Source organism: Dendrobium catenatum, unplaced genomic scaffold (assembly GCF_001605985.2).
Source record: "Dendrobium catenatum unplaced genomic scaffold, ASM160598v2 fragScaff_scaffold_0, whole genome shotgun sequence".
Classification (NCBI taxonomy): Eukaryota; Viridiplantae; Streptophyta; class Magnoliopsida; order Asparagales; family Orchidaceae; genus Dendrobium; species Dendrobium catenatum.
The window spans coordinates 1,240,260-1,312,348 of record NW_021318462.1 but is presented as its reverse complement, the minus strand read 5'-3'; the positions used below and the strand labels follow the sequence as shown (position 1 = coordinate 1,312,348).

Genomic DNA, 72,089 nt, shown 5'->3' with positions numbered 1-72,089 from the left:
CTTTTTTAGTTAAGGTTTTCTTGTTTCTTCTAAGTTTCCCTTGACTTTAATATTCCAAAATATCTGTATTCTGTAGTTAATCGTGCAGTTGGTTTATTGATCTTGACAAGATGTGAAGATGATGGGCTTGAAGCTCCTCGAGTGTTATATTCAGTTTTTAGTGGAGGTTTACAATCTTATAGCTAAGAATAATCATCCCTTGGTGCGCAGCATCTGTACAAGGTGCCAATGTGCTTATGAAAGAAGAGATCACAGGTTTCATCTTTTAATGAAAGACGGTTTCTATCATTTGAGGTATCACTGAACTTTGTTTCTCTATAATTTTGTGAGAAAATTCCTTCTTATTTGTCTTTTCCACTGTTAAGTATAATTTGACAATGTTTTTTTCAGAAATGATAGTATTTTTGTTGCTTTCATCAGTGTATCTTAACATTTTTTAATGCAGGATAGTAATGGACTGGATTATATGCTGTGATCATTATGCTTTATATTTGTTTTATGCTTTATTTTTAGTCACTTGTGAGTAGTTTTATGCTATTGTGATGAATGAAATGAGAAACTTGTTCTCTCCTCTTCTTTTTCTCCTTACTCTCTTCTCCCTCTCAGTCTATCTAGCTCTGGCTGGCCGGCAAGATTTCTTCTTCACTCTCCTATACCCCTTCAAATTATTCCTGCTCCCTTGCTAGGGTGATAAATACAAGAGATAAATTATGAGCTTTTATTATGGGTCTTAGTAGTTTATAGATTAATAGTAGGCATTAGGCAGTTTGAGTTTAGTTACAGTTACCAGGTGGTTATTGAGTCTTTAATAGTCTTGTATTTTGATAAAGTCTCCATTGAGAGGTATTAAAATCCCATTTTCACAACGATACTTCATTAGGGGTGTAAACGAGTTGAAGTGAGCTTGATTTAGGGCTAACTCGAGCTCAGTTCGTCAACTCGGGGCAAGCTTGAACTCTAAATCGAGCTTGTCTTATTTTAGCGGGTTCAAGCTCGACTCCTGAGCTCGGTTAGCTCGGTTATTAGAGCAGGTAGGAAGCAACAATTCAAACTAGCCGATGTGCGACTTGCCATGGGATGCTTGCTGGAAAAGTGGGGAGATACCAACGTTAAAAGTAGAAGAGAAGGTTTTCAACAAAAAAAAAAGGAAAAGTGAACTGCCGGAAGTCAGACATATTTATTTTATCCTTTTTAATATCCATCATTCACTTAAAAAAAAAAAATTATGACGAGACAAATTGTATCTGGAAGTCCCATCACAGATTTTATTTTATTTTTGACTTTTTATTTTTAAATCAGGTAGCATTGGAAAAAATTTAATACTTTTTTATTTAATTGAGTTAGTTTAGGAGCCAGCGAGTTAAGTATTGTTAGCTCGAATAATACATGAGCTCTAATCTGACTCAAAAACTCGGGTATGTTGCTCAATAAATATCACCATATGAGCTAAATGAGCCGAGTTCAAGTCAGTCCATCTAACTTACACTCCTATACCCAATAACTATTTGATCTCCTCAGAGCTGCCAGCACCCAAGCTCACTCCACTTTGAAAATATAGTTTTAAAATTGTTATTTGTGATAACGGAGTTTTCTAATATCAAAAAAATTTTGAAAAAAATATAAAAATACAATTCTCTAAAAAAATATTTTTGTAAAAGTGACACATACAAATAAGAGTTTAAAAAAAAAAAAAAGACATAAGTAAGCTGTCTCAAATGAGGCCTTCTGGCATCTCCCAACATCCACATCTCTTTGAGCTCCAACAGCAACTTAATGAAAACCATGGCCACTCGTCATTTCCATGGAGAACTAAGGTCATGAGGCCCTTGATCATGGAAGGTTGATGAGGATGAGTGGTCCTCTTCAAAGCAAAGATTTCTGCATGGATCAGTTCAGTATCATTTAATCCTTAGATTCTTTTGATAATTAATACAATTTTACCTTTTATTTCATCACTTTCTCACTTTATCAAGTGATCAATGTATTGTTTATTTCATGAAACATTGTGCTGTTGGTTCTTAATTTGAGCCTACAGTCCTTCATATTGTTGGTCCCTCAAATCTTATGATCTGATCTTTCATCTCATCAACCATATCTGTAAGGTGAAGAATGTTGTAAGCCTCGTCTTCTCTCTTAAATCTTTGGAGGTCATCAAAATATTTGCCTAACAAGCCTCCAAAACCTACAATTAGAAGTTGAAAATTATTTAAGTTTAGTTTATGATAACTTTCTTGTTGCTTTCTAAAATAACCTTCTATTCAAAAAAATTTTATATAAAAAAAAAATTGTTTTAGAAAGCAGTAAAAAGTTCTTCCAAAAGAAATCTTAAAACAATTTTTCTTTGTTATCATTTGCTTGGAGTTTAGGGTATTTGCTTAGATAGTAATTTAATTTAGGGTTCATTTGAGATGATTTTTTCACAATTTTACTTCGGCGCCATCAAGCCATAATATTTTTGCTAGTTTTCAAATTTTTTTGGTAACAACAATAATGGCATCAAATCTTATATCACTAAGTGGGATCGGCTGCATGAATCTTTTTTCTCAATTATATCTTATTAAAAATCAAATTCTCATTTAAATCTAATAAAAAAATATCATTTTTAACGCTTTATAACTTAGATTTGATCTAATATATCTATTCTTTTTAATTGGGTCATTTGAAGGCCAACTTTTTTTTGGTGAGATAATTATTATAATTTGATCTACTAATAAGGCTTGATCATATATATGATTTCATTCATTCCCATGCATATTTATTGTAATGTTCAGCGGTTTTAATTCATCCATATTTCTCATCAAACATCCATGTGTGACTGGCTCCAAGCCTGGTTTGTTCCAGGTGGAATTTTGATGGAAGTTCAGGGCAAATTATGGAAAAAATTATGTTGGGATATCCTCATATAATTTATATCAATTTAATATTAAGATGGAGATAAATATTATTATATTAATTTTAAAATTAATGTAATATAATCTTAATAATTTGATGAGAAAAATATATATATATATTGAAAGCTTCTCACATGAATTTTGTTGCAGGATGCGTTGGTTGAGTACATGAAACTCATGGTTAATAATAATATTAAGAATAAAACATAAAAAAAGAAAATAAAAGAATTTCATATTCAAGATATATTTGAACTATTAAAAGTTGAAAACATCTATTAAGAACATGAAAATGTGAATAGCATAATCTTTTACTTTTTTTTTTGGAATATTTAGGCTAATTAAAGCAGATTCACACACAATTCGCATGCATAAGACTTGAATTCAAAACCTCTTAGTTGATAGCCTAAGCTCCCAAGCAATAGACCAAGGTGAGTTGTGTATCTTTTACTTTCTTTTCATAAAAATGAACAAACATGCCATGCATTGATCCAAAGCTTTTTAAAGTGAACTTCGAAATTTGCTTAGGATTTAGCATCAATGCTTTTATGCATAGTAGAAATGAGAAAAATGTTGTGGTCTATTTGTGATTATAGTAGTATTTTATAAAGTTGGTTATAAAATTGATGTGAGGAAAACAGCTTAATTATTCTGATTGTAAAAAATAATTTTTTATCTCAAAATTTTTTTTAGAAATAATGAACAAAATAGTAGGAAAGTAACTTTTTAATAAAAATTTTCTTACAATCAAAATTTGTAAACTAAAAAACTGCTTTATAAAATGATAAAAAAGTCGTCCCAAAACAAAGCCTTAGTAGGCTGCCATTAGTGGCCTTAGAGCCACAATGTGCCATCTGCTTCTTGTTCATGTGGCACATGTACCTGTAGTTTAATATCATCTTCCACTATAGCAAGACAACATTGACCACTTAATCATTTATGAAAGAATATTTTTGGTGACTAGAAAAGAAGTACGAAAAATGTGATATTTGCAAGTAAATTTTAACTATTTAGATGATAAACGATTGCCGTTAGATTCAAATTTGTTCGTGGAAATTAAGAATGAGTGAGTGACCCGGAAACCTATGAAAGAATAGTTCAAAACTTAATTGAATGATGATATTTTAAGAATGCTTAGAGTTGGTATATGTAACTTATAACTTAGTCCGATCGTCTATTCCCATCTTGATATTCAAAGGTTCGAGGTAGGGTCATGATAAAAGTAATAACATAACAAAAGTTTGATGAATAAAACCAATCATGAAGAAAGTGCCGCTAAGATTACCAATGAAAAATTATTAGAAGAAATTTAGGAAGTTTGGTTAGAAAATATGTTAACTCCAATTAGGTAATATTGTTTTGTATATCTTATGGATAAATACAAAAAATAAGAGATGTAACATAGAGGAAGATGGAGTACAACTAAATGTTACTATTAATTAAATTATAGCTAGTGATAATATATTTTGTGGTAATTTTTTTTCAAGTGTGGAATATTGTAAAGACCTAAATTTTTATTAGATTTACAACTTTTAAAGATAAAAGTTATATAAAAGAAAATTATAAAATCTAATTAAAAAATACTAACAAAAAATTTGAATCAATTAAGATTGGTTCACCGAAATCTACATTACTTGTTTCCTAATTTAACTAAGGGGGAGGCTCACAAGCGCGAGCGACATATAAAGTGAACGAGTGCAAGTACATAGAGAGAGCACGCGAGCAAATGTAGTGATTGAGAGAGGAAGAGATGGACAAAACTTGTTTGCTTTATTATTTGCTCCAATTGAGGTTCAAATAGACTTGCAAGGGTCTTAAATAACAAAACTAACTAAAATGGAACAAATAATGAAAGAAACAAACATACTAAAATTTTAAAATTTTTAGGACCCTATAGATCCATCAATAAGAAGCAAATAACTAAAGAAATAAAACCTAATAATTTTCCTTATTTTTTTAGAATTCTACAAACAAATAGATAAGGAAACAAAAAATAAAACTACTTAATTTAAAATCCTAACAATTGGGAACCAAATCTTTCTTAGGAATCTTGAAAGTATCCTTCCATTATTAGGTTTTTCAACCAGCCTGAATGATTCTAGATCAGATGAGGATCAATGTTGGTACCAAATGCCTCGGCCATTGAGCAACCATATTACGTTGAATGAGCATTGCCCTTTTCAAAATGTTGAAAGAAGAATTCAGTAACCCACATCTTCATTTAGAACAAGCAAATTAGCTTATTCCACGCAGTTCCAAAAAAAAAATTCAGTAAGGGAAATGCTTGCACGCATTCATTTTCTCAAGTTTGAAAAAGAAAATATCTTAGAAATGATACATATTGGGAGACTTCTGACGGACTCACCCGTGCAATGCGAGGAGGCGACGCCTGGAAGCAGCTGCCGAAGGTTTCACCTGCAAGAAACTAAGAACAAAAGCAATGGAACAATAATTTGGGAAAATGAAGTAATCTTAGTATTTCTGTATATCCTTTCATGGTTCCTTTTGCAGCTATATAAGCCAAAGGCTGTTCTATCAGTAACTAACAAAAAGAGAGTAGAGAACGTGCAAAAAGTAAGGGTAGTGGCCACGGTAGTGGCATGTGCATTTCTGGTTCCGCGGAGTAGGCTAGTAGTCCGCATCAGGTCTCCCCGCCTTCAGAAGAACTTGCCTCTGGCGAGGTTAAAACGGAGTTGGCGTCATCAGGTGGATGATACGAATGTATGTCTGACACATTAAAAGTAGATGAGGTCTGGATATCCTCCGGCAAGTCAATGACATATGCATTATCATTGATTTTTCTCAAAACAGGAAAAGGCCTGATTTTCCGAGGACTGAGCTTGGTGTAGGTGCCGACAGAGAAGCATTATCGCAGTAGTCGTAACATTACTAGGTCGCCGGGGTTGAAACTTTTGAAACGCCTATGAGGATCGGCTTGCTGCTTATACAGACGATTGGATTCAGTTAACTTGGTGTGCACCCGGTCCACAATATCCTTGAATTGTTCGGCAGCTTGTGCAGCAGCCGTGCTGCGACATTTCGGAAGTATAGCGATATCGACTACCTGATTAGGCATTTTTGTATACACAATGCTGAAAGGGAAATGGCCCGTTGATCGATTGGGCATTGAGTTGAAAGCAAACTCAGCTTGGCTTAGCATCTCCTCCCACTTCTTCGGGTGTTCTTGAACTAGGCAGCGTAGCATATTACCGAGAGTCTGGTTTACCACTTCAGTCTGTCCATCAGTTTGCGGATGGTATGCAGAGCTGAGATTGAGCTTCGTGTGGAGACGCTTCCACAAGTCACGCCAAAAGTGGCTGACGAATTTAACGTCACGGTCGGAGGTGAGGCTCCGGGGCACCCCATGTAAGCGGACAATTTCCTTCAAAAAGAGCTTGGCAACATGAACGGCGTCGAACGTCTTCTTACAGGGGATGAAGTGCGCCATCTTGGACAACCTATCCGCCACTACCATGATGGAATCTGCACAGGATTTGGTCCGGGGAAGGCCCAGGACAAAATCGAGACTAAGGTCTTCCCAAATTGAATCCGGTGTGGGAAGAGGTAGATATAATCCGGTGTTCTGTGCGGTGCCCTTATAGGTCTGACAAACCGAGCATCTCTCTACAAATCTGGGCACATCGCGGGCTAAGTGAGGCCAGTAGAATCTCGTCTGCAGATGGGCCAACATTCTATCCCTTCCAACATGGGCAGCTAAGTTGTCGCAGTGCACTTCCTTGATTAGGAAGGGGCGCCTGGATGACTGCGGTATGCAAAAGCAATTAGCCTTAAACAAAAATCCGTGGCGAAAACTATAATCACTGGGTGGCTGTCCGAAGTGGCATTGCTCCCAGAATTGTGCTAAATCTTCATCAGTAGCGTATAGAGTTTTCAACTCTTCAAGTCCCGTTATCTCAATTTGTAGCCTGGCCAACATAGCGGCCCTTCGACTAAGCGCGTCTGCCACCCGATTGAGCTTGCCCGCCTTGTGTTGTAGAACGAACGTGAACTTATGGAGGAATACTATCCAGCGGGCGTGCATCCTACTCATGTTCTTCTGATTGTTGATATACTGAAGGGCTTGGTTGTCGCTGCACAAGACAAAATCCTGATGGAGGAGATAGTGTTCTCACTGCTTCAAAGCTCTTACGACAGCGTAGAGCTCCTGTTCATATGTCGACCACTTCTGTCGCGCCGGACTGAGTTTCTCACTAAAAAACTCGATCGGTTTGGATTCTTGGGAGAGTACAACGCCAATCCCTACTAACGAGGCATCCGTGTCCACGTGGAACGGTTTCTCAAAGTTGGGCAGGGCAAAAACTGGAGCTGAACAAAGGGCTTCCTTGATGGTGTCGAAGCTATGTTGTTGTGTCGTGGTCCAAGTGAAGCTCCCGGCCTTCAAGCAATCGGTGAGAGGGGCCACTAGAATGCTGAATCCACGGATGAATCGTCGATAAAAGTTTGCTAGGCCATGGAAACTCTGGACATCAAACAGCATTTGGGGAGTAGGCCATTCGCGGATGGACTGGACCTTTCGTTGATCTACTTCCACACCCTTGGCGGATAGGATAAAGCCCAAAAAATGAACACTGGACGAGGCAAATTCACATTTGTGCGGGTTCAAATAGAGCTTGTGCCGTTGGAGTAGTTGCAGTATGTTTGATAGATGCTTGGCATGATCTGAAAGGTTAGTACTATAGACAAGAATATCATCAAAATAAGCCACGCAAATCTTCCCCAAGAAGGGCTGTAGCACCTCATGCATTAACCGCATGAAGGTTGAGGGCGCGTTGCAGAGCCCGAAGGGCATTACCTTCCATTCGTAGAGGCCATCGCGCGTTTTGAAGGCGGTCTTCCAATCGTCTCCGGGGCGAATGCGGATCTGGTGGTAGCCACTGCGAAGGTTTAATTTGGAGAAGACAGCAGCTCCTGCCAGCCGATCTAGTAAGTCCGAGACTCTAGGGACCGGAAACCTGTATTTCACAGTGATTTTGTTAATGGCGCAGCTGTCAATGCACATACGCCATTGACCGTCCTTTTTCGGCACAATCAGCACGGGTCTGGCACAGGGACTTAAGCTGTGTTGGATCATTTGTTTGCTAAGCAGATCTTCAATGATGCCTTGTAAAATGGAATACTCCTTGGGGCTCACACAGTAGTGCGGACAAGTTCAATCTGGTGCTATATAGATCGCATAGGCGGAAGGCTGGGTGGTAGATCAGGGGGCAAGACATCCGCGAACTTTGATAGCAATTCCTGGATCACTGCGGGAAGTGGAGTGGAGACCGAGTTGCTATGGTTGTCGGATACAACCAAAGCAATAACAGTTTTGAGGTCTTGACGGGATTGTAACAATAATTTACCCGAGGTAACATACACCGCGTTGGGAGCCGATGTGGCGCCAGCAGGAGTTGGATTATGCGGACAGAGTCTAAGCTTCTTCCCTTTCCAATCGAGAGTGTATACGTTCTGCCTGCAATTGTAGATGGCGTCCATATCATACTGCCACGGTCTGCCGAGGATAAGGTGGCAGATGTCCATGTCGATCACGTCGCAAAGTACCTCGCAGGCGTAATGCTTTCCGATAGAAAATCTCACACGGCACATTTCGGTCATTGTAACCTCCGTGCCCTTCTTGATCCAGCTCACCTTGTATGGGTGCGGGTTACTAGTGGTCTTCAATTGGAGAGCTTGAACTACGGTTCGTGAGATAACGTTCTCAGTACACCCGCTGTCGATCAAGACTTCGCATACCTTTCCCTGAATTGTGCAATGCGTTTTAAATAGGACATTCCGCTGTGAATAGGTAGGAGCCCGCGGAGCTAATAGTAACTTTTGTATAACACAAACTACCGGTTCACCTTCATCACCGTGAACATCCTCGATGCCATTGTCGAAGTCGGGATCAGCAAAGGCAAGATCGCCTTCCGCCAATGATTGTTCCCCGTCCATAAGCTGTATCCGTTGCCTGTTCGGACACTCGTTGGACTTGTGCCCAGGTTGAAAGCACCTGAAACACTTCAATGTGCTAGGCTTACTTTAAGGATTCTCCCTTGCTGGTAAGGGGGCCTTGAACTGAGTTCGAGACTCAGTAGCAGTCCCCTGCCCTTGAGGGGTGGAGACGTTGGGCGAGGTGCGTGAAACTTGGGGCGATCGAGCATCAGGTGGCTACCTCTTGGAGACCTCAGCATGGGACTCACCGTAACTCCTCCTTGCCAACTGGCTACGGTAATGACGCGACAATTGCGTCTCGGCCTTCAAGGCGAAGTTCATGGCCTGGCTCAAGGTCCACACAGAGTTGAGTTCTAACTTCTCCTGTATTGATTCTCGGAGACCGCCGGTATACCGAGCAACAAGCTGACTTTCGGATTCTTGGAGGTTGTTTCGGGCACTTAAATGGTAAAACTCCTCAGTATATTCGCTCACGGACCGATGACCTTGGGTACATTGCTGGTACTGAAGGTATAGCATCTGCTTATAGTCCGTGGGCAGGAAGTGGTTCCGGAGGAGTTGCTTCATTCGTAGCCAGGTGCGAATCGGTCCGCGTCCCTCCGACAGGCATGTCTGGAGCAATTGCTGCCACCAAGCACTAGCCCCGCCTTTCAGACGACAGGCTACGTACTTAACTTTTTTATCTTGAGCAATGTCCATGTAATCAAAGGACTCAACTGCTCGCTCCCAATCCAGGTAATCTTCAATGTGCAATCTCCCTTCAAAGAACGGGATATCCAACTTTACACAAAATTCTCCAGGATTACCTTGGTGTGGTCCGCATTGACGGGGGCGGTCATATTGTCATAATACCTGAGCGGACCATCGTCTCCTGATCCGATCGTGTCCTGGCGCAGGCGCGGTTCTACCACTTCATCGGAATCAGTAAGCTCAGCGTATGCCGTCCTGGCTAAACGATGAGGCCCCATTGGACCCATCGGAGCTCTCGCCTGCTACATCGTCGGTCGAGGTACCTGGATGTTTGCTGGTAGTGGTTGAGGCATTCGAATGGAGGCTTTAAGATCCATCATATCATTACGCAGCTCAGTAGATAGGCGAACGAAGTCCGCCCTTAGTTCGGTGAGTTGCCGTGCGAAGCCGGCTTGCGCTACCCACACGGCATCCAAGCTCCGATCGTCGTCATAAGCTTTACGGGATGTTTTTGCAGCCATCACTCCGATGTTAGCTCTGATACCAAATGACGGACTCACCCGTGCAATGCGAGGATGCGACGCCTGAAGCAGCTGCCAAAGGTTTCACCTGCAAGAAACTAAGAGCAAAAGCAGATGGAACAGTAATTTGGGAAAAGGAAGTAATCTTAGTATTTCTGTATATCCTTTCATGGTTCCTTTTGCAGCTATATAAGCCAAAGGCTGTCCTATCAGTAACTAACAAAAAGAGAGTAGAGAACGTGCAAAAAGTAAGGGTAGTGGCCACGGTAGTGGCATGTGCATTTCTGGTTCCGCGGAGTAGGCTAGTAGTCCGCATCAACTTCCAAAAATAAAAATCAAGGGAGAAGTTACCGGTAAGGAGATTTTATTAAAAAAAGTTCCTTCTCTCATGTGATCACAACATTAACCGTGCACAACTCCAGAGAAATCCAAATTGAAATTGGTATCGCTAAAAAATCATGAGATTGAATTATTTCAAATTTATGTTTGAGAAAAAATTCCACATACCTCCTCATCTCTACCGTTTAAAATCTGAGCGACATATTCATCAAATCGACGTGCCTTATCGTTCAACTTTGCGATAATAGTCTCAGCAACCCTATTTATTGTCTTGGGTAAATATTCCTCCATCCTATCAAACCATTCACCCGTAGTCATGGTATCCATATCACCCTCCACTGCTTTATCCCGTGCTTCTTGTTCTCCAACCAGGGATGGCTCCTCTTCCTCAGCACCAACACTGGTCTGTCTGAGGGGCTTCTCCTTCTCTGCCCCTTCAGTAGAATCTGAATCGGAAGTTACAATAACCATATCCTCCTCCACCAGCTTCATTTCAGAAATCCTGGTAGACCTGGCCCTAGCTGATGCCTTCGTCACTCTCCCCTTGATCTTTTTCATCACCACGGGCTGGAATTCCTCTCTATCCCTCTTCCTTCCACTGGCCCTCGCTCTCCCTCCAATTTTCTGCGGCTCATTCACCTGCTCCTCCCATGAAAATATCTCTTTGATCCGCCTTCGTACACACCCGTGCCTTGAAAACGGAGGTGCCTCGGCTTGTGAAGCGGAAACATGAACTGCAATGCTCGTTTTCTCACCGATCCGGATGATGTCTCCGTCCAGGAGAGGCGAAGGGTTATCAGGAGAAATGAGAGCGCCGTTGACGTAGGTTCCATTGGATGATTCGAGGTCGATGACGGCCCAGCGGTTGATTTCCGGGAGGAATCGGATGACAAGATGCTTCTGGGAGATCGAGGGATCCCTAATGGAAAGGGCGTTGCCTCGAACGACTCGGCCAATGTGAAGCTGGTCTCCGGGCTTGCATTCTAGGGTTACCCCCTTCTTAGGTCCGCTTTCAATGGAGAGTGATAATGTCGGGTTCTCCATGGAGGGAGGGACGTCGCGGAGCCCTAAGCCGTCCATGGAAGCATTGAAGGAACGGAGCGCCAGACAGGAGAGGAGTGTTACAGCAAGAACTGAGAATTCCTTTGATGTGAAGAGCCAATTTAAATTTTAAAACAAAACTTATTATAAGCCAATTCTCTCTCTCTCTCCCTCTCTAAAAAGGGAATTTACATGCATACCACCACCTTATATCCTATTTATATATCTAATCCTCAAAATTTAAATATTACATGTTTATCACCCATATACAACTTTAATTTTAAATATGTTGCTAATATATTTCATTCATAACTCTTATATCACCATATCACCATATCACCCTACAAACTTTAATATTTCGTTTCTAGCATTCATATCTGATCTATGGGTGGTATGCAAATAATATTTAAGTTTTAGATGTGAGATATATAAATATGGTGATATAAACAGGTCTGTCAAAATCGGGTCACGGGTTGGATTCGAGTCGAACTTGAAACTGACCCGACACTATAAACCTTGACAATTTTTGCAAAAGGATCATTTTTTCGAACTCAAACATGAATCCGACCCACTTTGGGTTCGAGTTAACCCAACTTGCTCCTGTCATCGTTGTAACTTATGAGTTGCAATCTCGGTCCAAACTCTTGAAGGCTTGACTAGACGGCGAGGCAGCAGTCCTGCAAGGGCACTTAGGGCAGTAGTGGCGTAAGGGCAGTCGACCAACAGTCAGCAACAGAGGCTTGAGCCGCTTGACGTGAAGGCGACCCTGAACTGACAGCGGCAATGTCATACGGCGGATGCGCTTGAGCGGACACGACTAAGGTGGACACGAGCCACACGACTGAGCGGGACTGCGGGAGCTGCAGGACGGCGCGATGAATGGCGGGACTGAGCTGAAAATGGGTTGTCCGGGTCAAACTGAGTTTATTTCGGGTTTCCGTGTCAACCCGAACTCGATCCAGTTTTACAGACTGTTCAAATTCCATAACCCAAACCCAACACAATTCGGGTTCGAGTTCGAGTCATATTTTTGGGTCATGACAAATATTGACACCCCTAATATAACTTGGTATGTATGTAAATCCACTTTTGAAAAAATAGCACATATGGCTTCTATTTAACAAACTTTGCAAATTAAGCCAAACTTTTAAAGGTTTAGGTCTTAAGTGCATCTTAACTTGGTCAAATTTATTTAGATAAAGATTAAATTTAAAATTCAGTATGAATTAAATATATTGATTTGTTATAAACTAATTAATTAGACTCAATGAGTAATTGATCACTATATTAATAAATTTATTTAATCAATGTTTTACAAATATTTTATAATGGATTAATTAATAGTCTATTTTGGGGGTGGGTCCTATTGAAATGGTGTAATCATGGCCAAATCTTGTAGTTTGGTTTTGGATCATTAAGGATATTTTGATGAGGGGACACTTATTCTCTTCATAAGGTCCCAAACAATTTGATGAAGGGATTGGATTTAATTATAAAGCCAAAATTAAATGCCTTATTTGAATGCCTATTGTACTATGAACATCATCAAGGTAGATATATGCTCGTATAAATCGAACCTTAGTCATCTTTGGTTACAATATTAGTTATGAATAAATTTATAATAATTCGGTCGAGTCGAATATATGTCTAATTTTTTTATTTTAGAGTGTAATTGAATCGCACATCCGTCTAATCATTCTTATTGAGCTTGGCTCATTAAGAAATTTATAAACTCGAGCTTGTTTTGATTTTAAATACATTTTAAAGTTAATTGAGTGGTTTATGAGGCGAGTTAGGTTAGAACTAAATTCTTGCTTAACTATCTCACAACACTAACGAAGAAATTGACCATAATTTTTCTTTGGACTTCCCCCAAAAAATATTGGAAGCATGGCTTAGAAGATATCTATCAAATTACTTAAGAATAAGACTTGAAGTCATGAATGGTTGAACTGAACTAATCAAGAAAAAGTTTTTAGGTGAAATTGAAGCCAAAATGGAGACCCTCACATAGGGTTACAAATGAGCCGAGTCGAGCTCGAGTCATGTCTAACTCGAGCTTAACTCTCAAGCGAAATCCCGAGCTCGAACTCGAGCTTGAGCTTTAGTCAAGCTCAAAAGGTGAGCTCGAGCTCGGCTCCCGACCGTGGATGCGGATTTGCGAGGCGTAAGAAGAACAACCAATGCTTCCACATTTGAGCCCACTTTCGATTTCACGTCCATGGCCTGCTTTCGCCTTCCTAGCCAGCCCTCATGGTTCTGCCTTTTGTGTTGTATTCCGTCCTTGTGGTTCTGCCTTCTGCATTAGAGCCCATTGTGGTTCTGCCTTCCGCCTTCCTCTTTCCTCCTTTGGCTTTCATGGTTCCGCTTCCACACTCGAGCCGTTAAACGAGTAATCGTGCCAAGCATCATTTGGATCGAACTCGATTATCTAGCGAGCTCAAAATTCTGCTCGAGCTTAAAATTCTGCTCAAGCTCGAAACTCGATGAGCTCAGCTGGTGAGCTCATTAATGAGTCGAGCTCGAGTTTGCTTGGCTCACACTTACACTCCTACCACCACATGAAAGGTGCATGTCTAATTTATGCATCAATAAACTTCTTTATTCGAGATGAAGGAGATTGAGGATAATTAGGTGATCGTTGATTGGAGATGATAGTTAGTCAATATCTCAATGGTTACTAAGATAGCATTTAATCTATAGTAATCATGAAATCACCAACTCGGTCTTTCAAGGTTTAACATTAAAAAAAATTCAAAATAATGCTTCGACTCAAACAAATCTAAGGGTGTGAGCGAGGCGATCCGGCTCGGCATCATGCTCGAGCTCATCTCATTAACGAGTGCATGAATCAAACTTATCAAATCAAAATTGTATATTAAACGAGCTCGAGTTTAGGCTCAAACTTGCTAAATCGCTCAATTAATTTAAAATTAAAAGCAACCCGAGCTTATAAAATTTTTAATGAGCTGAGCTCAACAGATATTAGACTCAATTACGCTCCAAAACAAAATTAATTCTGATGATTAATACATTTAATAAAACAAGTTCTAAAGTCAAAGCATTATGATTTACGAAATATAAGTTTTTGCGTTTGCCGGGAGTCGAACCCGGGTCTATTGCTTGGAAGGCAATTATCCTAACCGTTGGACTACAAACGCTCAACATATTAAATTCTGTACTTATTATTTAAAATAAAATTCATTTATTTATTATTATTATTATTTTTTGCTAAAATGCGAAAAAATATATAGCTATTTTGCTTTGATTTGTAGCATTACTAGCAAAATTACAAGCGTTAAGTCTTCAAGACATCAATGGACAAAATTAATTGGTTATTTCCTCAAGCTAATTTAGCATACTATGATAGTTCAACCAACACAATTTTTAAGGGATTTTTAGTTAAGTTGTAAGTCGGGCTTGTGAGCTTAAGCTAGCTATTAAGCTCCACCAAACAGTCATATATTACATTTTTTAAGCCATGTGTTTTCAATTTTGGTTTATCTTAATTTAGTAGATGAAAAGATAAATTGGATGGATGATGAGCTTAAATTTAAGCACTTGGTTTGTTTTTTGAGATAAGTAAATAAAATTAAAGGTACTTTAGAACATCTAATTATCATCAAGTACATGTAATTTGTGAGTGTTGTGCATGGAAATTGATATCCTGACTTGGGAAACTATGGGTGAGTAATTTGAGTAATCTCGAACATTGTTGTTTTATTTAAAAAACACTTTGTCTTTTGGTAGTTTCAAATGATTCGGAACTTGACAATGTTATTATGGAGAATATAGTGGCCCTAAATGTTGAACCAAATCCAATTGAGGAAGGTGATGTTTCAGTAAACAGGAGTGCTTGACACCAGAGCGGAGGGGGCTCGACGAATCCACGTCGAGGATCCGGTGGCGGTCGCCGGACACCACTCCAAGAACTCCTTGGAGCAAGAACCACCACCTAAGAACAATCTTAGGATACAGAAAAACACAAGAGAATAAACTCTAATTTTATTAATCTCCAAATCTCCCTTATTACAAGCATTGGCTACCTATTTATAGCCAAAAAGGAAGCATCATAATAGGCTACATACAAAATAAGAAAACATTACACCTCTATAGCCCTATAACTACCAAATGGACTTAATATAGCATGAAATTTAATACAATTAACGACTCAGTTCCGACGTCATACTACCGGGGTAGGAGGAACTTCATGCTCATAAGAAGATGCCCGGTTGTCCACATTAAGGAGGCGGATTTGGTTGGCTAAACGGATCAGGATAGTTCCACCCGATGTCTATTTGCCTACCAATCTTCAATCTCTCAAAAGAAGCATAAGCAGATGAAATACTTGTGATTGTGAAAGCATCTAGGACCAAAGGTTTTTCTTTCATCCATCTAGAGGAGAAGATAAGAGCTTCACAATCCAACCCATTGAGGAGATCTTCACATGCAATTTTTTTTATCAACGATGGAGAGCGTAATTGTTGTCTTTTTTGTAACATTGTGAGTGAATAGTTCCGGCTGGACATTTGACTTCGGTTGGCCATCAATTTTACCCTCGTCATCCTCATATGCGGGCTGATCAATATCAAGAACTTCAAATAACATGTCTTCATCGAACACGTCATATACATGCTCATCGTAGAGAGGTAAAGTCGACGATTTCAAAAATGGATCTTCAAATTCTTTGAAGCTGAACTCGATTGACGGTGGAGTGGAAGAGATTTGATTATATGCAATGCCCTCGTTATCGTCGTCGGTTTGTAAGGATCTTTGTTCAATCCTTGACAATCTTAGTTTGAGTAGGGCAATTTCTTGTAGGAGATCTTATATTTCTTCTTCTTGCAGTGGTCTTTGATGATTTCGTCGAGGTGACATCTTCTGGCGTGAAACTTGCTTGAAATCTTCCTATTGTCGTCGGAAATGCAGAAATAGATGAAAGAAATTAAAAGATCAAGAAGAAGCTTCGGTAGTGATGTTGGTAGAATCCCGGATCCCACGACACCTCCGTTCCTTCCTCTCCTCACAATATTTTGGAGAAATTCAAGAATGTCTGTATATTGATCCCATGGACAGCACAAGCTTTAAAGAGAATGATAAAATTGAGAAAAGTGATATGACGAAGGAAATTGAGTCTGAAGATTATGTTGAAGAAAGTGATTATGAATCAAAAGGCAATCATGATGAAGTTGATGAGGAAATTTCTTTTAACCATGATCAAGAAAAAGCTGAATTCCACAATGGAAGGATGAGACGAAAAGACATTTGTACGAATTTTAAAGATCTAGAGGATTCTGAAGAAGAAGATGCAGATAACCAGTTGACTCTTAGTTCAGAATCTTTTGACGGCAGCGTTAAGGCACAGACTCAGAAACCGAGAGAGGAAATGATTCAAAGTAGAAGGAGTCTTTGATTGCCAGAGCAAGGACAAGAAAAAACATTACTCTGATGCAACTTGTATATGACCATGCATTGTCTAACTCCGTAAGCACTGGAAGGGTAAGAACAGAATAGGCGACTAATGTTCTGCTTCTTGGAAACAGCTCTCGGGTGTATGCTAATGGTTGTGGAGGATGAACCGCAGCAACTGGTTGAAGTTCTGTGGTTCTTGAGTTGTTGTCTTGGAGTCCGCACACAAGAGAAAAGAAACACAGAGGATAAAGAGAAGGTGGTTGTCAGCTCTATGGATGAAGAACTGCAGCCACCACACTTCTTGAATGCTTGGAGACTGTTGGATTGCCTTGAGAGCTTCTCCACCAGGTTCTTCTCTTCACCACCTGAGATATTCTCAGGATACATAGCAAGAAGAGCCTATTGGCTCTGATACCAAATGACACCGGACCGGAGGGGGCTTGACGAATCCACGTCGACGATCCGATGGCAGTCGCCGGACACCACTCCAAGAACTCCTTCTTGGAGCAAGAACCACCACCTAAGAATAATCTTAGGATATAGAAAAACACAAGAGAATAAACTCTAATTTTATTAATATCCAAATCTCCCTTATTACAAGCATTAGCTACCTATTTATATCCAAAAAGGATGCATCATAATAGGCTACATACAAAATAAGAAAGCATTACACCTCTATAGCCCTATAACTACCAAATGGACTTAATATAGTCTGAAGTTTAATACAATTAACGACTCATCTCAGACGCCAGTACTCTAGCTGAAAATTGATTTATGATTGGGATTTGTTATTGCAATTTGCATTAGTGTTATAATATTAAATAAAAATTCTTTGGTTGTTGGCCGGTCTAGCAGTCGTTGAGATATTTGTTGGTTAATTATATACTTTGGCTTATTTCCTGGGCAACACCATTAATATTAGTTGATTATTTCTATTTTTTTTTTAATTTCGATATATTCTATTATGCAAAATATCATATAACATTTATTGAACATGTATGTTGGGTGCTGGATTGGATTGCAGTTGTGGTTGTGATTGTGTGCTTGTTGTTGTAGTTATAATTATAGTTGTCGTTGTGATATATGCTGTATTTTGTTGCTGGAATGGGTTGTAATTGTAGTTGTTGTTGTGGATGTTATTGTGGTTGTTGGGTTTGGCTGAAGTTGTAGTTGCTATTGTGGTTGACGTTGTGGTTCTTGTTGTAGAGTTATAGTTGTTGTTGTGGTTGCGGTTGTACTATTGTGATTGTTGACGTCGTCAATTCACTTGCAGTTGTTGTGGTTATTGTTGTGGCAATTTGGCTGCTGTTGTTTCTAGTTTTTTTATCAGGTATGTTAAATGCTTAATACCGAACATAATTTATGGTGCAGAATTTGATGATTGGTTGTGCAAAATTTTAATTTTTGATGTAGAATTTCTGTTGATTGTTGATCCTGAAATGACCTACCAAATGACAATGTGGTTGGTGTTGTGGTTGTGGCAAGTTTCTTGCAGAATTTTTGTTGAATGCTAACCCTGAAGTGACACTATCTTCGTCTGCTAGAATAATAGATTTATTTATAGATAATTGCCTTTATTCTGATTATTTTCTTAAAAAAAAAATGATGAGAAACCTCCTAAATGAAACTTGTGGATTTCTTTAGGGTAAATGCAAGCAGGTGACTTTTGTGTTATCTTAGACTGAACAAATACAATTATCTAAGCTAATGCAAAATGCTGCCTTCTACTCCCTAAATATTATTTACTTATTTATATTTTACTAATATTAGTACTTGATTAGTGATGACTGATTTGGAGATTTAATCTAAGCTCGAATATACATTACATTTATATTATTTTATACACTTGTTGTTGTTTTTGACTTTTACTTGTTTAATTTTTTAGGATTTTTTTTTTAAAAATTTTTCTAGATTTATCTCATATCTAGTTATCCACTCCATGAGGCACGAGGCACGAGTTACTGAGCTAGAGGGGTGCAAAGCAATAAAGTAGATTAAATATAATTTCTGTTTATATAATAGTGTAAAATTGTAAATGTTATTTGTAATTTATAATTTGTGTTTCAATGTTGATATTACAGTGTAAATATAATAATATAATGTATACTAGTATTTAGTAAATATAATTTGTGTTATGCATTAATTTTTATAAGTGTACATATTACTATTTTGACAATTAGAGTTAGTATTTTGTACATGTAATTTGACAATTTGTGTTCATTTATAGTAGCATTTTAATTGAATTATTTAAATAAATTTGAAATAATAAAAATACTAAAAATTTGAGAAAAGCCGGGTTGGCAGGTCATTTTGGGTCAGGTTCTAGTTCGGATTCCCGACTCGTTTCTATAACTAAGTCGGTTCAGCTGGCAAGCGGGTCATGTTTGAGTTGGACCTAAGCACGACCCAATAACTCATATTGACACCCTATGGCCAATAAAGATTTCATTAACATAATTTTCTATAGGTGCTAACTATGCTAAGTGCCCTAAAAAATAAAAGAGCATGATCAAGTGGATATTTTGGCTTAGATGGGAGCGAATGAAAATAAAATTGCTTAGGCTTTTTTATAATTCTAAATATAACAGCTTAGGATAACATGTAGGTTGTGTTAGAGCTATTTAATATTTATTTAATGTGTAAATTTAAATTTAAAAGAGTTATGCAAAATTTCTTCTACTCATAATTAAATGAAAATTTTAGACTCACATAGAAAGATAAACGATCTTTAAAAAGTAAGCCCGAGAATGCCCATGAGTTTTTCATGTATTCATATTCCCTTTTCTCCTTGTTATGCACCTCCTTGGCTATGGATCGTGGCAGACCACTTGACCTATTAGAGTGCAGCATTGTCTAGGGGATGTTATGTATATGATTCAAGAGTGATACATCATCATACTACTCATGAAACAGAATGTGAGGATGATTGGGAATATGAAGATGTTGATAATCATTCCTTAATATTTTGCACCCATTATGAGAAAGCTGATGGAGAAAAATATATTCTTCATGCAAATAAGCAAATGAGCCCATTATTTTAGGGAGTATTGTCATAACAAGCATGCACAAAAATCTATTGGCAATGATTTGTCTATAATACGGGGTCTCAGATATGGTCGACATTCATGTCTCACATGAGCAATATCCTATAACTATCTTGAGTACCTCCGACATCAACATTTGTTTGAATGAAAGTGTTTTGAAAAGGAGAATTTGAAAATTTTTGTTTTATGTAGGAACTTTAATTTAGAATTTCAACTTCAAAATTGAATATATAATTACGAATGATATATCATCCTGAGGGGCAAAAGATATCATTCCTTAATGAGTTCATATAATGAAATTGAAAATCTCATCCTGATTATTATAGTCAAATCCATGGGAGAACTATATATGACCCGAATAGTCAAAATGAGGTTCCACATGAATTTAGTTATCATGACATGGATAAAAAAACATCATTATTTTTATATTAAAAACACTACGATAAATGATATATCTCCTTGTGGGTAGAAGGTATCACTTATCGTTGATTATTTTAATGCTACGATAATGATCGTTGTTGATTTTATCTTTCCCAAAGAAGATGAATTGAGTTTTGAAAATTGAATTTTGGAAAAGTATGTGTAGGTTCTAAATCTCCTACGATAGCAAGCCTTCGTAGTTAATTAAAATCATTTAGACCCTTAAAGGGTCATTGGGTCAACATAGGTTGACTTGGTCAACCAAGTTAACTCAGGAGCTGGAAATGGGCTCAATAAGTTTGAAATGTTATTTGGAGTTGAATGGAAGTTGTTTCATCCAAAAAATAGGATCATTTGATTTAAAATTATTATTCACACCCCTAACGGGCATTTTAGTCATTTTGGGTTGACCTGGTTAATCAGGATTGACCAGGGTCTGGGTTTGATTCCTACACACTCCTAATGAGGTTTAGGATGCATTGAAGAAGGTTTTGAGGTTTGATTTGAAAATGCCACATTGAAGTCTATAGAAAACTTCAAAATTACTTTTAAGGGACATATTAGTCATTTTGATCCATAGTCAACTGGGGGTCAAAGTGGATCCACCTAAATGTAGTTTAATGCTTAATGCATCATAATCAAGGGTTTGAATGTGATCCTATGGTCTGGGTAGATCTGGGATCTGGATTGGTCCCAGTGACCGCATATAAAAATGAAGTCAATATGCGGTTGGTCCAATAGTACAATACGATTTGTCTTGATCAATTAATCTAAATTTGATCAACTAATTATAAGATTAGAATAAATAAGATTTGATTATATCATACAATACTATGTGTATCATATAGTATGATTATTACAAATTTTGAATTTAATAATATTGCCTAAAATATGTTTAGCGGCTAAGATCTTGATTTCTATTCATCGTCCTGTATGATATAAAATGTGCAATACAATTAGTAACAATTAATACAAAATAGTAATTATACCAATTAGATGTCATAATAATTTTTTGAATAACAGATCGTCCAGTACGATTAGTTAAAAAAAAAACACACTTCTAATTTCTCACTCCCTTATGTATGTACACAATCACCAAGTTTAACATCCAACAAGTGAGCATCCACTAAATACAAGACTTTGACTCAAGAAAAGTAGAATTAAATAAAAGTAAAAATATAGACTCTTATAGAATCTTAAACTTATTCTACCCAATTTTGTGTTGATCACTTTGTATGGTATACGATGAACCTGAAATATTAACATACAAGAAAAAAATCTAATAATAATAATAATAATAATAATAATAATAGGAGATGACATAAATACAATCTAATAATATTTTTTAAAATCAAAATCACAAGAGCGAGGTCTAGATTTGTAACAATAATAGTAATACTGTGAAAGCCCTTTATTTTTTTTAAGAATTTTTTTGACCAAGAGCAGTTAATAATTATTTCAGGAGTCATTATAAGTCGAAATCACAATCAGTCTTAGCCAGAACATTTATAGTGTAGTGCTTTAATTACTCTAAATTTTCATAATTTTTAGGCAGTGTTTAAATTTCTTAAGAAATTGGCACATGTCGGTATAAATGGAGTTTTTGGGACTGTCGTGCGTGCGTTTTAAGAACTGATTTCATCATAATTTTTTAAATAAAATGAGTTAATTTATGATTTTTTCTATAATTTTTAAATATAAAGATATAAAAGAATTTAGATAAAATTAATATTTTAATATAAGATCTAACTTCACTCATCTACTATATTAAAATTCCATTTAATTTTTAAGCCAAATAGTTTAACAGAGAGGTGCTTAAGGGATTAAGGGAAAAAGAGAGGAGAGAGAAAGATAAAACACTAGTTTTAGGCGACATCAGACCTTTTTTGTCCGTTGGTCCAACTCGGAAACTTTTTCGTCTCGAGATAAGTCACATTATACCAATCTCAATGTTTAAAAATACATAATTTTTAATAATTTTTTAGATTAAAATTATTTTTTGTTAGTAAAAAACAAGGATAACTTTGCAATGGTAAAATTTTCACACCGTAAGTTTTTATATGTTATAGGATTACGATTATGCACATTTTGAATATTTTAAAAAAAAATTACCACTGGGATTTTGAAATTTGTGAGGTTTTTATTGAATATAAAATTATCTGGATGTTAAAAAATAATGGCGCAGTACAATAAAAATCTTAAAATGTCATTTTACATAATCCCTAATAATTTGATAATTTTTTAAAAATATTTTTTTGCATAGTAGGATTTTTATATTATCTACCATTATATTATAATATAAAATTTTGATACATGCTCAATTAATCTTTAATTATTGTAATATGATGATATATGTATATATGTATTTATTATTATCTGCTGGGAGCCATAAGGAGCCATATTCATTTGAGATTATGTTTATGTCAAGGAATTACTGGAGTTATAAGAGGTCATAATGATTTGAGATTATGTTTGAGATAGAGATATGTTATATATTCTAATGTTATAAGCACAAACAAAAAGGGTGTCATAAGGGGTCAAAATCATTTGAGGATATGTCTGAGTATGGGAAATATAATATGAACTATTTTGTGATATGAATTTCAATTTATTTACTTGTTTAGTATTGTTATTTAAATTAGTGAATAATTATTATGTATTTATTATATCTCTCAATATATTGATTTATTTAAATTGCATTTAATTGCTTTTAAATGTTTAGTAAAAATATTTAAAAAATTAGATTAATTTGTGTGGCTTGCTAAGCCATTGTTAGCTCACTGTGGTTTTGCTTCTGATTTTTAGGATCTGAGAAGGGGAAGGAGATTGTTGACTAGAAGTTCAGGATCAGATATGAGATTATAAGTATTTTACTATTTTGATTTTTTTTTGTAGAGTTATGTCTATTTAAATTTAGTTTATGTAGCTCTTGCATATATCTATGTATTGTAGTGTAGAAATTTATTTTAATGAAATAAAAAAAACTTGGTGGATGAGTTTATTTTTAAATATTTGGATGTTTTGTAGTTCAATAGTCTATATTTTGTATTAGTGAATATTGGTAGAAAAATTGAAATAATTTCAAAACTAGATCTTGTGATTTGCATGTCACATCTCAACACAATATGACCTGTCCTGATTAAGTTAGATTATGACAAGTACTAGTACCCGTATTCAGTAATAATAATTGGTATCAGAAATCAATGTTCATCATATCAGTATTCTTACAATATCAATAATAATAAAATCAGTATTTGTATTCAGTAATCAATAATTAGTAACATAAATCGATATTTGTCATATCAGTATTTGTATAATATCGATAATAGTAGTATCAATATCCATATTTAGTAATCGGTAATCAATAATCAGTGTTCCTCATATTAGTTTAAACATAATATCGGTAATAATAATATCATTATTCATACTCAATAATTAGTATTGTTTGTATTAGATACTCACATTAGTGTATGTTGATCATGCTTCTGCCTTTTTAGTTCTCAATCAGTAAACTTCTTATAACTCTCAATCAGTGATCACATGAAATAGTCTCCCTGGCTCCTTATGACTCCCAATCAGTCTCCAGCTCCTTATGACTCCCATTAGTGAATCAATGAATTTTGAGGCTATCACTTGGGGTTCTCATATTATGTATATCTGATAACAATCATTACAACCATTCAGTCAGATCAGCATTACATTCTATTTCACATCAATCTTATTAATCATTTAAACATATATTATATTTTAGTATTATCATATTAAATCACAATGCATCACTTTCAACCCATTTTCAATACACATTTTCCCTGCTCATTTCATGGAAATATTCATATACAAATTCATAATAGGTGAAAATATAATAAAATCACATCATATTATTCATAATGATAAAATCTAAATCATATCAAAAGTTATATAGTGAAAGCTCACAAAGTCAAGAGACAATATATTTTTTAGCAGATTTGGAAGAGATAAAATTTGTGGAAATCAAAACCATTGAAAATAAAAGTAAGATGATAATTACTTACCATGAATGGAATAAGTTTTGTAACATGAACGATGGATAAAAATGACTAAAACCTATTTTCTCTCTTCCTTCTCTCCTCTTCCTCTCCCTTCTCATACTTTCATTCTCCCGTATCTTCCCAGCCAAGCCATGTCATAGTGCTCTAGCCTAAATCCGAAGTTCTGTATGTTGAATCTAAAATCACTATTGAACATAGACTCTAATGTCAAAACGACAATTTCTAGCGTCGCAGTGCTACAGAACTTTACCTTGAGCTTAAGATAAGACAATACTTATGGAAAGAGAGAGAAGTTTAATAAATTTTGGAAATGTAGAACTAAAGTATCCTACACACCCTTCTTCACTCCTTGAGCGAACAAGCTCCAAAAAAATTACGTTGAAGGTTGATCAAGGTTGGGTTTTAGACTAGTTTGATTGTAGATTAATATACTTGTTATTTGACTTGGCCTCGACTCGATAAATAGCATGTAAGCCAAACTCGATGGCTAACGAGCCAAATTCGTGCTTGACCTGACTCAACTCATTAGCTCACGAGCCGACTTATTTAAAAAAATATATAATTAATATAAATATACTTAAATATATTAAAATTAAATATTTTAGGTATAAAATTATTAAAAATATTTAAAAATTATAACTTATTTTTTTATCTTAAATAACTCTCCATTATTTTTATTTAATTTCTTATTTTTATTATTTTATTATAATAATTAATTAAATTATAATAATTTTCTCTTATTCATAATAAATGAGCCTTCTCGTCTCCCTATCAGGTTACACTGCAGGTACAGCTGTAAACTTATTGTGGCAATTGGCACATAAACGATTGATCGATTATCATATAAAAAACGGCCACGATGATTATCCGCATGAAGTTACCATACGGGAAGACGCATATTTACTGTAGCTAGTTCATTAACCGTGTTTGTTTACATTTTCATCTCTGTGCCTGCTTCTTCGCAGTTACAACCTCCAACCTTCTCTTTCGTTCGATATTCAAGCCGGCGGAGGCTGAGTGCTATTACCGGTGGCGATGTATCTCCGGCCGTCATCTCGAACTGAGGTGAGGAAGAAGGGGTACAAAACTGGGGTGGACGTTGAAGATGCGAGGAGAAGGAGGGAGGACAATTTGGTCGAGATTAGGAAGAACAAGAGAGAGGATAATCTCCTGAAGAAGAGAAGGGAAGCGCTCCTCAAAACGGGCCAGGAGCTCAATCCTGCCTCCCATGGCCTCCCTGCGATGGACAAGAAGGTCTTTGTGTGCGCCGTGTTATATGTTCATATTGCAATCTGATCGTTTAAACCCCCCATTGTTGTTGTTTTGACTTGAAAATTGGAATTGAGCGCTGGCGTAGTTAAGAAGTTATGCTTTTTATCATTTTGTTTCCGTGGCGATTAATTTGTTGATTGATGCATTAGGTTTTCACTTCGCGGGTAACTTCCTTTGCTTGGTAATTCGCCTGATTCTTTAGGAAATTGCTATAATTTTACCGGTGTGCTCTTTTAAGTTGTGTAATTGCAATTTCTAATTTTGAAGGTGTGTTAGCTTTAATGAGTCTATACAAGGTTTCCTCTTATCATCTTAAAAGTTGTTGAAAAATTAGAATTGTATATTTGGTTTAGTGACGCATGTATACTCATGCACGTCTATGTAGGTTGGCTAGGGCGAGGATACGGTCAAAGTACCATTTCCCAAAAGAAGTTTTGTCTTACAGAGTAGTCTCTAGCGTGTGGGTAAGTGACCACTCCCCCTCGAAGATCACAATATGTAGACTTATCCTAAAAAGATCAAACCAAGGGTGTAACCTTCTCCGGCAGGCTCCTCCAAAGGACTTGCCTAAGCAAGTTTTGCTCTGAGGAGCACTGGCCCCAACATAGCTTGCCCTTCTACAATAGTTGTTTGCATTCAAGGTCACTGCTTATCGTAGATGTCCTTGATCAAGCTATGGAAAATGCGGATCTATAATGCCCACAGTCACGACTCCACTGATTGAACTACTCACTGGCTCACAACCACTTCAACCTAGGGGACTCACCTCTTGTTCCAAGGGATTCAATTTTCGTTCATGGGGACTCACCTTCACAAACTCGCCCTATATGCCAGGTCCTAAAAACTTGTCTAAGACACTCACTCTCAAAGACTCACCTAAGATACTCACATGAGAGGAGAGGGTCATGCCAAAGATAGAGGTCCACATATATATCATCCAATTTGTACATCCACATGTCTGTGTTAGTTCGTATTGATTGGGTCATGCATTATTTTTTCTATTTGTTATTGGTGTAACCTTTTTTTGTAACCTCCTAACCCTATAAATATGGGGTGAAGAGACATATAATGGACTTGATGCTATGGGGATTACTTATAAAGATATTAGAGCTTTTTCATTACTTTTCATACTCACTTCTCTCACTTGGTTCTCTAGCTCTAACCCTCAAAGGGTCTATTTGGTATTATCCATATAAAAATTTGGCTATAACATCCCCAAAGGTGTAATGAACATGTATTGAATCATAAGTATGCTTATCCATCGTGACTTGATGGAGATGGCAGAGAGAATTATCAAGATGACAAAAGACTAATTATGCTTATCCGATCGACTTCTTTGTCGCCTCCATTGGAGGGCGATTAGGAGCCACCTCCTTTTTGTTGGGAGGCCTCTCTTTTGGACTCACAGGTGGCTCCTCCACTTTCCTCTTCTTCTCCCCTTCTTTCTCGATAGGGGGTCATCACCAAGGAACTTTAATACAACCACATTCTCAAGGTAGGAATATTTTGGCACCCTGCCTACAAAAATACCCAAAGTTAACTTTAAGGCGAGAAGAACATAAGTCAAAATTCACATTAATGAAAGAAGAGTGAATTGCTTTTATAAAAGGTGTCATAAAGGACTCATGCATTTACATGTTCGTGGACCATCAACAACATCCCCTTCAAGTGGTTGAAAGAGGGGACCACTGCCTTGTCCTTTGTGAAGGGGATATAGCGAGTTGGCACCGCCTAGCCTACTAAATACTCGACGAAGATGAATTTTGTCTCCAGTCCATTATTTTGTTTGTCAGACCACCCATCCTGCAAAGAGAGAATACACTAACGCTTTGAGTTTGGCATGATTTGCGTTGGCATAAGCTCATGGAATTTAAGGATCTCGGCAACTCCAGGTAGAATGGGAGTTGCACGCTGAGCTTAAAGTGATCGTAGGAAATGCATAACTTGTCCTCTTAAAACATATTGAGGTGCTCATCTTCAGTGGGCACTAGGACCACCATGTTGGCATTCTTATAGAAGTACTTACAAAAGATCATATATGCAAACCTCTCAGTCATCCATAAGACTTGGTAATACTCGAACTCATCAAATGCCTTATGGTACCTTCTTAAAGTTGCCATCTCAAGCGGAATAGGAAAATTCATCAACAAAGGCATAAAGCCTACGAATCCTAATCCTTTGTCGATAGCTTGATAGGGTCGACAAGGTTCAATCCATAAATGAAAATGATCTCAAACATCCGCATGGGCCTCGACGAGCATGTTTTGGATATACACGTGACGTCTAGGGATATTGCGCGGGTCAATAAATGAACGTAGTTTGAGCCCGATTCTTCTATATGGATAGATAGGAGTTGACACAGCTCAAATTATCAAACAGATATACTGTTAGGGTGACAACCAGAAGATATGTTTTATACATTCATATAAGGCCTTAATAGCCTATAATTCTATAAACAAAGAAATTCATTAAATAAAATCATATAGCCGACAAACCCGATCCCCTATCGACAAATTAATAGGGTCGACAAGGTTTATTCAATGAAAATGCCTGTACATCCCGATGATGGCCCCGTTGAACGAAAATATCAATTGGAGGGTTTAATTTCAAATACTCAAAATGCCACCCAAATACCTACGAAATTCAAAGCTCCAAAGAATCTAAAAATCATTCTAAAATCTCAATATTTAAAACTAAAATCCAACCATTCAAGTGCTTAAAGTAAGATCAATCCATCCTCCGCAACAGTTTATCGGGGTGGACAGATTAAAATTTACTTCAGCTCACATATAGCTAATGTCTAGTCAAAAATATTACTAGGATCCATTCTCAAATAATCTCCTGCCAGTAAGGACGTGGAATATGTCATCTGTTCGACAGTTTTGCCGCCAAATAACATCGCAGAATAAACGGTTATGACCCGGGGCCCTCTGAACCAAGTGGTTTTGTTGTCAAATGACACCACAAGATAATGTTTATGGCCAGAGCCAATACGTTCCTTAGTGACATCAAATCCTTGAGATATGAATCAATAAGATATGATCGATAAGGCACAAAGCCCTCTGTTAGCTAAAGTGGATTCAAATTTATCCCCTTAGACAAACATCCACCCAGGTCTACAAGATACCCTTGAACGAAGCAACCCATGGCTGCCAACAAGGATCCTTCTGTCAGGTTGGGTCGACTACTTCCTTTGACTAAGTAGACTGGGACCATGATGGTCCGGGATAACAGAACTATGGGATCTTGATCGGGTCTATCATCCATTCATCCACCATCTGCTTTAAGTGCAAGATGGTGTAATTTTCAATTTTAAATATTAAAATTTTCAATAAATATTCAAATTCCAAATGCCTATGCTGCTACTATATGCCATATACCGCGTATCTACGGGTACGACGTATTCATCGACGACTAGCCTTAATTGAAAGTTCTCTCTTGTTATCGGGAGGGGTAATTAACTATAGGGGCTTGCTCTTGTAGGAAATCAGAACTCAAATCATATAGTCCTTGCAAAATGAGGGCGAAATCTCTGGGTAGTGTCTTATCTACAAATCCATCTAACTTCCAAAAATTTACCCAGGAACTGAATACGTTAAAACACCCCCGAAGAAAAGAAGCAGGCGGAGCATGGGGCCGAATTTTAGGAGCCCACATCAATGTATACATAAAATCAAATGGTCCGTTGTGAGAAAGTGAACAAGAAACTAAAACAAAGAAAACACAACTTGCCAAAAGAGTATGCAAACACTTATAAAATTTTTATTACTTAGAATTTTTTACACTTGCATTACATTTTCCATTTAATAGGATGAGCTAGGGATGTCAATATTTGACACCACCTGAAAATCCGACTCGAACCCGACTTAAAAATTTCAGGTTCATGTTGATCCGAATCGGGTCGGGTTCGAGATTTCAACCCATTTGTAAAACTGGGTCAGGTTTGGGTTGACTCGAAAACTTGAAAATGACTCGAAACTACCTGCGCTGCCTGAGCTGACCAGCCTGCCTACCGCGCTGACCTGCCCGACCGCGTTGCATCGAGGCGAGACTCCCGCATCACTTTGCGTCCTCGCACCGCTGTCCCGCTTCAGCCATTAGGTGTCACATCGTATCCCCGCTGCTAGCCGTGCTGACCCGCTTGCCAGCAGAGCTGACTAGTGCTACCGCTAGCCCGTCGCTGCCGCACTGCTATTGCCGATTCGAATCAGAAGCACGTTGACCCGTTGTTTGTTGTGTTCGCGGGTCTGGTCGGGTTGACCCGAACCCAAAATGGGTGAGGTTCGGTATGAAAAACTGACCCGTTTCCTAAAATGGGTCGTGTTCAAGTTGACTCGAATAGTGCCGATCAGTTTCGGCGTTGACCCGAACTCGACCCGTGATCCGAAATTGACACCACTAGGATGAGCTCATTCTTCCCTCAACACCAACTTAGCAAATGATATAGTAGCAATTTGGGAGGCATCATTCTTCTCTCTATTGTCATAGGATGAAGCGCCTGCTAGTTAGGAACTAACTTAATCGCAACAGCTCCAGTAGCCGGCGAGTCGCTATCACTTTTACTCTAAGCTCTAGCAACTTGCGCCATAGAGGCCTCGCTTGCTGAGCTTTCCCTCTTCAAGGCTTCGATTCTTTTCTTAGATTCAGTTTGGCGCGGGCAAGCTCCTTCTCAATGGTATGGAGTGCGTACTCTTTTGGTAAGAGCATTTGGAGAAGGTGGCCCAGAATGGGGACTTTGAAACTTTAGCTACCAACAAGAGGAGAAGCCTCATGAGTTGCTGGAGTCGTCAAAAGCAGGGTAGTGGGGAGTTCTTAGGCTGGGGATGACGACACATGCTCATCCCCTGAGGCGTTGATAGTCATTGTCTCTCACTGAGCTTCTATGGTGGTTGGTGCGTACTGATCTATTGTGCCCGACACTTATGGGGTTGCTCTTGTGGTATAAAGGGAAGGACTAGGGATGAGTAATTTTTTATCCAAGATAATGGAATTTCTTCATGAAGTTCTACGGTCCTCTATATATCCATTGACAAGTCAATGTCGTCACCTCAAACTCATTCGATAGGTGACCTAAGAACTCACATGAGGTCAAGTGGATTCTTGACTTGCTTGTGGTCGGTGGCATTTGACCTCTAGACATAATTCTTTCAAAAATTGAAAATGAAGTCTTCTTACCTCCATTAGTAAGCCCATGATTGCCTGAGCTCCTCTAGCACTTATGTTAGTGTCTTACAATACGTTTGCAATGAGTTTTTAATGATTTTTTAATAAAAGCATTAAGCAAATGTGTGATAGTTCATGCATGAAAAAAATTATAATGTTTTTCAAAATTTGAAGTTTTGTAGAAAGGCTTATGCATAGTGTTCAGAGAATTGTAGCTTAATTAATTCTCAGTTTCTTGTGTAATACCTTTAATGAAATGGATATTTAATGAAGCATATACTGATGATTCAACGATCCATAGGCAAATGATTCGTGCTACATGACCTTCACACTGAAGAAAATATTTAAAAAGTCATATCTATCTTATTAAAAAGTTCTTTAATTGATCACGTAATTGCTCTATATTCAAGAAATATCTAATATATTTATTCCCTTAGTTGATGTTTCATATCAACCTCATGTTGTTTTTATTATAATTGCAATATTTCATCAAAATATTTTAGCAAGTCCCATTAATTTTATTTAGAATCACAGTTTAATTGATTTCATTTGTGCTAGATATTTTTGTTGTTATTTTAACTGACCATGTTATTATGTCCTACATTTAGAAGGCATTATATTACAAATTTTAGTCGTGATACTTAATCTGATGTAGGATAACTTAGGATCTAGATTTCTAATGTAGATCTAATATGAGATGCAAAAATTATTCATCAAACACATAAAAATTCAAAAGCCATAAACTCTTAATTTTTAACAACTTCTCATTTGATGAAAATTGAAAAACATATTGCAGATCAAATCTTATGAAAATCTAATAGCGTTTTTCTAGAAATAGTGATAAGAAATCAGGATCATGAAAACCACACAATAGGTTTAAAATCCAGGCATTTCTTCAAAGTCAAAATGAAATAAATTTGATCAAAATCTATCACATTTTCAACCAAATAACAAAATATTGAAGGAAGAATTAGAGAAATTTTTTCCTAAAATACATTCATCTTGCTTGTATAAGAAGATAATCGTATTTTTTTGTTCCTGCATTATACCCCTATTTGTAATTACAAAGCTAATTGAAAACTTTCCGTTGCACCAATTACTACAATGCTAACCAACGTGAAAATTAACCACATTCAACCATTAACCACATTCAACCAACGTGAAAATTAACAAAATATTGAGAGGGAAAAAAAAAAAAAAAAAAAAAAAAAAAAAAAACAAAAACATAACAAAAGCAGAGGCCATACAAAATAGAGGAAATAGTTGGAACTGCATGCTAGAAAACCGCAGGTAGGAGAAATTGAGGAAGTCCTCGGAGCTGCACACTGGAAAGCCTTAGAAAGCGATGAAGTTGGAATATGGCCGATGACTTCAAATTTAAAAGATCATACTGAAAAAATGATTTTTTGCATCATTTTCTGTAAATAATTTTTTACGTTTGATAGCATACTAAATAATGTTGCTAATTTAAGAAGTTTTGTTCATAGTCATTTCTAATATGCCAGAATGAAAGAAACATTGTTGACTTTCTTAAGTTTCTTTGGCAAAAATAAAATTATAGCTATACATAGAATTGTTTATATATATATAGATTTAATAAACATTAAAAACTTAGAGCTATGCTTCTACTGTTCCTCACATTCCAATGACTTTAGAGAATAAGTTTTGCAGAGACAGTTGGCATAATTTGTTTATAAAATTCTGTGCTTGTTTTGGTTTAAACTTGTTCAACTTATTCTGATGTTCTCCAGTTGGAAAACATTCCTGCACTGATTCAACAAATATGGGCGGTAGATACTAACATGCAATTGGAAGCTACAACCCAGTTCCGGAAGCTTTTATCAATTGGTGAACATGCATAATTTGAAGTTTTTTTTTTGTTCTTTCTTTTTTGATATCATGGTTGTCTAGATTCTAACAAATCTTTATACTTCATCAAACTTTTAGAGAGGTGTCCACCTATTGAAGAGGTTATCAAGGCAGGTGTTGTTCCCCGGTTAGTGGAATTTCTCTCAAGATCAGATCTTCCACAATTGCAGGTGATATTCCTTGGCAATAAAAGTTCTTAATATATGTGAATCTGTTGCCTTTGTAACTGTATTATTGTTCTAGTTTGAAGCCGCATGGACTTTAACCAATGTGGCTTCTGGGACTTCAGAGCATACAAGAGTTGTCATTGATCATGGAGCTGTTCCGAAATTTGTGCTACTTATGAGTTCTCCAAGTGATGATGTTCGGGAACAGGTTTAACATCATTTTGTTTATAAATTTTTTCTTGTGTCTTTTGTTTCTTTTGTAGAACATGTCCTCATCTTTGAGCAGGCTGTATGGGCATTGGGGAATGTAGCTGGGGATTCATCAAATTTTAGGGACTTTGTTCTTCAGAATGGTGCACTTCTTCCTTTGCTAGCTCTGTTAAATGAAAGGTCAAAAATCTCAATGCTTAGAAATGCGACATGGACCCTATCCAACTTATGTCGTGGCCAACCTCCTGCGCCTTTTGAGCATGTATGGACCATACCTATTTTTCCCCTTCTTTCCAAACTCCTACTTAATTTATCATAGCAATTTCTGATACAGTCTTGTCGATTTAATTAGACTAGAGCTGCACTTCCAGTATTACAACGCCTTATCAATTCGACTGATGAAGAAGTTCTGACAGATGCTTGCTGGGCTCTCTCATATCTGTCTGATGGAAATAACGACAGAATCCAGAGTGTGATTGAGGCAGGAGTCTGCCCAAGGCTTGTTGAACTTCTACTGTATGATACTCAATGCTCATATACCTTTAAAAGGAAATTCCATATATATATTTTTTACTTTGAATAGCAAAGATTATTAACTGTTCATTATTAATTTATATGCTTGCATACTAAAACTGTCAATGGTTGCTTTTACTTAGTTATCCATCTACCACAGTTGTTGTACCTGCTCTTAGGACTGTGGGGAATATTGTCACCGGAGATGATTCTCAGACACAGGTTTGAATCTTGACATGTATAACAATTTGTGTTGCCTACTTTGTGGAGGTATAAAATATTAATACATGGTTTATCAGCTATTACAAGATATCTGGAAATGCTCAGTCACTGCATCTTTTTGGTGGAATTTTTTGTTTAACCCATTGCATTTAGTTTGAAAGAATCAGTTTGGTTTCATTTCATGAAGCTCTATCATCAAAGTAATTTTTGTGTAAGACAATTAATGAAATAATATAGAGACCAAATAAAGCATATTCATTTGCTTTTTATTGACTTTGAGAAAAGATATGATTGAGTATCATGTGAATTAATTTGATTTTCATTCAGATAGGAATAAATCTCAAAGGCACATAGATATTATTAAAGATATATAGGATTGAATATTGATTAGTTTAGTAGTTGCCGAGTGTTTCAAGAGTTCTCAATTAAAATAGGTTTATATTATATTATCATTTAGTCCATAATTAAAGGCATTCAATGCTGATTCACTGTGGACATGTTGTCTCACTCCTTTTTTAGTTGAGTTGTTTTTCCCATTCCTTCTACATTACTCTTTGTTGGTTGGGCTAACCTTCGAACCCTCTTCCTTGATATTGTTACCTTTTGGTGTTGTCATCTTGGCTCCTTGATGTGACAGCATTGACTTTGTCTTGGATGCCTTATTCTCCCCTTAGGTCCTTCTCTTGTAGAAGACCCTTGATCATTGTGACATCAAAATCATTCTCATGAGCAGTTGGCATTGCTGATTATACAGTGCTCAATGAATCTCCTCACCATGGAGTTCTGAAGTTCTTTTCTTAAGGTTTTCTTTAGTAACTTAGATCCCTCGTCTTCCATAGCCTTAAATAGGTTTCTTCATTAATTGGCAAGCTGGATTTTATATTTACTAAGGCTGAGATAACACTGCTTGCTACATTTTGAGTTTTCTTTGGTTGCTTTCTTCCTGTCACCCCAATATGGAAGGTATTTTAATTTTGAGGTTTCTGGGTTTTGTTACCATTCAAAGAATATTCTGATTATGGTTAACCAAGAAGAGGGCTATATATGATTATTCTCCTTTAGATTTTTTTTTTGTGCTGAATTTTTCCCTATGCAACTTCTTAAAAGGATTCCTAATTTTTTGCAAATGAGTAACCTACCATTGTCCCTATTTAGATTTCATTCCCTTATGTATTAACTAAACTTCCTAAACCTTTGCTAGAGTGTTGGCTAAAGTTTACATCACTGCCCCCTTTGATGAAGAGTTACGGATATCTGCGGATTAGGGAGTTTATTGGCAAGAGGTTGTAATGGAAAACAACCCTGATTATTTTCCCACGGGTTGTATGCATGGCCATAACTTTGAGAATTATTTCATCTTAAATTCTCGACCTCAAAAAAATCTGTTGAATTCAGTAGACAAGCTATTGAGGGTAAATCTAGCGTTTTTACTAATAACCTGGAAGTCAATGCTATTAAATCTACTAAATATCAATTAGGTGAAGTTGTTCATCTTGCAAAAAAAATTCCCTCTCAAATACCTTTCATTGAGACTCCCAACCTCCTATTTATAATGAACTCAATAATTTAGTGAAATTAACCCTTATAATGAAGTTGATATAATATTTTTATTTTTGCACTCGTTTTTCTACTGAGCTTGTCTTTGAGGTGTGGGCTTTGAAAATTTGCGCTCAACTCCTCTGAGAGATTTTGTAGTTCCGGATTAAATTTTTATAAGATAGATTGAATTACAAATAAGATACTATCTAGAAATTCGACCTTATTTTGTGAGAACTTTAGGATATAGTTCATGCTTTCCCATACACACAATCCTCTATTGTTAATTATCTTTCCCGTTAATGAGAGAGAACTTTCAATCAATGTTTTAAAAGGTGAAATCAGGAATCAATGCGCAAGCCTCGAGGCGGATCAAAGCGTAAGCCTCAAAACGAAAAAATAAAGTACTTGAAAAATTATAAATAATTTAAAAAAAAACAATATTAAGTAAATTATGAACATAATGATTTGTTTGAAGATAAATATTACTGGAACACAAGATTCAAAATAAACACTCACTTAAAACTTAAACACGCTCGTAGTATCAAGACCCAAGGCAGTCTCATCATCATTTTGACTGTATTTAAACGAATTCTTTTAATTTATGTCAAAGTCATCTTCAAAATCTTCTTTATCTATAATATTTATTTCCTTATCCCCTATATCAGTTTACATTTCATTAGTTGTATTCTAGTATGAAATAATAAATTAATAACATAAAAAATAATTCATTATAGAATATTTTTGAATTTTTTTGAAGCTCCGATTCTACTTTGTTTCTTTCTTTTATATACTTAGGAAGTAGAAGACTCCAATATAGTAGACTTTTTGATATCTTCTCTGATTGCTTCATTGTCTTCATTTACATGAGTTTTTCCTTCAGCTTCAACTTCAAGAACATCAACACCCTTAGGAGTAACCCATTAATATATATATATATATATATATAAGTAGGGTGAGGCATACCGCCTCACGCCAGCAAGGTGAGGCGCTTCTCAAGGCTGGCCTTAGCCAAGTTGAGGCGCAAGCCTCATAAAAAGGTTCGAAGCATAAGCCTCGAGACATTTTTCAGTGGAATTGCGCAAAGGCAGGATTCAAAGCGAGCCTCATATTTCGCAATTTTAAACAATGGTTTAGTGATCAGCTAGGATTCGATGAAGAGATCGCCAATGTTGGGTTGCTAAGTTGGGAGGTTTGGAGGTGGTGGTTGGAGGATTGGTTTGCTGGAGTGGTGGTTGTAAAAGTGGTTAAGGGAGAGAGTGAGGGTTGTTGCATTTGAATAGGAGTTTAATTTTTTTTTGGGGAGAAGCATGATACATGGGATCTTACTGGTGACTGGGGAGAGGGAAATGACATTGCCAAATGGAGGTAGAGGAGTCACTGGTTTAAAGTTTGGATGGGGTTGCAATGAGAAGCTTGCACGGTATTTGCTGATGAGGAGAAAATAAAAGAGAGAGAAAGAGAGAAGCGCAAGCAAAGGGATGGGGAGGGATAATGAGCTCGACAATCATTAAAGAGGGAGAGATGCACATGAAGTTATGGGTTCGGCGGGTGTGGAGGCAAAGCCAACAAGTAAGGCTAAGGAGAGAGAGTGCCAGTATAGGAGGAAGCCTGTGAAAGTAGTGACATGTGGATAGGAGATCTCGAGAGGGCGAGATGGGCGAGGACTTTGTGTGTGAGGGAGAGTTTTGAGTGAGAGAGAGAGTGTGCGAGTGAGAGTTTTAGATGTAGGATTTTTTGTATTTTTTTATTAAAATGGGAGGGGAGATGGATAGGAGATGAGACCTCAACAGCAAGCAGAATATGGGGAAAGAGGATATATACAGGATTCACTGGATTTTCAGGTATGGGGATAGGGATTGATTTTGGATTTTTTAAATTAATTTTCTTAACTAAATATAATTAATAAAAATGACAAAATAAATGTTTGAATTAGCAACTCGTGTAATCCCTCGTTCCTCATGTGTCTTGAATTATATGCCATTGCTTTATGTAGGATGATTCTTTCCTTTTTGCTTTCATGATCTGATAAGAAAATATGTGCGTCTATCCAAATATTTTTGATATTGAACGCATAGTCTCTTTCGTGAAACGGGCAATTGTTACATGATTTTGCTCAGCATCACATCCCTAGGATGCCATTTCACCACTTGGGGATCTTTCTTTGATAATTTCTACGCTTTGAATATATTGGCGTAATCTTTTTCATGAAATAAGCTATATTTGAGTTGCTTGGAATTTGTGCGATGCATTTTAAACAAAACTTGCACGTTATTATATTCAGTAGTTGTCTTTTTTGCCGTATTTGATCGAATAGATTTATGATTGATATGAAGGTCAACATGAGGATGAGAAAGGGGGGTTTTCATAATTTAAAAAATAGTTATTAAAAAAGAATTTTAATATTTTATTATATTTATAATTATTAATTTTAATTTTTGTTACCAAATAATTAATATAAAAATATAATTAAATTTTAAATTAATTTAAATAAATAAATAATTATTAATTATATTATATTTTAAATTAAATTAAATTAATGTATTCCTCAGCTATATTTCTATTTTTTCTTTTTCTTGATGAATCTCTTTTTGCTAATTTTCTTACTATTTTATTTTTATATTTTGTGGATGCCTTCATTCGACAGATTTACTTGGTCTGCTTTTCCCCTTTTCCACTGTTCGTTGCTCTTTGACTTCAGTTCCGTTGTGTGACAAGTAGAGTTTTGAATGAGAAGCTAAATACCTTCTTCGCCTCCTTCGACGACATTCCTTCATGTTGGATCCAATTATCAAACTTCGTCATTCATATGTTCGATCGGAACTAACGATGATGATGGGAGCTTGCTCGTTGTGAAGGTAGCCATCTTTCTTCCGTTGGCGCGCTTCTTCGACCAAATCGACTGCGATCGATGGAAGCTTGGATAGACTGTGAGATCGACGTTGTGGGACTGTGGGGTTGAAGCGACCACTGCTCTAGGGATGGACTGCACGATCAACGCGATCTACCGTTAGGAGCGTGATCAATGATGCGGGACTGTGGGATGGACTGCAGGCTTGGCTGCGCCTTGAGGATTAGCTAATGGACTAGGTTTGGAGCCCACAGAAATATATCTATATCTATATATATACAGTATTTTTGAAATCATTGGTTGATGAACACCTGGTACCATCAATCTTATCTTTTAACTTTACAAGTGAACCGGAGAAGACTCCTCACCTGAAATTCCTTGAACTCCACTGAAATTCCTTGCCCCTGGGATGCTGCTCACCCAGGTGCATGGCTTCTTACCATTCAAAGCTTCCCACTTGAAAGGATCTATTGCTTCTTTCCTGGCCATGGCAAGGATCATGATTGTTGCTCTTGACATGGATATGTTATTGTCGCTATAGCCACTCAAGCAGGATTACCCTTTGTTACAATTTCTCTGCAAGGTTCTGCAGCTGCTAAACTAGGATATCCAGATCCACTGAGTTCTCGTCCCCTCAGCCTTTCCCAGATATTTGATTAGCTTCAGATTTAGATGCAATTTTTTCCTTAACTGAATAAAAGAAGTTGGTTGGATTTTAATTGACTAAGCCCGATCCCATCCTACTCTCCCGTTTATGCTCAAACAATATCTTGTGAGGCAGCGTTACTAGCCGTTCTATCTTATGAGTAATTCACCTATTATTATAAAGCTAAATTTTGTAAACGTGCGTTACTGCCTGTCTATGATGCACCGACACTTCTCGTCAAAGAGGCGTGCAGTGTCCGACACCGTGTCCGACACGACACTCGTCCGACACTCCTCCGACACGTGTCGGACACCCCGAAAACGTGTCCAATTAAAAAATATTAAATGCAAATTGGACACGCGTGTCCGTCACGCGTATCGTATCTTAAATATTTTATAATTTTTTTTTAAATATAATTTCTCGTATTTTGCGGGATTTAAAGTAAATTTCTTATTTCCTATCCATAACACAAAATCAACGTCCACACTTAATTCCCAATCATCGAATATTCTCATTTTCATTTCTTTTTGGCAGTGAAGATATTTTTACCTCCTCTCTCGGTGACTGATAAAAGGCATCGACACTTGATTCTCGACTTTTGAAATATTAATTGTTGTTTTTGAAACTTACAAAAAAAAAAAAAAGCTAATGTACATGCTCGGTACTGCTCGGTATCGCTAGGTACATGCTCGGAATCGCTAGGTACATGCTCAGTACGGCTAGGTATCGCTAGGTACCGCTTAGTACATGCTCGGCACCGCTAGGTACCTAGTTATCATGAAATTGATTTATTATTGCTTGTCATTTTTAATATAATGTCACCTTAATTTCTATATATTATATTAAAAAATTATTATGCCGTGTCCACGCGGCACCCGTGTCCTATATTTTTAAAAAATGACGTGTCCCGTGTCCGTGTTATGTCGTGTCCGTGTTGACGTGTCCGTGTCAGTGCATCATAGCTGCCTGTAGTCTTAGCTGCCTTCGCCTTTTTATGTTCCTTTTTTTTTCAATTTTCTTTTTGTCACAAGTGATAATGTGAATCATATATGCAGTGCATCATAAATGAAGGGGCACTCCCTTGCCTCTTTCAACTCCTCACGCAAAATTACAAGAAGAGCATCAAGAAGGAGGCATGCTGGGCCATGTCAAATATCACTGCTGGCACCAAACACCAAATACAGGTAAAATAGTTGTTGTCATGATTGCTTTTATGCCCATGATTTTGTTAGTTGAGAAATGCAATTTGATTTATAAGTGTTTGGTCTGATTTGACTCATTTTGGAAGCTTTGTTTTTGTGCTCTATCCTTAATGCAGGCTGTTATTGATGCAAATATTATTAGTCCTTTGGTTCAACTGTTGCAGCATGCTGAATTTGAGATAAAAAAAGAAGTTGCTTGGGCTATATCTAACGCTACATCTGGGGGTACCAATGAACAGATCCAGTTAAGACATTTTCTTTGTTACATTCTCCACATTTTCTAAGCGTAGTAAGTGTAGAAAAATAGTATGGTAGAAAAGTTACTTTCAATTTTATTACTTAATTTTATATTAAATATGAAAGTATATATAGACTTACATAAAAGTTTTCTAATCAAAATAAATTAAAGTTATTGGCAAAAGAAAAAATTCTTAGGAGGGGTCGACTGCTTAAAGAATAAGAGGAGATATATAAATTGTAATCTAAGAGTCATAAGAGGAGAAATCTAATGATCGGGACCTTTAATTTGTGTGTTCAAGTATTCATATCAAGATTGATTAAATTATGGGTCCCACCAATAACTAGCCATGTGTGAAAGAAGGGTCAATGCTTTATTTAGGCACTCGACTATGATTTGGGCCCCACGATCATTCAACACTGTCTTTGAAATTGAATAATAGAAATTTACCATTCTAAATTTGCTTATAATATTTTTGAATGTTGGATTGCAGAATCCTTTGACGAGAATCTCAGCAAGTTGATTTTCTATTGACATATATGCAAGGTTGTGAAAATCGGATCGAACAACGAATGAATAGAAGAGTTTCACACTGAATGATTTAATAAGTAATAATATTATTAAAAATTAAGAAAATTAACATAATAAAGATGTTATCCTCCGTCAACCCATTGACGACGAAATATCTTTCAACCTTGTAGATCGACCAGTGCACATCCTCCCTCTCAAAGATTGGCATCTTCAGTTTCCTCACCCTCGGATCACCTCCGTTCCCTCTGTTCCCTCCATAATTTTCCATTCCCCAAGGGGGTGGTTCCCTCAAGTTCCCCACTCATCTATGTTCATACCCATCTTTCATCAAATTCTCACATTTTCCTTTCAAATTCAGCACCCCTTAGGATCATAAACTCCCCCTCTTTCTAATTTAGCCCTCTTTTGGTCAAAATTCCCTCTTTCCCTTTCAAATTTATCACCCTTCCACTCATGTCCAACCCCCTCACGCCTCCCCACATACCCTCTACCCAGCTCCTCCCTAGGAATAAAGCCCTGGGGGAGGCATTTTTTCTGTTCCTTTCAAAATCTCCATCTCCTGAGCTTCCCTTTGTCTGATTGGTTTAGGCTTTTCCCCACTTCCTTGGCTGTCAATGGCTTCTCTCACCTCCGACATCATTTTTTTGGTTTGGCCCTCAAGCACTTTCTTCAACATCTCCTCCATGATGGAAAATTTCGAATCGAACTTATCATGGGTTGAAATATTTTTCTTTAAATCTGAAACTTGAGTTTGGAGATCTCATATCTCAAATTTCAGATTTCATTTGTCCGATCTCCCATTCCAATACTTCTATCTTTTTTCCCTCCTGTCCCCTTGTCTCCGTTGCCGCCGTTTGAATTTGATTCTCTAATATCTCTTTCACCATTTCATGAAGATCGTAAACTTTGTCTTCCACGGATGAAATTCTATTTTCTACTGTTGCTTTCATTTGGCTCATCTCCCCTTCAAGGCGTTCCTCCAACGCATCAACCTTCATGGTCGTCATCAATACACGGATTTTTTTAGGTTCAAAAAATTTGTATATTGACCCAAAAAAATAGCAAAAATCCCTTCCCCCGGCAAAAAAAACAGCTGTTGAATTTCTCGAAAACAGCCCACAAAAAGTCCCAAAGCCTGCTCTGATACCAATTTGATAGGAAACACTTGAAGATCTCAAGTGAAATCCAACGATCTTGACAAAATCAGCTAGGATACTCAACAAGTAGAGGAAAACTCAAAGAAAAACAACCCACTTTATTGAGAAAAATCAACTAACGGAAGAAAAACAAACAAGATACAAGTGATCCTCAGGAGGATCGATCTCTCCCAATTCTCTAGACACCGCTAGAGCCCAAAAGAAACCTAAACCTAAGAGATCAAAATTTAGCCAAATTTAAGATGCTCTAACCCTAGGAAAACAAATTATTTAATGCATACAAATCAAAAGGAAATCCCTAAACAGTCCCTACATTCAAATTTCCCTCTTAACTCCCTTAACAATCCTTTCTAAACAGCTCATGCACGCCCGGGCATATGTTTTTTGCGTACAGGAGGCAGACATTTCCGCCTATGTTTGCATAATCCGATTCTGTCGGACCGGCTGGACCGGTCCAATGGACGGGTCTAACACAATCTAACCTTAAACACAAATTCATCATATTATATATATCAAGTATCCAAACTAATAATCAGTTGTAAGTTTAAAATCACACTTTATGTTATATATTTAGATATGATTTATACATATGATATAATATAAATATATGAGTATTAACTATATTTATAAATTTTTTAAAAAATATAATAAAAAATTATAAATATAAATATAATTTATAATAAGAATATATAATTTATAAATTTATAATATTAAAAATTTATATTATTAATTCTTATAAAATACATTATAGCATATTTATAATACACATTAAAAAAATTGCATACCAACTAGCCCAAATTTGTTGCCCAACTAATCCAAATAAGCTCAAATTCACATTCTAATTCATATAGTACTCATTCAACTTTTTTACCCCACATCATAGGAGTTTGAAGTAGTTGTCTTTAGTCATTTATAGTGTAAAATACACACTTTTTACTAAACACATTATGTGAGATATGTGAGAAAGCATGTATATATTATGATGTAATTAATCATCATATTTAATAAAAATATTTAAAAAGGTTAAAAGAATTTAACAAAATAAAATATATTGTTTAAAATTTAATCAGAACAAAAATAAAATTTTTTATAGAACCAGTCGGTTCTTTCCAACCTGGATCGGTTCACCGGTTGAACCACCAGTTTTTGCTGGTTCAATCCGGTTTGATTTGAAGCCAGTTTTTAAGTTGGATCGAACCGGCCACTTGATTGATTCATGGTTGAATCGGCCGGTTCGATCCGATTTTTAAAACTATGGTTAAAACATTTTAACATGAGCTACATTCCATTTTTATTAATGTTTTGTTGGAGTCCGGTTGAGCCAAGTTCTACTTCTTAGAAGTTTATATTGCTTTTTTACTCTAGTTGTTTGTGAATAAGAAATTTTCATCATAAATAAGAATTACTCCAAAATGTATTATCTTTTCTTAAATTTTTTGGTCTCTACTACAGCTAGATCTTTACTCTCAAGTTCCACCATCTTATTTATTTATTTATTACCATATATCTGCCAGTAATCCTTGTGTTTCAACTGATTATGCATGTCTCTATAATTTATTCATTCACTTTCTATACCTAATCCGAAATCCCTCTTCTTCTGTAGCTATTTGGCAAGCCAGGGGTGCATAAAGCCATTGTGTGATCTCTTGATCTGCCCTGACCCGAGAATTGTATTAGTTTGCCTGGAGGGCCTGGAGAATTTATTAAATTTAGGCGAGATTGAGAAAGATGCAGGTAGGACTAATGGGATAAACATCTATGCTCGAATCATCGATGAGTGCGAAGGTTTGGATAAAATCGAGAGCCTTCAGGGCCACGATAACGCCGAGATCTATGAAAAGTCTGTGAGGATCCTGGAGAAGTACTGGATCGAAGAGGACGAGGAAGTGACCGCCGGCGAAGCCGGTTTTCAGTTTGGACATGGAGCTCCACCCAATCCACCCCCTGGAGGCTTCAAATTTCCCATCAGATAAGCCTGAAACTCCCATATTTTCAGTTTCAGAGCTTGACTACTATTATGATGTTTACCAGATAGAAAAGCCAGTGTTTTTGGTCTGGCTTCTTATGGTCTATCTCTTAAGGCACTTCTGTTCTTTTCTGTCAGAGTTAATTTGTTATTATACTTGGGCGTTTCTGTTTTGTTCTATTGTGTCTATGAACTTTTTCTCCACTTGCAAGCCAAGTTTTTTTATTTGATCAAACAATGGAAATAATCTCTTTTGCTTCCTGTAAATTTCTGAAGTGCAACAGTATACCTGATTAGTTTCATAATGGCCATTGTGCCTGTGGTTCAGTCCCTGATGAAAATGGTTTGCTTGTCTTAGCTACTCTATTTCATAATATATTTGATCAGTTTGTTCTGAAATGTAAAATTATCTTTCTTTTTTTGTATCATTTTATGTTTCAAATGTTTGACTGAAGTTTATTAGTTGACTGTAGGGGTGAAATGAGTTCGAGCTCGAGCTTATTTATAAGCTCGTCGTCTTAATTTGGGGATGGGGCGACAGTCAACGCAGATAAAATTGTCCGCATCGAACAGTGTATGCGAAAAGTTACGGTGGTGCAGGGACACGCAGGTGCGGTGCACACGACGCGAACACATATTGCAATCAAGAAACCCCTTTTCCAATTCTGGAAACCACAGGAAGCAGTAGGAACATACCTCAGCTGATTTAACAGAAGCAAAACATTCTCGGCAGAGGAGAACGACGCGCCACTGGCTTTCTAAGGTTTTGAGGCAGTCAACGCTGCCATTGATTGGAAAACCGAGCCCGCATCGATGACAAGAAGATAGGCTAGGGGAACGAATGACGGACCACGAAGAAACGATAGGGAGGACGCCTTCGCTTATCAAGCCACCTACCTCCTTCCCTATCGCATCCCCCATGAGAAAGGAAAAGAAGAGGAATGAATCTAAGATTAGGGCTAGCGGAGGTCTAAACCGCTGATCTTATCTTTCCCACCATGAGAGGGTGGGGAGTTAGATTAGGGCACGAGAGGTGTCGAACTTTTCCCTTCCGCCCTTTTTTCGGCCGTGTGCCTTGAGAGAGAGAGAGAGAGATATGTAAGAGTGAAATTTGGAAAGGCGGAAGAAGAGCCATGGCTCTTCGGTTCCATGTGAATTGTTTGAAAATTGACCGGGCAATCAGGAATTAATGTTCGAAGGACGATATTCGATTTTCTTTTAATTTAGAAATATTTGCTGAATTGGAAAATCAATGACAAACTAAACTAAATCAATTATTAACCTTTTATATCAGATATTCAAAATAAATTTAAAATATAAAGATTTAAGTAATTTTTAAATTTAAATTTATGTAACCGTCTAATCAAAAATTAAAAGTTATTAATTAATTAATTAATAGAAGAAATCAGCAAGTGAGTAAGTCAAAGTGGTTCACTGTTTTCCCAATGCTATCATTTTTTATCGATTAGGAGACTCGCTCAAGCTTACAAATTTTTATTGAATCGAGCTTGAGCTTGATAAATGAGTTTGAATCTAGCTCGAGTTCAGTAAAAATTAAATAAGTTTAGCGTGATTTGGTAGATAATAGACTAGATTCAATTTATTTACATCTCTAGTTGACTATATGTTTAAGCATGAAAAAATATATTGAATTATTTATAGAACAGTTCATTCATCTATATAAAGGTGATAAATATATTTTGGGAGATTTATATGAATATCACATAATTTTATGTTAATATAAACAGTTCTTAAATTTATTTTTATGTATAGAATATTAAAGATATGCATGAAACATAATATTATTTAAAGAAAATTAATATTAATGATATTTTTAATTCAATCTAAAGAAATTAATATTAATTATATTTTTAATGAGATTTAAAGAATTGTTATGGTATGCATGTAAATCCGCCATTTATTTTATGACATTATAAACCAAACCTTTGTATGTTAGAAAATTAGTGTAGGATTCTATTCCTACCATTTCAAGCGCTCCAAAGGTCAATACTCGTAATGAAGGGGGTGAAAATGAAAATATATTCAAATGAAATCTCTCTCAAAATCTTGAGAAATTATTTTGTGTGTGGATGCCGAACGTTGTTCAGAGACCAAACAGAATGAGCCCCATCATCTCCTGTTCGGTACCTGGCTCGGTACTACCATCAATAGGCAATAATAGAATGTATTTGTTCGAGGAATGTTAGCTGGTCCTAATATTTTTGGTTGAATTAGTTACAAATTTCTCTCCTTTACAAATTAATCTAAAATTATACAATATTTACAAATTTGGAGATAGTTCAATTAATAAAATTATGTTTTGAGTATTCTAATGTAAAATATAATATGATATGCATCAAATTGTTGGATTTATACTAAGTTTAATAAAATTCAACATATTACATATCACACCAATCCTAACATAAATGAAATGAATTTAAATTCAATCATGACAGAATTTTTTTTTACAACAATATTCTATTAAGAGTCAAATTCTTATTTAAATCTAATAAAAAAAATACCATTTTTAATACTTTATAACCAAATATTTTTATATTTATATCCCCTTATATAAGCATATAAATTTAGATCTTCATAATCTTACGAAGAGGCCGATGAAAATTATAAATCAACAACGGAGTTGAGTATAATTTTGACCATTTACCAGAGGTTAAATTGATTTACCCTAAAAAATAAATCATAAATGATGGATTTAACAATATTTATCTTATAAGTAAATAAATGAGAAAAATAAACGTTAAAATAAATTATTCACCCATTAAATTGAATATGAAAATTGTTGCCTATAAATCCTTTATTTTATCTCCAATATTTATCAAATAAAACAGTACTTATATTTCACGTGCCTAATTAATTCATTCTCTCCACTAAGAGTGTGAGTGAGTCAAGTAGGCTTGCGAGTCAGCTCGAATTTGACTCGTTAATGAGATATTGAGTCTAGCTTATCGAGGTTCTAGTTCAAGCTTTTAATTGAACTCGTATAGTATACGAGTTAGATTTCGAGCTAAGCCCGGCAAGACTAAAAAACTCGTTCAAGCGGCTCGATTGATAAAAATTTTGATCGCACAACCCACATGCCCCGTATCACTACTCCGCTCCCATTTAAGGTCTCACTTTTGATGCCTAGTTTTATTATGCGATTCTTGAGAGCTTGTGTTTTGTGACAGATGCGACCTACGACTGTGCAAGAAAGATATCCTTTCGTGCCCTAGAGCGATGACGAGTGCTTTCTTGGGTAAGAAAATATAAGGAGCTCTATTGTCCAACTTATCCTAAAGGATCGACAATCATTTCATTACTCTGTATGTTTTTGTGCAGTGTTATTTTCTTTGATTCAATTTGAAAATTTTGAACTCTCTATAACTTTACCTAGTTCTATTCTACAATTCTCCTCTATTATCTCATTATGGTGCTTTGCTACTACTAGCTTTCGCTTCTTCTAGTTGCCATTTGATTTTATATCTTTTGAGGTCTATTAAGATTCTATTTTTTGCCTTTAACAATGATGTTGTTCCCTTAATAAGCAGACCTTCTCTCCTTGGAAGGTCGTTTGGCAACCAGGGGAGTGAGGTGCTATGGTGGCTTGTTGTTGCTGACTTGAACATACAACAGGTAATATCAGTAGTCGGTAGGTATTGTTGGTTCTCCCCTGAGTCCCCTCTATGTTTGATCCTGGTTCATGTTGTTGTTGGATTTTCTATATTTTAAGCTATGGTGTCTTGCTTCTACTGACTTGAACATACAACCACTGATTTGAATACATGATCTATTGTCTTGTTGTTCCTGCCTCTTGAATTTCGATTCTAGTTCATCGTTTCGTTAGGTTTTCTAAATTTTAAGGGATTGTGAGATTCTATTCTTTGCCATGAACGATGATGTAATTCTCTTAATAACTAGACCTTCCCTTGAAAGGTCATTTGGCAACCAGGGGAGTAGGGACGCCTGTTGAATTGCTGATTATACCTGATTACTTTTTTTTTTTTTTCTTGTTTTGAGTCCTAGCATTCGTTTTTTTAATGCTATTGAGTTCAAGTTAGTGCATGCATGTTCAATGACTGTATGTTCAAGTTAGTGGATGTATATTGAAGCCTGTGTTTGTATGGTTAAGTCAATGGATTTATGTTCATATTATGGTATTTATATGCTAAAATACTTATTCGCTCTATTTTTTTTTCAGGTTTGTTCCAAAGTTTAATCATCAATGGTTCTAATGAGGAAAGATTTCAAGATTGCTATTTATGGAAATAATTCAAAGATAATCATATAATGAGTTTTGTAATTTGTGAATATTTAGCTATGGCTTTCTTATGTAACATTGTTAAAAGTTGTAATATTTCTAATTACATTTTATAAAATACTGTAAATATATAGATATACTTGAATACTATAATTTTTGTTTGGTTTTACTTTGAGACGATTTCTTAATTTGACAATTATTTTTTCTATTTAAGATTTTAAATTTTATTTCAAAATCATATATCTAGTATCACAACTTCTCGAAAATAAAAATCAGATAAGAAATAGTACTTAATTTTACTTCTTATTTATTAACTTTTATTTTAAATTTCATTTAAATATTTACTTATATTTTTTGAAGTTAAAATCAATAAATTTTAAATCTGTACCAATAAAATTCGAGCTTTATAAAGCAGCCGAGTTTGAGCTTTTTAAAGTAGTCGAGTTCGAGCTTAATATTTTTACAATGAGACGAGTTCGAGCTTAATATTTTTACAATGAGTCGAGTTCAAATTTATTAAATAAACTCGAGCTCAATGTGAGCTAAATGAGCACTACTCGACTCTATTCATTTACACCTTGCTCTCCACCCAGCTCAGCCCCCTAAGCTTGCCCTTCCTCCCCGCAGCCGCCTCCATCCGCTTCTTTACCTCCCTCACCTTCTCCCACTCTCCTCTCTCCCCATAAACCCTAGCAATCAACGCGTACCCTCCCGCTCCCATTTCTTCCTCCACTTCCACCCAGCCCCCAGCCGCTGCCGCCGCCACCGCTGCCGCGGCATCTGGCCCGGCCGGCATCAACTTCGCCATCGCCTCTGCCTCCGCTTTCCTCCCGGCTCTCCCGTACAAATCCACCATACATCCAATATGCTCTTTCGAAATCCTGACCTTAAACTCTTTCAACATCGCTCTAAAAACTTTTTCCCCTTCCTCAACCAATCCCCCGTGCACACATGCCGCTAACACGTGCACGAACGTCGTTCCGTCCGGCGCCACCCCTGCCGCCACCATCTGACGGAATTCTTCCGTCGCCGCCGTCCCCCGACCGTTCATCCCCATCGCTCCAATCATCGCGTTCCGCACGGCCACTGAGTAATCTGCAGCGGCGGCGAAGGCCGCCGAAGCTGCGTCGGCGTCGCCGCACCGGCCGTACATGTCGATGAGAGCGGTCGCTAGAATTGTGTCGAGAGGTTCGCCGGATTTCAAGATACGAGCATGGATGGACTCGCCGGAGCGGAGAGAGCAGAGTCTAGCGGATGCTGCGAGCGCCGCTGAGAACGTGAACCGGTTCAGCTTTGGCGCGGCGGCGAAGAGATGCAAGGCGTCGGAGAAGTGACCGTACCGGAGGTATCCCGTGATTATTGCCGTCCAGGTGACGGCATTCCGGTTCTCCGCCGCATCGAAGCACCGGCGAGCCTTGGCGAGCTCGCCGTCTGCGATAAGCCCGCTGATCAACGCCGTGGTGGCTACTGTTGTCCTCTCAGGCATTTTCTCGAACGCGTGGAAGGCTTCAGCGGTTCGTCCGAGTCGCATGCATCCGACGATCAGAGCCGTCCATGAGACGTTGTTCTTGAATGGGATGTCCTCAAACGCTCGCCGCACAGACACGGCGTCGCCGGTGGAGGTGTATCCGCCGACAAGAGCGGTTCCGACGATGGTGTTCGACTTATGGCCGGAGCGGAAAACGGCGACGTGGAGCTGGGCGACGGCGGCGGGTGGTGAGGCGGAGATGATGGTGGAGAGAGTGGAGCTGGTGGGGCGGAAGTTGAGGCGGAGCATGCAGACAAAGCGGCGGAAGGCTTTGAGATGCTCGCCGGCGAGGCGGTGAGCGGCGAGGATGGCGTTCCAGGAGACGATATTGCGGTGAGGCATTTGGTCGAAGAGGTTATTGGCGTGGTCGAGCTGGCCATGGCGGGCGTATGCGGAGATGAGGAGGTTCCAGGAGGTGGTGTTTCGGTGGTGGAGATTGGAGGAGAAGGCGGCGATAGCGTTGGCGAGGTGGCCGTTGCGGAGGTGGGTGGAGATGGCTCCGTTGAGCTCGGCGGCGGTGGAGATGGAGCGCACGGATATCAGATTGGATGAGATCATCGACTGTTGGTTTTACTGCATAGGATGAAAATGGTGATCGGACGGCGGGTAGTCTCCCACTTGTGGTGAAGCCTTCATGTTCGAAATACCAATGGAATCGTGCACTTTTGGACTAAAAATATACTCACACAATATTATATATGTTACAAACATCACCATTTAATATGTTTTAAGTTTTTTAATTAATTATTAGTTTTTTAATGATAAAAGATTTATGAGTGTAGTTTCTATTTTATATAAAAAATATTTAGGCATTCTTCTTTCCTTGTTTTAAAAAACTTGTCGGAAATTTCTGATATAATATTTTTGGTAATGTAGAGTGTCTAGATTGACTTCTGAATAGTATTCGATGACCGCATGTAATAATTTCATCTTCTTTGAATGGTTCTAGAGTCTCCTCAATATTGTGAGGTTTTTGCACTCTATGGCCATCGCCACATTCGCAAAGTTATCAGCAATCAAGAATATAAGTGAAGTCATTTGTGATTTGCAAAATTCCAAGCCTATTGATAGACAAAATCATAGGAGCAACAGCACCACCAAACTTTTATCCCGCTATACTGGGTCGGCTTATCGGGAAATAAGTTTTTTTGGGACATTTAGGCCAATTAAAGCAAATTCATATATACATCGTATATACAAGACTCGAATTCAAGACCTCTTAGTTAATAGTCTAGGCTCTCAACCAAGAGGCTAAAATGAGCTGTGTCACCTTAAATAAATTTAAAATAGATTTTATTGATCCAAAATAGACTCCACAGAAGGAAGAACATTAATTTCTAAACTAACTCCATAATATAAGAGACCCATCTTTAAATAAGAAATTAAATGACATAAAATTTGAAGATAATTATAGTAAAATTTATCTTAATTCAGAATCTAAAGCTCAAATACAAACTAATCTAAAATAAATTCAAAAATCATTCTTATTCTACTGTAATATGAATTTTAATCCAACAATCTAGCTTCAGGGAGTTACTTGCTCCCTTATGATGACAGATCGACCACCTGATTACCCATATGAACTCCTGACAACATCCTCTTTAGATTTCTATGTAAAAATCAACATCACTAACAGCCTTCATAAAAATATTTGGATTGTTAAAATTTTAATGAACATAATTAATTTCTTGATACCTCGATGATTAGATAGATACCCAAATCACATGGGAAAATTATTATAACCATCACTTTATGATTTGATCCCCGACTAAAAAAAATCCCCTCAACTTTAAGTACTACAACAACAACAACAACATCAAGCCTTAATCCCACTACGTGGAATCAGCTACATGAATCCTTTTTCTCCATTCTGTCCGATTAAGAGTCAAATTCTCATTTAGATCTAATAAAAAAAAGATCATTTCTAATATTTTCTAACCAAATCGTTTTAGGTCGACCTCTATATTTCTTAACATAAGTTAAATCTAATACATCTACTCTCCTAACCGGGTCATTAGAAGGCTGCCATTTTATGTGAACCCCTCAACTTTCAGTAAAAAAAAAAAAAAAAACAGAAGATAAATCACTAGCAAACATCAAAAGAATTCCTTCAACAGAAGACGCAGGGTTGCTAAATTGGTTAAGACCATTCTTATTGAATACATAGTAAAAATCAACATTCAAGAACAGAAACCCATAGAGAAAGTGACAGATTGCGAGCCACAAGCTACATAAGTCTGTGAAACCAAGAACACGCGAAACATAAATTGATGATGGATCATAATTTGTAAGCCACAGAAGCCACAAAAATTAAGAACCATGAAACATAGGCAGTCGCAGTTGAAGCAGGGTGATTCAAATAAATTCATGTTAGTAGATCTATTAACAGAAGAATCGTAAGCAAACATGGCCATAAGTACTAGCAAATCTCAATCAAATGCAAGCTCTTTTATTAGACATTACCCCACCTCCTTTGAACTTCATCAATTTGAATACTAAAAATTTTAATTGAATTCTCATCTTTTTCAATAGAGTTTTCATACATAACTCATAAATTTCATATCTTTATATAAGGCATAGTTTTGGGCAAACCATGGAGTTTAATAAAGTTATTTAAATACAATTTACTTGTATAAGAGGCTTCAATAGTTTTATTACATAGAATAAAGTGCGCCATACTAAAAAAATGATCTACCATGATAAAAATAGAGGCATATTTCCAAAGGTTTCGTAGGAATCCTATTACAAAATTCAAATTAGCATCTTCTCAAGATTTCCAAGTAACAAACAATGTGTGTATAACCCAATTTCTTTCTTTTCCCTTATTGTTTAGTAAGTTCTACAATATGAGACTATTCAACCAACATCTCTTTTTAAAGAACGTAAGATAACTTCTTTAGAAAATATCTAGTGTCTTTAATATCAAAGAACTTGTACAATTGCATATAACTCTCTTTAACACTTACAATATCTTTGCTTAGCAACATTAATATTTCACTAAAATAAGCAATATGACACCCCTTGCCTATACTAGAAGCAGCACAATAAACATCAAATATCCTTTCTTTCATCCAATGTGGGTATAAAAAACCAAATCTTTGATGATAATGTTATTTATTACTCCACTATCAACACATATTCCTGAACTTCCACTTTATACAAGAACTATAAAAAGACTTGTACTCTCACTAATAAATCTTTTTTACAGCAACCCTATCTTTTAAATTCTTCATATTCCATTGATTTCATCTTAAAGTGATTAATCCTAATGTGGAAAATAAGACAAAGAAGATCTAGGAATCAAATCAATGCATGTCATATTCTTAAAGATAATGGAAATTTATTAGAATAAATTCTTTTAGATAAGAAAATACTTGGCCAATAGGGTTAAATTTCAAAATAGTTCCTCGACTATTTGTATATGATCATTTTAGTCCCAAAGTATAATGTTGCTCCAATTTAGTCCCACGCATATACAAAATTGATAAAAATATAATCCCTTTGGGATTATATTGAGATCAATTTTACAAAATTGGGGGACTAAATTAATGTCAATTTTATATCACAATACAATATGAGGAACTATTTTGGATCAATTTTGTATAGTTGAGAGGACTAAATTGGGGCAGTGTCAAACTCTCGAACTAAATTGTCCATCATGAATAGTATCGGGACTATTTTTGTATTTTTTCTGTTGGCCAACATATTCAAGTATGTATTCACATTCTTAGTAAAAACATCCTTCATATCTATAAAAATCAAATTATAAATTAATCCTTCTTTGTTGAGACTCTTCTTTTTAAAAGCATGTTGATTTAAAATATATAACAGTTCCTTTAGTCCATTAGTAGCATTAGATTCTTTTACAAATGCACATGTAATTCCAAGTTTAGTAGATTTTAAAACTATTCTCTTCTCATTTCTTTTGAACACATAAGAATTAGATTTCTAAAATATTCAATTAAATCACATACCATGATGACCCCAAAATAATGTATCACATACATAGGCAAAATATCAAACAAAATTTATCACTATATCTTACAAGTTAAATAGGCACTAAACATCTTTGTGTTCAAATCAAGTTTTATGGACCCATGCTATTTTACATGATTGTAATTTTTTTCTCCAATGAGATTTAACATTAAGCATGGCAATAATACACCACATAGCATTTAAATACTTTTCTATCAAAGCATCTTCATGATAACTTATTTCATCATCAAATTTATGAATATAATCTCCCTTATTAATTTCATTTTCATCTTCTTCCACATGAATGTATAAATTCCTATTAGAAAATTCATTTGCATCATCGTTAAGGTTAACGAAACTTATAACAAGCTTTCACAAAAAATTGAAAACAACATGCAATAGCAAAAGAGTTTCCTTCATTGTCGTTATCAACAATATGATAGGAAACACTTATAGATCCCAAGTATTTCCTGACAATCTTCATAAAAGAGCGAGAATCCTCCACAAAAATCAACACAAAATTATGAAAACAGTAGATAATTTGTATTATTTGATGAAAGGGAAACGGAAAATAGCAAGATACAATTGATCCTCTATTTGAGAGAAGGATCGATCTCTCCCAAATCTCTAGGCGCCGCTAGATCCCAAAGAAAAAGCTAAATCTAGGAGATATCAAATTTCAGCCAAATTCAACTCCCTAACCCTAGGAAAACAAACTATTTAATGCATATAAATCAAAAGTAAATCCCTAAACAGTCCCTACATTCAAATTCCCTCCTAAACTCCCTTTAAAAACCCTTCCAAAACTGCCCGGTTAGTGCTTGCGGTGCGATAAGCATACATGAGAGGCGGACGTTTCCGCCTTGGTTCCGCCTGGGCTGGTCCAATATGGACCAGCTGGACCAGTCTAACACAATAATATTGTTTCCTTAAGATGTAGTAGGTGTAGTAGATTGAGTTTTACTGTTTTTGACAAAAAGACATATTTCCAATATATATAATTCCTCAAGTCTATTCATATTTTAGTAAATTTTTGTTCATTATTTTAATTCATTTAATTCATCGAGCAATAGATATCAATATGATACCGACAGATAATTTTTTTTTTTTAAGTAATTCTTTCATTTCAACCAAAGTTACAATTTCTCTCTGAGTCTTTTCCACACTCATCTAATATATTTTAGTTTGCCCAGTTATAATTAATTTAGCAAATCTTATTGAAATTCATCCGACAAAAATTATCATTCTATAACCTTAATAGAAAAAAACCTTAAGATCTACTTTTCCATGAAATATAAATGATCTAGTAATTTACTTTCTTATTTATATCATTTAAATCATATAATTAATTTTGCAATTATCATAGGATTTATTATTATACACTCTATAAAGTTTATTTTGATTGTCTACCATGATGAGTTTCTTTGTCTCTTAGTAATGATAATACTTAGATGGATGGGATCATCATTAATATTAAAATTTGCTATTTAATTTGATTAATATTCTGGCTCATTTGATCTTTTTTTAGAACAATGGAGTCCATCGACGACCACTTCTCCGTCTACACGTGGATCATTGAAGGCCGTCCACCCACTCCTCCGAATCCGGCTCCCTCCCCGGCGACAAGTCCTCTCAAGATCACTTGCCTATTAGTAGCGTCGCTAAGCCTACTTACGGTTCTCTTCCGCTAGCCACCAACATAAATATGAGTGACGGATCTTAAGGTGAAGGATTTAAATTTTAAATTTGGGGCTTTATTATTCTTAGCCGTTTGCACTACTTATTATTGACATTATTTTGAAGGTCTTCTAATCTCTAAATGTTATTTCTTGTCATTACTTAATTTATCGTCATCTAATTCGTGAACTCAACTTGATTAAGCAACGAGTTTTGGTAGCAAGTTTTGAATCAATACTTCTATTAATTTTCTATGTGCAATTCGCAAGTCATTGCATGATTGTTTCACATCAAAAACAGCAAGAAAACTCCAAAATTTTGGGGGTAAAACAGAAGAAAACAATGATTTTATTGCGAGAATCAAACTAACGGAAGAAGAAAAACAAGATACAGTTAATCCTCAATTCGAGAGGAGGATCAATCTCTCCCAATCCCTAGACAAACTAGGGCCCAAGACACCAAGAACAAAAGACACCAAATCAGCCACAATCATGCATAACCCTAACCCTAATCCCTCATTCCTACTTAAAGCATACAATTAAACATTTAAGCCAAATTGCATATAAGCCCTTGCCGCCTCCTCCTTTGGCTCCAAGCTATTTGAATTTGAATCCTTAGTGGACCCCATCTCCTCAAAGGCGGCACTCACAACGGGGCGGACCAGCTTGGTTCGCCTCTTGTATACGTGAGGCGGCCCATGGCAAGGAGCCAGCTGGACCAGTCTAACAAAAACTTAGCATGAGTTGTAAGACATGGAAATTGCAAAAACAGAACCTCCAAAATGGATGCATTATGACAAAACTGCTATGCTATTCGCAAGTTACCGGAGTGCTACGCAAACAAAGAACTTCTAATGCAGTCAGAGGTAGTTATGGTAGAGGTGAGGTAATGCTTAAAGTTGAAACCGAATCAGTCTGAGGTAGAGAATTGAATTGAATAAGAGAAGTAACTAAACAAAAATCAAAGAGAGCAACCCATTCTCATGGGGAACATCATATGCATAATTCAAAATAAAACTAAAACTAAAACGAATAAAAAATAGTGAAAAAACTATAAAATTAAGTCAAAAGTTAAATTTTCAATTTCTTTTTGTCAATGCAAGAGGTACATGATTTGTAAGTCATCCGGGAATGAGAGGTCAAATGTACTTAAAAATAATGAATGGATCACGTTTAATCCCAATTTGGTTGAAGTTGATTGAGCGTCCTAACTTATTATTAAACCCACAAACGGTACAAATATGACAAACAATTAAAAAAAAATGACAGATATGCTTATGCTTAAATTCTAGGAAAGATAACCAACCCACAAATTAAGGTTAAAGTGCAATGCTGATTTTTCTTAAATCAACCTTCATTCTATTCTGCAATTTCTCTTTCAAATAATAGATTGAAAATCAACAATTATGCCAAAAAGACATTTAAGGAAGAATGGAAAAAATAAGCAATAAGAGGTTTATAGTGTACAACAACAATACCTCTGCAAAAGGAGATATTGTTCACAATGGCAAATTAATCGATCCTTTCCATCTGCTTTGGGCCCCAACCACTCAAATAAACAAAACACACTCACATCTTCAGAAATCATCTATGATGTAGCATTCAGCGAAGTGACAAAGCACAATAGCCTCGGGTACACATCTGAAATATATAAAGAAATAACAGAAGGTACTCAAGAAAAAATATCATACAATTAGCAGAAAAAGAATGCCAATAAAACACAGATGAATATGTGACAATTAACCATAGGAATAATCATATGTATCATTATAATTTTATAATGACAGTACTAAAAATACAAAGAACAAGGAAACAAGAAAAACAATTCAAACACGGTATTTAAAAAGATTATTACAAATTATGTGTTAAGAAGCCTTTCAGAACATTTAAGTATATATCCACTATTCTTTTGAAAAGACATTATGTCCTTAAAATTTGTGGATCTTTTCAAGAGATCATATCTCTAGGTTCTCCAAAGGGACATGAACGGTAAGATTATGACTCAATATGACAAAAGGTGAGGACTGAGAAGCACAATGACTTTGAGAGAAGAAAGTGGCACTCAAAGTCAATTTGAGTTTAAGCAAATGGTTCAAGTTCCAGTTCGAATTCCAATTCAAGGCATCCGAATAACATTTATAATTGACTTAACATATCATGTAGTTACATGAGTAAAAAATCTATGTTATTTATAGAAGTTTACTAATGCATTTCGCTATGAGCACCATGTAAAATTTTTTTTTTTTCTGAGGGCTCATTTGATTACTTATTTACTTGTAAAAATAAAATATATTCATAAGATGGTGATTTTATTTTCACTCATTATCTGAGCAAAGTGAAATGATTGCTTTTAAAGATTTTGACAAACTTTAGTAAATTCAATATTTTTCAAAACTTGTTTTCTAATTTCAAGCAATCAAATGAGCCTTACTAAGTATATACAAAGAATTTATTTCCTTTCTTTCAAACAAACACAAAAAAGACTAAAATTAATGAAATTAGGAAACAACTCAATGAAGTTACGTTCATCTGATCAAAACTTCATCTGATTTTCTGTAATATTAGTTATTTCAATTGAAGGAAATTAATATAGGATAAATTAATTTAGAATTTATTTTAAGCATTATTTAGATCATTTGATATTTATTTAGTTTTTAGTATATTAGACTTACCTGCAAAAAAGTCAGGAACTCCTTTCATATACAGAGACCTTTGACCTAAGGTTTGGATTATTATGATTGATGATTAAATGAAATTTGGTTTCATCAAACCATAACAGTTGGCTCTTTTTTTCTCTTCTCTTCTCATTTCCTTATCAATCTCTATCTACTCTCTCTCTCCTCAAGTCTTACTTACAGCAAGCGTTCTCTCTTCTTTGTGCTTTTGCTATATTGCTCAATATTAAATTGGTATCAGAGCCAAGTTTTCTTATTATTCACCTTCTTAATTCTACTTGCGGCAACCATGCTTACACCTTATCGTGTCTTCAATGTACTCACCAACATGCATTTAGTTTGCACTGAAAAGAACTCATCCTTCAAGAATAGCACTCACCATTTATATTTTTGCTCTCTTCGTGCAATCACACCTTTTTCTTCATCAATGCTTCAGCTACTTGCACATTCCTTGCACCTCTAACTTGATCGTAGTTCTAACCGCAAACATTCATCACCGCACTTTTTGTAATATCTTCCTTTCTATAAATTTATGCCCCTTCCTAATTGTATTGCAGCTTGCATTATTCCTGACTACAATGCCCATCATTTCATGTCGAGTCCCCTTCTAAAGCAAGAGTTCTCTAGCATCCTCCCCTCACTCTTAAGCCCTATGCAAATCACACTCACTTGCATTCTCTACCATGTCAATCTTATCACGTAACTATGCCTTTTGCATGAGATCACCAACACGTTCTCATATGTTCATAGCGCCAATCCAAGCCACAACTTACTAGTTGTATCTTTTACAGATTATTCGTAAAAACTTGTTGCTCATGTAGAAGTTCAACAATGACAAATGAAATCCTACAGATTATCCTTATGTTTACTCTCAAAACAACCATTGAAAATTGGTTTGAACTACTTTGCATCAGCTTCCGCCAATTTATGGGTGAAAGCTGAGCAAAGGACAATAACTTTTTGTTGTTCACAATAAATTAAACATCATTTTTGCACTAGTTTGACACTAGTAGACCATTATAGAGATCAAAGACTTATTTGATAAATTTACTATGGTAATGGTGTTTTATTCACTCATCTATACGTTACTATCCTTAATTTGAAATTTTATTTTAAATTTATGTTGATTGGTAAATCTCAAGCTATTCTTAGGAATAATGCCTAGAGAAACTCTATAAATTTATGACTTAAGTGTCCATTACAAACCTATCCTAATTTTAATAAGCTTAAGATAATTATCACCACTAAACTTGAGAATAAGTGAACGCCTTATTGAGTATGAGTGTTTGGGAGAGAAGATCTTCAACATTGACTCGAGGCTTAAATTACTTTATCACTATCCTGACACTTTCAAGAACTACATCAACAGATTCATGAATTTAATTTCAATTATTAACATAATAATTTGTTTTATTCTACTTAAGTTGCACATGCTATTAGTTACATTTTTGTTTGTCTAGCATATCTATTTTAACCGATTGCATGTAAGTAATTCATCATGCTATAGTGACCATGGGACTTTATGTAATGAAATAGAACTTATACCCAATAGTACAACAACAATAACAACAAGCCTTTATCCCACTACGTGGGGTCGGCTACATGAATCCTTCTTCTCCATTGTGTCCTATTAAAGGTCAAATTCTCGTTTAAATCTAATAAAGAAATGTCATTCCTAATATTTTCTAACAAAGTCTTTTTAGGTCTGCCTCTACCTTTCTTAACATAAGTCAAAATTCTTAATGACCTTTATCTCCTAACCGGGGGTCATTGGAGAGGCCTCCCGTTTTATGTGAACCAAACCATCTAAGGGCTTAGATCTCTCTGAAGGTCTTATCTCTACTGGACTTACTCCAGACCCTTTCTCACGTATGAGCCATGATTCGTATCCTATTTCTAAGGGTAAAGCCACCATGTCCACCCTGAGCTCCTCATCTATGCTTCCTCTTAACGGCCAACATTCAACACCATAAAGCCATTGCAGAACCTCACTACATTTTATTAGATTTTCCCTAAGTTTGGAGGGGTACTTTTCTATCACACACAAGCCGATGTTATTTCCTCCACTTCAACAATCCAACTTGAATTATGGTGATAATATCCCTATCTATTTCACCATGCTCTGAAATAGATTTCAAAGATATCTAAGATGATGTACTCTTTATTAATGACTTGATCGTCCAAAGTCTCAAATCCCCCTCACTAGGTCATTACTACTAAAAGATTACACTTCATATCTTTCGCTTTAAGATCTACTCAAGCAAACCTTTAGTGCTCTAATTGTTGACCTCGCAATAATTCAAGATGTACTTTCAATGCTCTCTCGTCTTGTCTTATCAACAAGAAGAGAACTATCATCCAGATCAAAAGCAGTACACCAAGGTACTATCTGCATACAAATGTCTAGTGAAGGAAATCCAGCTAAAGCAAAAGATATGGCTTAAGGCCGATCCTTGATGTAACCCAACCGAGAAATAGGGAAATACTTGTCCAAACCATGTGTTTGACACAAGTAATAGCTCTGCATACATATCTTTTAATGATTTGAATATAGCATTATTACTCCTTTCTTTCCAGAACTCTCCCATAAGTACTGTCTCCTTAAGGAACTTTTATCATATCTGTTTCTAAATCAATAAATAATCGATATGTTAGATCCTCCTTAATTTTTCTCTATATTTCACCAACAAACCTCTTAATAAATTTGTATGGCTTCACAGGTAGAGCCTACCGGCATGAATCCTAATCTTGATCTTTTGGTAAATATTAGTACATCACGCCGCAACCTATGCTCCATAACTCTCTCTCATAGTTTTAAAGTATGACACATTAATTTAATTCCTCTATAATTCGCACAATCTTGTGCATCACCTTTATTCTTAAAAGTAGGAATTAACACACTCATTCTCCACTCATCTGACATCTTTTTAGTCTTCAAAATAGTATTAAAAAGTTTAGTAAGGCAAGAAATTCCTTCATCTCCTAAGCAATTCCACACATCTATTGCAATATCATCAGGTCCAACAGCTTTTCCACCCTTCATTTTCTTTAAAGCCTCTCTAACTTTGGTTTTACTAATACACCGATAAAAACAAAAATCTTTATTCCTTTAGGATGCTAATGTCACGATTGAGTGTCTAATAACAAAGGATTGCAGGGTACATATTGTTAATAAATGAAATGTGTATCATCACAAAAGTATAAATTCTTACAATCCTCAATATGATGATCAATATATTAAAGCATTTACTGATCAGACACCCACATATTATCATCAAAATGTAAAGCATCAAGCCAACAATAATGTACTTTTGGTAATGTTGTTGAGGGCACTATTGACTACCCCAATCTATGAAAGGCATCGTTTGGCCTAATTTCAGCTAAGGTTTTTTATGTCTCCTGTATTAAAACCCTCAAGTCCCCTTGTAAAAGAGAATAATCACATTAAGGCTATAAGAAGCCATAAGCTTTTTTTTTATCATGAAGATTTGGAAAAAGTTTCTTCATTGCAAGATGATTTTAAAATTGAAACTCCATTTCAATGTGAAGTATAATCTAAGATAGAACCAAAAAGTGTATACTTGCATCTATGTTCACACTTGAAATTTCTTGTGAATTAGAATTAGCCTCCAAACTTAATCCTGGAACTAAACCTAACATTGATTATGATCACCTCCTGCTTGCTAATACTGTTAGTTTAGATGTAATTTTTATTCTCCAACTCTCGAGAAATTATCTGTTGGGATTTCTCATATGCAAGTTAATCAAAACATTAATTTTGTATTTGGTTATGTTATCAAGAATGTCATATAATAGGAAAACCACGTGGACAATAGTGCATTAAAATTGCATATGTGTAGACTTCATATTGATGGATGGCTTCCTTATTGCAATCTTAGGTCCAAAGATTCTTTTAATGTCAATGATAGACCATACCATACTATTTATTAAATAATATGCTTTGATTTATTGTACTTAAAGGAAAAAGCCTATCTTTTTAAAATGCTAATTTTTATTAAGAGAGCTATTTATAATAAATGGGAAGTACCTTGAAATTTTGTTGGTTTTTATCATGAGTTTTTAACCTTTTAACCTAATGAAGTTATCCATTATAATTCCCTTAGAAATCTTATAGAATATAGGCCAACATGCATCTTCTTTTGATTTTATTGTGTTATTTGTAGTTCATTTGCATAAATTTTTTGTTAACATTGAAAATTTAAATGCAATGCATAATGAAGTTTTTATGGCTAGGCCATATGTTTACTATATTTTAGGACCATAATGATGAAAATTACATTTAAGTTTACAACTATCTTACATGTTTTCTACATTTTAATTGCAATATCAAACCAAAAACTCAAAGTTTTATTATATGTTAAGAAATCTAGTACCTATTATGTTTGTTCTTGTTCTACCTTTCAACATAGATATTAATTTGATTTTTCAATGATAAGGTTTGTTACCTTGCAAAGATCTTTCGAGATTTCAAAATTTCTTACAAGTATATTGTGGGAGGAGTGTTGCATCCACCTCAGAAATGTGAATCCAACAATTGTGGCACCAATTCCACTATCATCCACCATTAGATGATTCTTGCGGACCAATAACAAGTTGTAGTTTATCTCTTCTGGGCTTTTGGATGAGTAATTTTGTAGCCCAGGGGAGATTAGTATCTTCATACCCAAATAGAATAGACGAAGACCATCTTAGTAAAACTGCATATGATTGGTAACTTTCCTATATTATTAATTGTTCGTATTTAAGAAAATGAAAGATAAATTGAATTATTTTCAAAATTATTCAGATCATTTGGTATTCATGCAATGTTAAGTTGTTATTGGACTTTCTAATAAAAAAAATGAATGGCTCCCTATAGATAAGGATATCTTTTACCTATTTCTTAGATTATTATGATTTACAATTGAAAGAAATTTGATTTCCTCAAACCCTATTGGACAGATTCTTTTTCTCTCCCCCTCTCTTCCTCTACTTCACAATTTAACACTGTTGGGTTCCTCATTTCAACTCTCATTCTTCTATTCTTTTTACTTCAGCTATATCACTTTGTATCACAACTTCCAATGAACCCATTTATAAGTAAATGTGGATAAAAGAGATAAAGTAATTTACTAGAACAAAATCAAGCATAACAGCACAATATTAAGATGATTTTTATTACACTTTTAAAAACAATTCAAATTCACATTAAATATCTTTACTAAACATAGTATTTCAAATAAACAAGTTGAAGCAAATGATGGTATTTCAAAAAGATGGTTTTTCATTCTCATACCTACAAGTATTATTTTTGAACAAATAGGTCACAGTGCCATTCATGAAAACGCTTGCGAAAGTCCAACACTAAGTCTTCATTTGGCCATGATTTGTTGTGCTGTACAAAGGAAAATGACAGGTACTCTGAAAGATATGGGCGCACTTGCTACCAAGTGTATTTTCCATTGTGCCAAGCTAAGAAGAGAGTGCAACAAGGGAAATAAAGTGTTCATAAAAGGATGTGCTGAAAGCCACAAGGCATATGTTACATTGTTTCCAGTGTATGGATTTCTGTTGAGCTTCTCCCACAAAAATAAAGGGGGTATGACAGGTTTTTGAAAAGCAACGGCTATAAAAAGCACTGAATTAGAACTGCACACCTTGGTCACAAGGAAATAGAGTGCTTCTGAAAGGATGTGCTGAGAACCACAAAGGATAAGCTACATTGTCTCCAACAGAAAAAACCTCCTTCCACACCTTATTCTTTCTACCATATGTCAAAATTTTCCTTTGTGTGGCTAAGAACACTACATCACTACTTAAGCATACAGGAAAAGCACTTGCCGCAAACCCCAAGATGCACCTGAGATGCACTCTATCAATCAGAACCCAATGCTCTCTGTCATAGTCCTTCAGAGCCCATATATACAACCACACACCTAATATCTGAATCAAAGAGACAGTGCCCTCCAATTCCAGAAGATAAATCCTCCCGCAAAACCCAACAGCCACTATCTCCTCAGGCAATGAAATCTTCCTCCAAACATTACTCCTCAAATCAAGCACGAGCACATAAGAGCAGCTGTGTGTAAGCCAATGCAGTGAATTGTTGGAGAAAACAACTTGATTTCTATTCATGTGGGTAAATTCATCATAAAAAGATGAAACAAACCTAGTCCAGGAGTTAGTCTCTGAGTCAAACACCATACAAACAAGTTCCTCATACGGCCTCCGGCCAAATGGCCTGCAAAATCCCGCAACGGCTACATTGAACTTCCATGAACATGTATCAAAAGACAACCCTACGAGGGTCTCCTCGTAGTCAGGGTGGAACCGTGAAAAGGGCCTTTCTCTGGTTCTTGGTAGCAACCTGAATTCTTTTGTCATCGGATTGCAGACATAGAAGACTCCTCGGTTGGGAATACTTGAGCAGCACAAGAGGCCATTGCATGAAGCTCTCACCTTGACTCTATCTTCCAAGAAATTCAACGAGAAGCACGAAGCGGCATCGAATCTGTCGACGCTGAGAAAACTGGGGATGGGATTCGCAGGCTCCATCACTTCCAAGAGTACGATGGGCTTATGCAAGGAGGTCAACGAGTATAGCATGATGAAGTGCTTCTCTGAAGTGAGCCTGTACCATGATCTACAAACGGTTTTGAAGCGGAAAAGAGACTTAACAGGGAGTCTCGCGAGGATTAGGAGGATGACATCGGATGGAAGAACTCCGCTGGGGGGATCCGCGGAGCTCATCGGCTCGCGAGGAGTAACTGAGTAAGAAGATCGGGTTTTGTTTTGCGCTTGGACTCATACAAGGGAAAATAACCCAGGATTGAATTGGGATGAAAGATGGCAGTTTGACAGAATTGGACCTATCATTTGCCGGAATCCGCCATTGACGGTCGGAATGGATCGATCGAGTGAGAATATGGTGAAGGGCCTTCCAGACGAATCAGTTTCCCGATCGATCACAGGGTGGCTCCCATTTGCCAGTAAAAGGAAAAGGCCCTAAACAGTAAACTCCATGATTTTCTCCCATCCCCTTTGTGGGGAAAATTATTTAAATATTCGAGCTTAATAAAAATGTGTCATGTCACCTGATGCCGAGCTATACCGAGCTGCGGTGCGGAACAGTACCGAGCCTCGGTACTGATACCGAATGACATGACCCATTTTCATTGGGCTCGGAATGATGTTCAGCGTCTGTAGATAATAGTTTTTCCCTAGTGGGCCTGAATGTTTGGCTTTCAAAACCGTTTTTTGTTGTGTAATATTTAGGCTAATTAAGACCACTTCAGGCACACATCACTCATACAAGACTCCAATTTAATATCTAGTCAAATCTCTGCAAATCAAGAGAAACTGTGTTCAAATCGGCATCAAGTAGGATTAACTTGTTAAAAAAAAAATATTGATTTTCTCAACTTTTAGAGTAAATTTAACTTTAATGTCTCTTAATATCTACAATTGATATCATATCATGTTTTTTTTAATTTATCTTAAAATTATTTTCGGACTGAAAATTTCTTATTTATAAAAATGTAAGCCGCAACTCTCGAGTCAAGGGATTTTTTTTAAGGTGCATGTTGGTTAATTTAAATTAAGAATAGAAAAAGAGTATTAAAATTTTTTAAAAAGAATCAAATTATCCAAATCATTTGTCACATTCTAAATAATGCACCAAATGATTTGGTGCATTCACACCAGTCAACCGAATTAAATTCTAAAATTAGTGTAGCAATGCACCAAACATTTTGGTGCATTCAATGGAATGTGCCAAACATAATTGTGCATTCCATTGAATGCGTTAAACTATTTGGCTTATTCTAAATATGTCAAATAATTTGGTGCATTTAATGGAATGTACTATTCTGTTTGACTAATTTATTTTATTTTATTTTTTTTAATACTTTGCTCCTATTCATAATTTAAATTAACCACCATGCTCCTACCTAAAAAAATCCCAACTCAAGAGTTACATAAACTTTCAAACAATATATTTGTTTGAATGTCTCTCTTCCTAGCACCTTCAATCTCTAGTGATCTTAGAATTTATGTGATTGGTCTTAGATAAAACTTTATAGCCATATTCTTTATATTTTTGTCATTTTTTTTACTAAATTAGTGGTATTATATATATTTTTATTTTTTTTAGATTTAAATAATATTCATTGCCAATAATTGTATGTTATCATAGGATGGACAATAAAGCAGAACTCTATATTTACTATTTAAAATAAGAACAAAGTAAAAACTTATAATTGTAATTTTGAACAATGATTGTGCACTAAAACTAATCTATCAAACATATTAGATATCATATTAGCTATTACAAATTTACAACTACAGTCGAATAATATTTGGATCTCATTCAAACATATTCAAATCACGCTCAGAATCAATTCAAAGTTTACTTGAATCATGCTCATATATGTTCGAACAAGTTTCAAAAATGGTTCATACCTTATTTGAACTTAACTCAAATATGATTCATGTCATCACCTTTTGTTTTATGCCCACCGTTTTTTATAGGACTTGATTTATTTTGAATTTTTTATTTTACATGCAGATGTTCTCTCTACTATTACATGTAAAGATGTTGTGTAATACTCAGGTCATATATAAAGTTAGGGTTGTGATGGATAAATTTGTTAGATAATGTATTGTTTTGGATAAATTGATCCAAATAATATTTAAAATTTAAATATATTAATAAATATTTTTTATTTCATGCTACATGAATTTATACCACTTAAAGATATTAAATAAAAGCAAATAATAACATTTATAAACACTAAAATACTTCATAACTATATTCACTACAATAAAATTAATATGGAAAAAAATAGACCCCAATAAAATTTTTAACATTTAAATACATTAATGAACATTTTGCATGTCATGCTACATGAATTTATAGCACTTAAGGATATTAAATAAAAACAAATAATAACATTTATATACACTTAATACTTCATAACAATAGTTACTTTATAGATCAATACAAGCTAAAAGCTAGTCATTTACATCAAATAGAATTATAATTATGAAAAAGAAAAAAAAAAAAAAAAAAACATTAGTTGGACCATGCCTCAAATGCAAGGCTTGTGTAAAAATATTTCTCATTATGTAAGACTAAATACAATGACCACCACTTGCAATGCCAAAATCCCTAGGTAGGTATAATATTATAAACTAGTGGAAAGGAGAATCTTAGGTTAACAATGAACCTTATTTTAACCATGATCAAATGTACTTACAAAAGAGGTTCAAACATGATTTGAATGTGGTATGAACCTTGTTCAATTCATGTTCGAATAGGCTTTGAATCATATTCGAACATGGTTCAAAGTAGCTTCTTTATGACTTCAACCTCATGTGTACATCAATATACTCATATAGATTAGTTGAAGTTAGATGAGACTAATATAACAAAAATATTAGAGATTCTTGAGAAGAAGGAAAAATTAATGAAAAATATGCCTTTATTAATGAATTAATAGGTGCATATTATCCTCTAATTTTCTTTTCCCAACAAGTACATCTATTATTGCCTTTAGATTAGCTTTCTCTAAAATAGTCCATCTATATGAGTATGTTTATTTATATATGAAGGTAAAATTGCATAGGATTTGGTTTAAATCATGGTTGATAGATGTTTAAATCTATTCAAAAACAATTTGAATAAGGTTCAAAAGTGGTTCAACCTATGTTTGACTCATTCTAGATGTTTGAACCTTGTTCAAGAATTTCCTTGTTTAAGGGCTCTTCCTTAGAGTGAGGATGGAGAATTCTTTTATTGCATTCTAAAGAACCAAAGTTTGAAATAAAATTGGTGTGATTTTATTAATCATTTTATGATAGGTGCCCTTTGGCTTTTGACATTTTCTCTTAGGTTTTGTCATGCATCTCAAGTTAAAGCTTCTCTAGTGCCCCATAGACTATCTTATTTGATTATAGGATAAGAAAATTATTATAATTTTAAATTGTAAGGATTTTCACATTATTTAAATATTTTCATGATGCCTTTAACACTATATAATCTATTAAAGTTCTATCATAGGATGTTTTGACTATTATACTTGTTAGATAATATATTATTTCATGACATTATAAACCATATAAACAAAGGAATTACACTAAGTAGAATAGAGCAACCTTATGTTATTTTAGTCAAAAGGCTCCTATTTAAAGAGGGAGAGGATGAGATTTATTTCGTTGCATTTTGGAGAAAAGAAAATGTGGTCCAAGTTAGACGTGGATTTAAGCTAAGGGCACCGGCCCCTACTAACTGTATGGTTAATAACTAATTAAGATTATTTATTGCTCCATAATTATTTCCTAAAGCAATTTATTAATATTAGGGTTTTTTCAGCATCCTTAGTCCCGCCTTGCTTCTTTCATAAGCACAAGGACCACGGACCGAAGGCTTATTCTTTTGTGCACGCATGAACTAAAGCAGAACTTCGGTTACTCATTTCTCGCTCAATCGCCCATTCACCCACACCGTCGCTCATCTCTCTCTCTCTCTCTCTCTCTCTCTCTCTCTCTCTCTCTCTCTCTCTCTCACATTAACCAAGCACCCTTTCATTGACATTGAGTTTTACACCCCATGGTAATGGTTACAACATATTAAAGTTTAAATTTTGTCTAATCACTATTAGGTGATTTCTCTCAATTTCTGGTTCTTCGATCCTTTAGGGGTTGTTTGGCAATTTGTAGGATTTAACTTTAGTGGGATTTAGTAAATGATTCTCAGTTGGCTACTTCAGCATATGTGGCTCACACAAGCACTCGGCCTGATCAAATTAAAGAAAAGTAGAAGAAGAATCACTTCACGCCACATATATGAGGGAAAGATGGAGGCGACGCCATCAAAATGACGTAGAAGGGATAGGATTTATAGTCTCCGAAGAATGGAGAACTTACCTACTGATAAGACACACAACGGTACACCGATACTGCCAGCCTTTGATCCTAAATCTATAAGGGACGTTCTGTAAACTCAGTACAGTCGTCCACGACCTAACTAATGCAAGACACCTCAAGGGGACTTATAGCTTAAATCCCACAAGGGATCTAAGCAGCCCCATTCCTGGATTGACCTCCCTGCTCGGAAAGGGATACTAGCTAAACTCCACTTAGCGTATCAAATCAATGTAGTCCGGTCTTATGTAAATGCAAGAGTAGTAGGAATCTCATAAAAGGAAATGGGTATTCAAACCCGACCATGAATGGTACTATGCTTATGCAAAATTAGTTATCCCTATATATTACAAAAGAAAATCTACATGCTGACTCAAGGCTATGCATGTGTAGGTAGGGCCAATCAAGACTGTCCAATAGTCACTATGAAGTGAACAATGCTTATTGTAATTTTAAAAAAATGACCCTTTAAAAAAGTCATGCATTAATTTTTTTTAGAAAGATTGATTGATTTTAATCCTATGTTCACTTTTTATCTTGCTTAAATAAATTTTAACTTTATAGAAAATTTAACATCCTAAAGAGCCTAACATTGACTCCGTCCAAGCTAGACCCAAACAAAGCAATTTAAGAAACCTAAGAAAAAGCATACAGTTCTATTGCGTAATCAAAGTAAACACATCATTATAATGCTAATTATAATGTCCAAAGTCAATGGCAAGCGCCACTTATTATACAACCCATAAATTACTGAAAAGTAAGGGTGGTCGGGCTCCACTAACCACAACCTGTATTCTATCCCTATGAAATGACACAAGTCTTAAAAATGAGGTATTTCTTTCCTTCGAGCTCCTTGTATTGTATCATCCAATAGGATAACCAAATGAGAAGAAATTTCCCTATAAGGGTTTTCTTTTCACTTTGGATCCCTAACACATTAAAAATGCCTCATTTAAAAGCTTTCACAACACTTTAGATAAAATTACATTTTATATATAAAAAAAGAAAATTACATTGATCACCTACAAAAAATATATATTAGCACAATTATAATAAAAATCATATGTCATCCATAACCTAGTCCTTAGGGCCATATTCCCAAGGGCTTTTTAGCATTCCTCGCAGTACCTATTAAAGAGCGCATTTATGATGACAACATTTTTATTTTTATTGCCATTTAAGAACATGACCACATGCAGAAGATATCTCTAAAAGATTTCTAACTATTTAAGGGCAAGTACCCACTCATCAATCAAAAAGAAAAGAAAGAAATAAAAAAACAAGCTAAACCACAAACAATCATCACATCATTACATATGCAAAATGTAAGAAAAAGGAAGTGTAAAATGTTATCCTAGCTACACCCTATCCTAGGATGCCTAAAAAAAGTGTCCTATCCAGCACCTAAGTGTGTGAAAAAATGTGTACCTAACTACTCTGAATTAGGTGAGTGGTTTGAGTTATAAGGTCGAATTCTTATTGTTTAATTTATTAACCCTCAAGTTTCTATTTAAGTGCTTAGCCATTTAGGATGAATTAATTAAAATTTGATCTTATGATTAAAATTTGAATTATTAAATTATAAAGAGCCTAAAGACTTAGGCCCTAACATATACTAAGATTATAAAGAATTGAGGGGCAAATGGCCCATCCTCAATCCTACTCCTAATTAAGACTGAAATTATTAAAAGGTGACAAAGATTGGTTGATCCTTCCCTTGGTAACAAAGAATGGCTAAAAGGTGACGCCACTAAGGTGGACCTACTACCCACCATGAAAAGAAAATCCTAAGCTTCTTATGTCTAAGGTAAAATTTGTTTTTAAAAATTGACATGAGAGTGGAATGCCACACTATCTATATAAATGTATATGGGTTCTACCTAACCTAAGTTATAACACTTGGGTGGTTAAAGTAGTTGGCTTAGGTTCCTAAATATGACTTTATTTTATTTTATTTTTTTTAGAGAGAGATCCATTTATCTATACCTTCATATTGTTTTTCCTTAATTTATGAGGTACGTGACGTTGTCATAGTTGACTCGAGGAACTAGCCTCCTTAGGACACTTAGCCCCGCAGCTCAAGGTAGTCCATCCTATATACCTCATATATTAATTAAGAGAGTATGTATAAATGTGAATATAAATTCTACATGAGTTAAGGCACTAAGGTATAACTTGAAATTCATTTGCTCCTTCAGATGCATTGTTTGAGCAAATAAAAATCAAAAGAAGAGATGCTATGCTAGGCCAAAAAATAAGAAAAAAAGATAAATAAATTATTCACAAGGATATCCAATAAACAATGCTAACCTACAAATCTCCCTAAACATACTATAGCTCAATTTTTTTTATTCTATTTTATATTGTTGACCTCGTTTTTATCTTGATTTGCGCTCGAGTGCTTTTGGGTCGAGTTGATCGAGCCTCGTCGAGCCCGATTCGTTTCGAATAGACGTTAATTTGAATTTGATTTTATTTTATCTTATTTTATTGAATTAATTTTAGTTGAGTCGAGGCGAGCTCGAGTTGACCCGGATCGAACCAAAACTTACTCAATTTGGACCTAATTTTTGTCCCATGGGTTTAGCTAAATCCTAATAAAAAAAAAACTTAATCAACTTTCCAAGCCAATTTGATTCCCATCGTTGGATCGGACGGCTCGGATTTCCACTTTTTTCCCTCTCGTGCCCTAACTAAGGCCGAGATCTCTATATCACCGCCTTCCTCTAGTTGACAGATCCCAGAGAAGCCAAGGGATGGAGGGGCATTCTCACTCTCTGACTCTCTCACTCTCACTCTCTCCCCGACGGACAAGGTCCGGCTTCCTGCTCCCATCGCCTCTAGCAACTGAATGCCCTAGAAGTTCTCATCCTCACCTTGGTCCGTCCCCCTGGTTCACCCGGACATCCCCGCTCCCTCTCAGGCCGGATCTGCTCTCTGGATCAGGAATCCCAGAGCCGAAGGCTCTTTGCCCTCTCGCAATCACGCTTCCTCTCTCTCTCGGCCACAATGGGAGACATGCACAGACAGCCGCCAACGGGGAGAGACCTCATTCTTCACGTCTTGGAGCTGCTAGGGTCGGCCAAACTCTCCTCCTCACGATTCCCTTCAGCCCCCTCTACATTCTCTCACATTCACGTTCTAGATCTACTGAGATGTCCTCATGGTTCGTGATT

At 35.9% G+C, this 72,089-nt stretch overlaps 4 protein-coding genes and 1 non-coding gene across 10 annotated transcripts; 1 reads left to right on the top strand and 4 right to left on the bottom strand.

The window, feature by feature from the left end:
- Window positions 1-10,375: 10,375 nt before the first annotated feature.
- Window positions 10,376-11,543, bottom strand: LOC110093986. The gene has a single exon (XM_020819073.2). It carries the CDS (start codon window positions 11,468-11,470, stop codon window positions 10,532-10,534), a length of 939 nt encoding a protein of 312 aa, XP_020674732.2. The 5' UTR covers window positions 11,471-11,543; the 3' UTR covers window positions 10,376-10,531.
- A 2,977-nt stretch (window positions 11,544-14,520) lies between these two features.
- On the bottom strand, window positions 14,521-14,592 carry TRNAG-UCC. Its single transcript has one exon. It is a non-coding gene; the product is annotated as a tRNA-Gly (tRNA).
- Window positions 14,593-25,270: 10,678 nt separating this feature from the next.
- Window positions 25,271-44,210, top strand: LOC110093976 (importin subunit alpha). The gene is made up of 10 exons (XM_020819053.2): window positions 25,271-25,589; window positions 32,522-32,618; window positions 32,718-32,809; window positions 32,883-33,014; window positions 33,093-33,278; window positions 33,369-33,532; window positions 33,673-33,751; window positions 39,840-39,968; window positions 40,103-40,230; window positions 43,516-44,210. Exons 1-10 carry the CDS (start codon window positions 25,371-25,373, stop codon window positions 43,883-43,885), a joined length of 1,596 nt encoding a protein of 531 aa, XP_020674712.1. The 5' UTR covers window positions 25,271-25,370; the 3' UTR covers window positions 43,886-44,210.
- A 4,497-nt stretch (window positions 44,211-48,707) lies between these two features.
- On the bottom strand, window positions 48,708-50,222 carry LOC110093971 (pentatricopeptide repeat-containing protein At4g02750-like). The gene has a single exon (XM_020819047.2). The coding sequence runs from the start codon at window positions 50,220-50,222 to the stop codon at window positions 48,708-48,710; it is 1,515 nt and encodes a 504-aa protein (XP_020674706.2).
- Window positions 50,223-55,632: 5,410 nt separating this feature from the next.
- Window positions 55,633-65,052, bottom strand: LOC110093973 (F-box protein At5g49610). 6 transcript variants are annotated; one of them, XR_003700232.1, is made up of 3 exons: window positions 63,648-65,052; window positions 56,794-56,956; window positions 55,633-56,090 (listed from the first exon to the last, which is right to left on the bottom strand). XR_003700232.1 is itself a non-coding variant. In XM_020819049.2 (2 exons), exons 1-2 carry the CDS (start codon window positions 64,738-64,740, stop codon window positions 56,904-56,906), a joined length of 1,146 nt encoding a protein of 381 aa, XP_020674708.1. In that variant the 5' UTR covers window positions 64,741-65,051; the 3' UTR covers window positions 56,686-56,903. The 6 variants fall into 6 exon arrangements, 1 of the variants encoding a protein (XP_020674708.1); XR_003700239.1 differs by having other exon boundaries at window positions 55,633-56,038; XR_003700241.1 differs by having other exon boundaries at window positions 55,633-56,028.
- Window positions 65,053-72,089: the final 7,037 nt, after the last annotated feature.

Coding starts and splice junctions, on each gene's coding strand:
- LOC110093986 (XM_020819073.2), bottom strand. CDS start 11,470: ATGGACGGCTTAGGGCTCCGCGACGTCCCTCCCTCCATGGAGAACCCG.
- LOC110093976 (XM_020819053.2), top strand. CDS start 25,371: ATGTATCTCCGGCCGTCATCTCGAACTGAGGTGAGGAAGAAGGGGTAC. Junction 33,279..33,368: donor CTCCTGCGCCTTTTGAGCAT/GTATGGACCATA, acceptor CGATTTAATTAG/ACTAGAGCTGCACTTCCAGT. Junction 33,752..39,839: donor GAGATGATTCTCAGACACAG/GTTTGAATCTTG, acceptor TCATATATGCAG/TGCATCATAAATGAAGGGGC.
- LOC110093971 (XM_020819047.2), bottom strand. CDS start 50,222: ATGATCTCATCCAATCTGATATCCGTGCGCTCCATCTCCACCGCCGCC.
- LOC110093973 (XM_020819049.2), bottom strand. CDS start 64,740: ATGAGCTCCGCGGATCCCCCCAGCGGAGTTCTTCCATCCGATGTCATC. Junction 56,957..63,647: donor TCTATTTCCTTGTGACCAAG/GTGTGCAGTTCT, acceptor TATATATTTCAG/ATGTGTACCCGAGGCTATTG.